Below are 70,710 nucleotides of genomic sequence, written 5' to 3'. Positions count from 1 at the left end.
CAAAAGAAGGGGAAACAATAGAAACAGTTCTAGGGACCAATGCCATTCGGAAAGGGTGGCCAGCCCTGCTTAGAATAGTCAAGTTCGACTGGGCTTACGCACATTTAGACACTTATGCAGTCCCCTTCAGCTGACTTCTTCTAATGTAAGCTCCAAGCACCAAGTCCTCACTGACGGAATATGCATGCTTAAGTAGGGTTTGCTTAAGTAGGGTCAGGCAGCCATTGCTGCCTGATGGGAACTTCCCCCATATCGTGCTATTCACTTTCAATGTCTTCATGTTGCATGACCTCTTAACATTATACGGAAAATAATTCCAAATGGGTTCAATTGAGTCCTACAATGAACAAACTGGAAATGAAGATTAGATGCCCACTCACTCATCCTATGATCGAATCTTCAAGCTCCAAACTTTTGTTCCCAAATTTGAAATACCACCCACTACACTCAAGTCCCTCAATTGCTATCCAATAACTGATATTCTAAATTCAGCTCACCTACAAGTCATGTGCCCATCCCATTACAATATTTCTCACATTTTACTAAGCAATCATAGTGGATGACAGTTAAGGCTAAATTCATAGATGCCAAGCAATCGAACTCTACCAATTATTCATAAACAAAACCCTACTAACGCATACTTCAACTTTTGGGCAAACGTTGTAGATTAATCTAATGCTGATCCAACAATTCAATTCATCAATGGAAATGAAGGTTTTGAGAGATAGAGAGAGAGATGATTTACCTGGACACCACCGTCGCCGGAACGACAAGGAACGAGAACGGGGCCGGGAAGATTCCGGTCAACGGCGACTTGAACCGGAACGCTGAAGCCTTTACGGGGAAGCCCAGTTTCTTGGAAATTGGCTCGGTTCTGGGCCTGGTTATCGTCTTCGTCCTCTTCCCCGTTGTCTTTGACTTCGTGGCCGTCGTCCTTCGTAAACCCTAGCATCCCCGCCATCTTCCTAAGAAACCCCATCTGCTGAACAATCGCAACTCCAAACGACGGCGTATTGGAGCCGGCAACGGTTGCAAAATGGGGTTAGCAGGTATTGAAAATTCTACAAATGTGAAACCCTGAGAGAGAAGATCCCGTACAGTTGAGTGCCGGTCGATGGTTTGCTGATGCTCTAATTTGTTGTGTGTGCGCTGTTATTATAAATTTTTTCTTTTTCTTTTTTTTTTTTAAATTTATTTTTTGCATGTGCATCAGTACACACGACTCTCGATATCAATTTAAAATTCAAAATGTGATTAAAGAAGAAAATTGAAACTCGAAATCGCCTTTCAGAATTCTTGTTCAATTGGAGAGTAATTACATTTTTGGTCATTAGGAGTTAAGGTTGAATTTCATTTTGGTCATTGAAGTTTTAATTTTTTAATTTTGATCATCAAATTTTAAGTCGTCAGCAAATTAAGTCTAATTAGAAGTTAGGTTGAATTTAATTTTGGTCTTTGAACTTTTAATTTTTTTAATTTTAATCATCAGACTTTAAATTGTCAGCAAATTAAATCCAATTGGTCAATTCCATCAATTAATAACAACGTGATGTGTATAAGTGCATGGGCAATATTGCCATTTCTTCCAAACATACGAGTTCTCTCCCGAACTTCTCCTCCCATCCAAACCCCAAAAACCCTTTTGCCATTTCGCCCTTCCATGCATCTTACCTTTCTCTCTCCTCTCTCTCTCACTCTTTCTGCATCTGCCCTTTTTGTCTCTTCCCCCTCACTATTCCCTCTCTGTCTCTTCCCCCCTCTCTCTCTTCGATTTGAATTCCGACGAACTCAAGCCACCATTCTTATCAACTTGCTGCCGAGAGGTTGAAAGAGAGTAGAATTACCGGAATAAATCCTGAGTTTATTTGCTCGAAAATTGACATGCAAGTTCAGAAATCAAATTAAACCACTTGGGTCTTGCACTGTCAGCTAGAATTCCCATTCTAATTTCAAGTTGAACATTGGCGATATGGGTTTTTGTGTTTATGCTGTTATGGGTTGCTAGTGATTAATTGGGATTTTGGTTTTGATTTTGTTTGTGTAATGGGATTTCGTGTTCAAGGCCTTGGTTGGATTTGGTTAGGGTTTTATTTTTTTGGGTTTAATAGGATTGATGAACATTTAAATCGAATTTTTGGTTGGTGTGTTATTTGGATTTGAAATTGATTTTGGTATTTGGGTTCGGCTCTTTTGGAGAAATGAATTGAAGTTTTATATCTTATTGGTATTGGAGGTTTTGATTGAATTGAATTTTATTGAAATTTCTTATTTCTATGGGTTTTGATCTTTTTGGCGTGAAATTGTGTTTTTAGGTATTGTTGTTTGCTGCAAATGCTGCAAGCAAGCTAGACCCTGAAGCAACCACCAGACTTGGAGGCCTTTTGGCTAGTTGGGGGTGTGGGTGGGTTTGGGTGGTTATGGATGATGGTGCGGTGGTCGGTTGCTGAGAGAAGAGAAAGAAAGGAGGAAGGATGAGGGCATTCTTTGGGGATAGAGATGGTGGATGGGGGTGGCAGAAACGGGGATGGTGGCTGGGTTTTTTTTTGGAACTTTTTAGTTTTTTTAGTTTTCATTTTATTTATTAATGGTTTAAATTATGGATGTACAATTTTGCCCGTACTTAGGACGTGCAATTAAAATTTTGGATTGGAATTGGTTTTGTGTGCTAATTAAATGAGATGCTAACTTGGCCTCTCGTGTACAATCAAATGCAGAGAACATGTAAAAGAGTATCCAACTTCGGAAATTAGAAACCAAACAATAAGCATAACATGAGCTAATCAAATGAGACGCCAACTTGGACAGATTATAAAGGTCAGAAATTTTAACCATGCCATCAACCCATCAACTTCGACTTATATTATAACACGTGACTTATATTATAACACGTGAATGCATTAGATGCTGACTTTGTTTACTGGGTTTTCGAAAAATTAGATTATTAAGGGGATAAGGGGTTAAATGGTCAACATTTCTATCTCATTCTATTGTTCGTTGGAAGTTTGTAAGTATTGATTGAATACACCCCGATTGAATACACCCCTCCTTGGGCTCAATTTGTGTTGCACATCGTGTCATTTTTACAATTATAATTTATTATCAGGGTACAAGTATAATTTATTTGTAGTCTGATGTCAAATATAACTAACTCATCCAAACCATCACAAATCCCACTTACAATCTCTTCATCTCAACAAATAAAAGTGGTGCCAAACCGCAACAAATGATTGATCATAAAAAGGAAAGTAGAAAAATAAAATAAAAAGTTGAAGGCTCAATTTACCAGTTCTAGAGTAAGCTAGCATTTACAACAGGATACAAGACCACAAACAATCATATTGACACAAATTATAACATGAGCAATTAAAATCCCTATGATTTATGCTTGTCAAAACATAACTCCTGAATAATTCCCACTCAAATCAATTGTATAAAATTCCAGCATCCACCCTAAAATCCTCTCAAGTCTTCACAACAGCAATCCCATGTCTCTAGCACCTAATCTCGTATGAACCGGCTTTGGTGATATAGCGGACCCACTCAACAGTGTTGTACCCACTCTTTTCCCATACCTGCAGAAAATCGATGAATAAATACATCATTTTTTACAGAATGCATACTAGTGTTGACAGGGCAAAGCCAGTACCTTGAGAAAACGGACACGTAAACCAGATGCTGTGAACATTGGAACCTGTGTACACAATAACTCAATGAATCACCTTCTTTAAAGAGGTGGACGGGGAGAAGAAACAAGATCAAATGCCATAAAGACATACATGAAAACAGAAATTTTAAACGATAGGTTGGGAAACTGTTCATCTATCAGGAAATCCTAGGTCCACCACTGATAATAGGCAATATACTAGAGACTTACTGTGCAAAAAACATGAACACGCAAGCAATATTTCGTTTTCACACATGAACAGCATCCAAGTAACATAGGGATCAAAATTTTAGACGGTAAAGAAAACTTCAGAAGATAGAGCAAAAATTAAAACCTAAAAACTAAAAAGTATTAGTTTTGAAATGCATAAACCTAGCTGCTGATTGTTTGGGTTTTGGTCACATTTTTTAATTTTTAATTTTTTCTCTAATGATGCACTACCTACTAAAGTGGAGATGAGCTGCTGGGATTAACAAATAGATGAAACAATTGTCATAAGAATACTGGAGTTAGCAGCAATGATTAGTTAGGCACCTGGAACTCCATCTGAATTGGTGGTCTTGTCCAAGATTTCTTTTCTGTCATCGTCGAAATCAGCTCAACTTCTGCACTCAAGGTTGGCTCAGTTTGTCCCGGAAATTTTCTTATCCTACAAAGTCACAAGAAAGTTGAATACAGTGAAAATAATGCACGCATTTCAGGCAGTCAAAAAGGCTCCTATAAGTTTCATATATGCCAGGCAGATTTGCATACTTTGAACCTAGAATGGTACCTACCCCAACCCCATATCTAATCCCACCTTTTTTACCACCTAAGCCAGCGTTCAGGAGCTACTGAATTAAAACAATATTGCAGTTTTTTCAACAGAAAATTAATATTGCAAATCTTAACAAATTAAATAGTCCATAGAATTAGAACTCAATGAATAAACATACTACAAACACTCACTTCCAAACCAAACAATCAATAGCAGCATTGTATTTTGCTCGACCCGAAGTCACTTGAAAATTTGTCTTCGCTGTTTGTTTTGGCACAGGAATTTTGATGACAACCCCAAGAGCAAACATTTTTGCACCAAATACACTCTTTACCTGAAGAGAAGTAGCGCATATAAGTTATTTTCCAAGCAACAAACATCCAAAAATAGCAACCTTTAACATGAAAAGTAGCAAACCTTAACATTTACTTCAATGCGAGTTCTACCAAGTTCCTTAATTGTAGGCAATACTCGGAAGGGAAGGTTCACGCCCTCAGTAATACGGTACCTATTGCACATATAACCAATCACAGAAGTAGGCCTTATGAATACAATTAAATGTATACAACTCTGCTACGCACTACAACAATTTATCTGGTATTAAAAGAAACTCTACCTATCATTAAGATTTATAACAGTGATATCAGGCTGTAAATAATACTAGTAGTTTCACATGCATTCCGCATGTATAAGATTGCTAACTGCAGAGAAGGTACTAGTAAAGAGTACCAAAAATTGAGTACAACCCTATAAAAGCTATCTAGGACTTTTGTTGGATTATAACTTTAACACCCAATAAAATTCTTCTGTCAAAAGAACGAAAGATGAATGAGTGAAGTTAGGAAGCATGAGTCACAAACCACCTCCCCTTGATATGAAAGCATACAAGATATAAACCAGAACATCAGATGATACAAAGTAGCGGCACAATTGAAACTCCTCGCAATCACAGACAAGGTTATATGGCAAGCTCATATTAAAATCAAGTTCCCTCGAGTTGTGACATCCATTTAAGGGACCATTTAATTTGTCATAATGCACAATGTAAAAACAACATTATCGTGAAGTGAGCTGGTCCGAGCACCCTAAGAAAACAGTTAAATTCACACCATAAAGGACAACATTAAAGGAAGTAGGGGCTTACTTCATTAATTCAAATTCACCATCAGGTGGCACAAAACTAACTGTCTTCTCTGAGTTGAACCTTGTCAAGTTTACACATTGATGGAAAGTAACATCGTCGAGCTCAATGGTTTTACCACTGCATAATAACCAAGTTTAAAATAGAAAATAAAAAGAAATAAAATCATGTACTGTCAAAAACTGACATCACTCATTGAGAGTGATTTGCAATATCTTGATGAAGGCAAGATGCAATGCTCGAAATACAGAACAGATCAACTATAAAGGCAAAAAAAAAAAAAAAGGACACTGCAAAGACAGATTTAAAATTTAACAAAACAAAAAGAGAACAAAAATCACTGACCGGTAAAAATAAGAGTTTATATGGAAATTGGTTAGTTCTGAGGTATTTATGAGGAAATTGGGCAAACTGTTCAAAGGCATCAATTGGTTTTGTCAAGTTCTTTAAGACCTTAGATTACATACTTGTTGTGGCTACATAGAGCATGTTTTGGTAAGTGAGTTTGATCCCAGGAGCTTGATTTGTGGGGAAGGCTAGAGACTTAATTTTCAACGAGGTGGAGATTGATGTAGTGCGACTCAATATGAGGAAAGCAATTTACTTGGACAGCACCTTCCCTCGCAACGCTTCCTACAAATAGGATTGTTGAGGTTTTCTAAGAGTGAATGATCGCCACAATTAAGAGAGAACCTATGAGCTTCAGGTGCAATTGGTATTCTCCATTGAGAACTGAGACAGCATAAGAGAGCTTACTTTAGTTGATTGGACGGACCTATCAGTTTCTCATTGTAATTATATTTACTCTTTTGGTCTACTGGATTATCGTAGTCTTCACCCACATGTGCATTGTCAAGTTTAGAGTGAACCATCCTAAATTTTGTGATCCTGTGCTTATGTACTTTACTTTTCCTCTTCCATGATTCTCCTTCCTGTGCTAGGTTTGCAATGTTTGGCTGGGTAGTTGAGTATAGAAATTACCCGAATGCCAAAAGCTGGTAAGGACGTATTCCCTTGTGCTACTCTAATAAAACGAGCAACATTTGTTTTCAAAGGAAAAGTGACTATAAACAATGTCAAAGGGAACAGTAATTTGGAAACGAGATACTAAGCTAAGAAAGTTGATGATTAAAAAGATAAGATAGAATCAAAATAACAGAACAGAACTGTCAGCCATTGAATACCTTTTAGTCGGACGGGATTTGAGTTGTGACTCTTTCTCAAGGCCAATTTTATCATTCAAGCCCAACTTCAAGTCTGGCATTCCAGAGAGGAAGCATTTCATAAGAATTTTCCCGGTTACATCACAACGCAGCACACTACCTATAGTCACCAAAATCGCCTATGAGTAACCAAATAGACATTGTTCATGCAACTCATTCAAAAACACCTTCCCCACCTTTGGAAGACATAAGAAGATTTACACTTTCCACAATATCCAAGAAGACCTGCATTGAAAAAATGTTAACAATCTAATAGAACATACAATAATGAATGTAAAAAAGAAGTACAAAAATTTAAATCACCTCATTCTTTTTATAAACAAGGCCCTCTCTGCGCCAACCAACAGCACCTGTAACTTGTAGAGTTGCATTTGGGACTGGTTTATCTGTAGGCTTTTGTTTTTTGGAACACAGTTGAAAAGAAAAAATTGATCAGAAACTAATATCATGATATACACATGAAACAGCTACAAACTTCTGTATATTATCAGAAAAAAAAAGTCCTATGAGACTTCATACACATTAGCCCTACCATATCCTGAACCTGAACCATTAGAATCATCTTACCTTAGAAGAGAATGGCGAGCGCACTCCTTCTTGAGTGATGTAAAGCTTTAAAATTTCTGGAGAAAGATTCTGTGGATAACCAAAATCCATAATTTCTGCAATTTAAGGGTACATACTATTCAGACATTTATATGATGAACTCTCAATATAAATGATATATTTGACCTTCTATTGTAGAACATTGGTTGACTAAAGATAAGTGTAATTAGAAACAACAAAAATAGCTGAAAAAGATATAAAAAAAACATGCATGCATTTTCATATCAACAAATAACATAATGGATGCTTACATGAATTCAGGCATGGTCAGTGCATGCTGCAGCACATGAATTTATAGACCAGAGACAAAATAATGCAAATTTAACTTAATGTTACTCATTTCAACATCATCGTATTCCATACAGCTGAATATAATAACCAAGATCACAAATAATTAGAGTTCTTATCCAGGATTGTTGGTGTAGTAGTTTCCGTGCGGGGAAAAGGCAAACAGAGAACCAAGTGAATCATTATTGTGGACCATTTCTCTTAAACTTCTTTAAGTTTGAAATTCATGATATTCTCAGATAAAGATAACGGGTCCAGAATGGAGGGCATCAAGTGAAATATACATCATCTACTAAAAAAAACTCATTGCACCGAGCCATGTGTTCAAATTGCACAACAATTGTTATGTTACGCCATTTTACAAAGCCACACCATACTGCGTTGGATGTGTTGAGAACAAAACTAACAACAGTCGCATATTCTTGTGCACAACAAATATTATGACTAGCAAACCCTGTCATATTGTAAGAGGATGTTGTGTATGGTTGAACTATGTGTAGCAAACCCAATTTCTCTTCTATTTTTCAACTTTTTTCCTTTTTTAAAGTGCAAAGCATGTGTAGGATACAGTTTTGTCTACCACACAATAGCTTCTGTACATGCATGGACACAGTATAGTTAAAATTTTGTTCAATGACATACCGTCCAACAGCTCATAAATCAGAACAAAATTATTACGAATTGCATCTTCATCAAAAGCCCCACCAAAATAAGATTTGAACAGTGCAACAGCCTGCAAGCAGAATAGAGTACCATAATCATCTACCACAGTTAAGACTACTTTTCACAGGTTCACATAACAAACTGTAAAAACACATTACAGATCCAAGTTCTCCAACCTCAGCTCACAAGGTGGGTCTTACTATTATAAACTTGTCTAAGGTAAGTTAAAAACCTTTATGGGCAGACCTGTATACTTGTTACATAATATGGAAATCTTTTTAGCATTACTGTGCAATGAAAATGAAATTAATTTACTTGGTCCAACCCCCCTTTGGATTGATAAACAACACAAGATATTTCTCTACTGACTGGTGAAAGATAACCAATAAAGATTTCACGGACCCGTTCCATAAAAACATTAAAACAATAAAGCTGTAAGAGAACCCTTTAACAGCTTTGGTCCTGTCAAATTTTTCTGAATAAAAACTTAGAATTCAGAATACGATGCAAGCTTCTTGAACATGTTTAGCTAACAGATAACTTGAACTTGTTCAGCTACCACGTAACCAAGGGTAGAGAAGATCCTTGCATCAGATCATCAATATAGAAAGTCTTGAAATCCAAACAGGAAAAGGAAATCTACATAGACTTTAGATGATAACATCGTCATTACCTCAACAACGAACTTGAATGCACAGGCTACATTTGCATTGCTGCTGACTACAATAACAATATAAACATTGCTGATTCTCATGTAAAAGAAAGAGCATCCACCAATCTGCCGAACAGGACATGTTCCAAGTTCTTTTGTTTGCATTATGTGCATTCGGAAAGCATCCACCATATTTCCCCTGAGAGAAATGAATTGTTATTACACACTAAAACTTTAATGAACTTTTACTTACGAAAAATGCAGCCGACAACAGAACAACGAGCACCAGCATGTATGGTCTAAACACATGCAAACAGAAGTTCAGACCTGACAATAGTATTTCTTGCACCACCCTATACCATTTTATGTGAGCTTAGAACCTACCCCAAACCCTCCATGTTGCCTTCTCGAAGGCCAAGTAATTCAGAACAGTACCTTTCTACATATGGTCAAATAAAAATACCCCACAACAGCAGTAAATACTAATCCAGAAAGATTAAACATTAACAGAAAAAACATGGTAGTGCCTGCCTGCCCGGGCCTTAGTCCATAAGGTAATGAGTGTGCTGTGGTTGAAAGTAGCTCTTAGGATCATTTCATAAGACACACAGAACTGATCCTATGGAAAATCATTGGATCTCAAAGAAATTGTACAAGCTGACTCAGAAGGCCTCACTCTTACACTGTTGCCTACTACATATACATGAACAAATAACTAGATAACTTGTTAACAAAAACCTGCAAAAAAGAATTAAAAGAAAGAAAAATCCCTTCCCGAATGCCTGTGATTCAATTTTCATAAATACACAAGAAGTGAGCGTCATATTTACCTAAATCCATAACACAATCAATTATTTAATGAGTACCTAACAAGCCTCAGCCCCGTCCATAAGGAACATTTTACACCAAAAGCAATAGACAAGCTTAAGCTTTAAGTAGTTTCATCTAAGTCTTACAACACCTAAATAAATAGCAAAACTCACAGAACCACCAGTTAACTGCAAAAGTATTGAGAACAGCAGCAGCTAGGCCAACATTTGTATGAAGAATAACAAAATAGAACTATGCACCATTTCCCACTTTCGATCTAAATTTCATTTCTCTACATCTCAGAATGACAAAAGCACCTGTCCCTTACAAATTTCAACAATTGACACAAACCCAGACACCTTAAAAGCACAAACAGAATACCCATTGACCAAAAACCTTGTCGCAATACATAAAAGTAACTTTCGGGCCATACCCAGATACAATAATCCACAAATATATAAATGTAACCCAGATGCAATTATACAGAGATATATACATACAACCCATTTCTTAACGATATTATACAGACCAATTCACAGTACCCAAAAGCTGAGAGAGAGAGATTACCCAACATCGTCACGATAGAGGCGGTTGATGAGAACATCACCTCGGAGGTTCAAGAAGTAAATGGCGGAAGCAGCCACCGGCATCTCTGATCCAGTGGATCAAGACCCAAATCAACTGATGAAATGGGACGGTGACGGGACTGGGTCAGCTGTCAGATCTGCGAGATTTGAAAAGGGACGGCGGTGATTGCCAGACGAAGGCAATTCCAATGGTCCGTTGGTTGGTGGTGTCAACTGATAGTTTGTGAATTTCGTCGGTGAGCAATGTAAACAATTGTAGACTGAAAACGAAGAACGTGAAATAAGAGAAGTTTTGTGTTTTCAAGATCAACAAGTCGCGGAGTTGCAATCAGAGAAGTTGGTATTGCCTTCTAGTTTTGCATATTTGGATTTCACGCGCGGCAGCTAGCATTTGTTGAAAACTTAAAAACCATATATCCTAGCAGACATGAAACAATAAATTAAAATTCAAAAATCATATAACCTAGCTTAAGTGGATTTCGGCAGTTGACCAAAGCAATGAGCTCAAATTTGGGTAAAAATATGTTAGCTTCATTTTGTTTGTTTATTGAATAGGTTGTTTTGACAAAAGTTACCGTTTAAAAATTTGACGCATGACTAATTTCACATGAAGTTTTGATGGTATACGATAAAATGGACTAAATTAATATGTGGATTACATTGATTGATTTGGAAGTTTAAGCACCGAAATAAGGACTCTTGTTAAAAAAACTCTCATGCAACGGGGATAGTAAAAAGTGTTAATCTCCACCTGATAACAAAATGACAAGTGGGATAATTTTTCTATGTGTTATTGGTCAAGGATAACAAAATAGTGTTATACCCGTTACAAGAAAGTTTTTTTCCTTAACAAGTGTAAGGATCATTCATAGTAAAAATCCATAATAATAATAGTAAGGGTTAACTTTAGTTTATTACACTTTTAACATCTAAGTACACGCACCTTTCGAAAATTGGTGTAATATTATTAGGTGGTTAGATTGGTTGTTGAAGAATTTGTTTAAGTTATGGTGTGGTGGCATGTGGTAATCTATTAGGGCGTGTTTGGTATGTCTCATTGTGTCTCATTGGACTGGACTATGTTAAATAGCACTTGAAACCCATGTTTGGCAAAGGAATGGATTACCTTAAATGAGACTATATTGTCCAACAGTTAAAAAAAAAAAAAGGGGGACTCGTGTGTCTAATATAGAGAGCCCGAAATTGGGATCGCAAAATAGCTAGCATGTTATTTTGAACACGCGAGTCCGATGGATTTCCTTAGCTTGAATCAAAACCACACCACCATAGACGCAATTGACTGTGGCAGAACCCAAAGCCTAGTGTTGCCCCCAAATTTCTTCTTCCATAACCACCACCTTCAAGCCACGCATACAAACCCAGCACCGAGAATCCCAAGCCACCCACAGATTCATCTCCTAAGAAGCATGGATCTGGTAAAAATAGCTGAATCTTGATGCAAAAATTGTCCTTTCATAAAATTAATAGTTGGCCTTACCGTCGGAGCATCTAGATTGGATCTTTGATATTAAAGCTCATGGCACGTCCAGGATATGCACCCATCAATGTCTCTCCCAATCCTTAACTATCTTTCCATGAAGAAACAATGATGATGAGATTGTTTTGATTTAAAACCTAATATATCCAGCTGAGAGAGAGAAAGAGAGAGGGAGGGATAGAAGAGAGAGAGAGAGAGAGAGAGAGAAAGAGAGAGGCGCTCATGAGGAAGAAGAAGATATGTTTGGGTGACGACGTCGTTTCCTAATTTTTTTTTCATAGATCTGTTTATGGGTTTGGGTCTTAAGCAATGGTATTAAAATGGGCTTTGGGTAATGATATGTTTGGGGTGAAAAAAGCTATAAATGCCTAAAAATATTAAGAATAAAAAAAGAAAGCACAAAATGCTATAATATATTTATAATTTTCAATTTTTTATTTTAAAGTTATATATAGTTTTATATGTATCTATTTTTAAGTTAAAATTTCTAATTAAAATTAAATATTAAAATAATTATTTTTTAGTTCGACACAGCACTAAACATAGGTCTTAACTATTTTTACAATCCAGCTTCTTAATCTGATGCAGCACCAAACGTAGGTCAGTACTTAATCCAACTTAAGCCAATCCGAGCTAATCCAAGACAGTCCCAGGATTTAGTCCAGTCCATAACAGTCCGTCGTACCAAACGACCCCTTAAGGTTTTACTCTAGAAAGTTGGTCCTCTCTCTAGGCATAGAAGTGCACATACTCTTCTGATGTGTACATTAAACTACAAGACGTATTAGGATTCTTAACGTGCAAAAATGAAAGAGAGAGAGAGAGAGAGATGTTGTTTTAAACTCTCATGAACAATTTTTCAATACATACAATAAGTTCTTTTAAAAAAATATAAAACACAAGTGATAGTCTAAACTACAAGGGGAGGAGGTTTTTTCATACACACACTATTAAGGTGTCATGATGATTTGAACCTGAGACAACTTATCTGCAAATCAATGCCATTTTTCCATTCAGCTAGACCATATTAGCTTAAATGAGTTTTTCATACATACATAATAGTTTCCTCAAGGTATATTAAATGAGAAAACATGGGAATTCTTTTAGCAAAGATGAACATAACTAGTTCATATAAGAGTACGTCTTTATAGTCAACGGGGATAGCCCAGTTAAAAAGGACCTTAATTTGCGGATTAGTGGTTTTAAGTTTGAACCTCCATGACATCATAGTAGTGTATGTGAGAAATTACCCCTTTCCTTACAGTTTAGACTATCATTTGTACTAAAAAAAATAAAAGTACATCTTTTTATCAAAAAAAAAAAAGAAAAAAAAAGAGTACATCTTAAGTAAGTTTGCAATTTCTTCCATTTATTTGACTTTGTTAATCAATGTAGTCATCTCCATCTAATTTCCGTTGAAAAAAAATTTGTAAACTTTTTAAAAATTAATAGAAAAAAGCTAAAGTTGTTCAATAAATTCAAAAATTCAGTTTTAAAATGAAAAATCAATAGAGAGAGATGCAAATAAAAGCCAGAAATGAGTGTTAAGCACAGTAAACTATTGTGATTAATCAAAAGACACTATAATTTTTATAAATTACTTGCTTTTCTATTAATTAATGCATATTGGGATGGATAGTCGTTATCCAGGTTGTAGTGCGAACAAAAAATGTCGCCTCTTCCTCCATCTCTCCTGCATTCCCCTCTCATGTTTTGAAGCTCATGTTGAAGACTACATTAAAAACCATGGAAGTGAAAAAAAAATTAGTGTAATTGTGGAATTATGAAATCTATATATGGTGGCAAATTATGAATTTGGTAAAAATAATTTTACCTTACCCTCTTTTCATTAGCACAATTACAACACATATAAACATGAATACATTTCCATAATCCCTATCATTCCTAAAATTGCATATTTTGAACCAACTAACTTTTAATCTAATAGAATCTCTCTTCTCAAATCTTAGAAGCACTTTTAAAGTTCGAATTCTCATTCTTTGTTAATTAAAAGAAATTGCATATTTTGAAGGTAGTTCAAATTCTACCACACAAAGTGGCATCTTTCTCTCGAAAATAGAACACTTCCCATATTTTATGTCAAAGTTATTTTTTCTATAACATTATTACTATTATAAATAACATAAATAGTCGCATATAATATGTTGAAGTAGGTTTTTTTTAAATATTTTTTTATCTTCTTAAAAAAAATATATATATATAAAAGCAATCTCTGTTTTGGCCAATTGACTTAACTTATATTCACTCACTTTTTTTTTTTATAGTGTACCTTAGAAATTTGTTCGACAAATGTGATTTGTATGGGCATTTATACCTTAGATTTTTACCATCTATATATTTCTTGGACAGATGCAAGTGATGTGAATACTTCTAAAACAATTGCTATGTACAAGGAGTACAAAATTTATTACCATTTCGCTTGTTGGTAAGAAAATCTCGTTTGCAGTAATTAGGAATAAGGGTTATTGACCGAAATGGTCCCTCAACTTTTGCTCCACAACTAAATTTTGTATTTCAATGGTCCCTTAATTCTTCATTTGGTATCAAAACGGTCCCATCGTCAAAGTCTGTTAATATTGCTGTTAAATTTAGAGGTAAAATTATCCATATTAATACAATAATTAAAAATTAAAGGAAACTATTATAAGAACTTGTACCTAATTTTAAATTTGAAAAAATTGAATCTCACCACCAACATTGCTTTTTTTTGGCTGACATGGACTTAAAAAGTAATAATTTTTTTCTCTATTGTTTAAATTAATTTTAAAAAAAATTTAAATCAGATAAATACAAAAATAAATAACAAAAAATTAAAAAAAGTAAACAAACCCAACATTACCCAACCCCACCTCTCCAACTCCGCAACCTCCCCTCACCTCCAACCTCTCAACCTCCCCCCTATCAACCTCCACCCACCGTTACTTCACCACTCCCAGTCGCTCTCACCGTGACCCGCACCCTCCCTCTCTCCCAAATCCATTACCACTCAAAAGCTACAAAAATGAAAACCTATGAATGGGGGTCTCTCTCTCTCTCTCTCTCTCTCTCTCTCTCTCTCTCTCTCTCTCTCTCTGTCTCCCTCCCTCCCTACTATTGTATTTGTACACCAACTCAGATCTGATCTGGGGATGTTTATATTGGGTATGGCTTATATTTAAATTGGGTTGGCTTGATTTGCGGGGCTACTTTGGGCTAGAATTGCTACTTTATGCGAGAGATCAAGGGGGCTGGGTTGAGATGGGGAGGCTGATATGTGGGTTGGAGTCATAAGACGGCTGCATGTGGGCTGGAGTCGTGAGATGGGGAATGAGTTTGGTAATTGTATATGGACGGTTTTACCCCTCAATTTAACAATAAAATAGACAGACTTTGACGGTATGACCATCTTGATACCAAATGAAGAGTTGAAGGACTACTGAAATGAAAATTTTAGTTGGTGAAACAAAATGATACTGGAGCAATAGTTGGGAGACCATTTTGGTCAATAACCCTAGGAATAAAATAACAAGATATTTTATACTAATTCTTAGCACTAATGATATAGATAAACCCAATACCATTTAATTTCTATAAACACCCCAAAAAATGATAGCTTGCCCTATTGAATTTAATTTTGATTATTAAATTACTTTGATGCTCTATTGAGTGTTTTGGGTTTTTTTAATGAGATTTTAGGGTTAAGCTTGTTTTAAGAAATCGATGGCAGTTTTGTAGATAATGGATCCTATTTTTATGGAACACAACTGCCCATTATCAACCTCTCGCAGACGCGGAAGCCAACTAAGGTGCTGCATATAATACAACTTCTCCAGTGACCAAATGCAACAACAAGTTGAATTGATCTGAATTCATTGGGTGTCTGGGGTTTCGAACCTCTGCCCACATAAGTAACGGTGAAATATCTCAACCAACTACTGTGGGAGCAAATTTCCCCACAAGAATATTCGGTTTGAAAGATTCCCCTTTCTTCTTCCCCGCCTTTTTCTCCCTGCAAAATAGAACAAATAAAAGGACCACACCCGGGGGGTGTTGGCCAAAGGCCCTCCGATGCCTAAGTCAGTTCAATCGATCTGTATAGAAACAATAGCTAAAATAGGGTACGGGATGTGTTTAATGTGTAAATAGGGCGGCCGGAGCCTTATGTAAAAGAGAGAGAGAAAGGAGGTGGCTAGGGTTTGAGAGGAATTTTCTATAGAGTTTCAGTAGAGATTTCAGACGTACCTCAACCCTTGTGTGTGGCCATCCTTTTATAGTGGTCTTGGAGGCTAGAGTTTCAGAGGAATAATTCCGTAGATGGAAGGGAATTATTCCTCCCTGACTTGGAATTGATTTGATTAATTAGGGATTTGATTTATTAAGGTAAATCAAATCCCTAATTGTGGTAGGTATCAAATTAATTCCTAATTTGATTAGGTAACTCCTCATTTAATTGGGAATTGTGGTAGGAATCAAATCAATTCTCTAATTAATTAGGTAACTCTCAATTTAATTAGGTAACTCCCAATTAAATTGAGTAACTCCCAATTAGGTTGAGTAATTCCCAATTAGGTCAAATAATCCCCAAATGGCAAGAATCATTTGACCTAGGGTTTTGATTTAATTCGGTTCTCATAACTACGCTATAGTCCAACTAACCTTTAATGACTACAATTCAACCTACTTTTAGGGCTGGTTTTGGGAATTAATAAACCAATATTGGGTTTGGCCCGATATATGATTACGCATGTGTTTGTTCGGCTATTTAGCCTATACTTCAATTTCATTATTATTGTGGCTTGACTTTGTTCTAAAATGGGGAAATAATTAGTGACATATGATTTTGATAAGTACTTCAAAGTGTTTCACCCCACCCATCCCTCAAATTTTTTTCCTCAATTGATGGGCATTGGTGATATTGAATTAATATGTGGTGTAATGTAATTAGTGGATATGTGCTGTGCTGCATGGCTTTGAAAGTAATTATGATTAGAGAGAGGTGCCAAACCTAGACCTAGGTTTAGTCGATCTACTGATTAACCCTCTTCAATCTTCAATCTTCATGATATGCAAAGTTTTGGATCTTAATTTAGTCGTACATGGTGAGGTGTCAAATAATATTATGTCTACTTAAAACTCCCATCACTCTAAGAAAAGCCAATAATCAAGCCATGTAATTAGTTGTTATGACTCTACCATTGTAGTCCATATTGGTGGTCCCCCCATCCCTAAGTAGAAGCAATCAATAGGTGTGTCCCTATGAGCGTAAAAACTTATAACAGGAATTATACTGTTTTGTTATTTCTGGTCAATAATGCAATGACACGTAAAAAAATTATTCTGTGCATCGTTATTGACTGAGAATAGCAAAAAATACCATCCCCGCGTCACTCATAGTCACGCACATGCTCAAATTACATGTCCTTGCTTATTGGTTTAGTTTTGTCATTGCAAGAACCACCTTTTGGGTTTTGCCTTCTATCCCAAATATGAAGGTTGGTATTTGACCCAATAAAAAAATTATGAAGTTGACATGCCAACAAGGCCTAGTCCAATGAAAAAGAGTCTTGACTTGTAGATCAGAGGTCTCAAGTTTGAATCCCCACGACATTATAGTCGTGTGCATGTGAGAAATCACGCTCCCCCCTCTAATTTAGATCATCCCTTGTACTAAAAAAATCATGAAGTTGACATTGGAGTTCCAACTAGAAACAACTTATCTGCACGCAAATGCTCTTACTACTGAACTATGGACCCTGGAGATTTGAGTTTATTATTAATGAAAATATTGTTCTTTCAAAATATAAAATAAAAAAGAAGCCGCGACCAACCAACTTGCTAAAGTTACCACATCTGGCCACACTATCAAGCGAACCCACATGACCAGTAAATAAAATAAACTCTGCAGACGCCATTGAAGAAGTTAACAGTAGGTATTTAACTTCAAGGTTCTAGCAGCATTTAACTTTATCATTTCTCCACAGGTATAATAGCTCCTTTTTTTCTTTTTTCTTTTTTTTTTGCACACAAGAACATAGCAGGAAGAAATAAATTACTGAGAAAACTAACAAACCTTTAATTGTGAACAACGGAAATTGGTTTGTTATGAACTGGAAAGGATCACGATGGTTGCTACGATCCATGTACATCAAAACATCCATGTTATGCTACGGTACTATTAATCTACAGTCTACAGGGTTTCATTCTAGATGTGGATGCCTCTCATCCAACAGCTGCTTTGTTTCGATCCAATCTTCAGTACTTGTTTCCTAGAGGTGATGGCAGCGCAAGGGAAAGAGAAAGGGATGTTGAGACTTCATTGTCCTCGTCGTTAATGTTGTTCACCAGCTTGGGATTAGAAGTTCGATCTTCTTTTTGGTGTTCAAAATCAATAAATGGTGCCCCTAATGATAGCTCAATACCTGGAACTTGAGATTCTGTCTGATCCTTTCCTATAGTTGTACGAACTTGCATCTCCGTTGAAGAGACAGGCATATCATAGGGTTTACCACATCCAAGATGATCCCCAGAAAAACCAGAACCACACACATCTGTTTGGAATGGAAATCCTTTATCTGAATACTTTGACTCATCTGTCTTGACCCTCTTGAGATCAGGCTCTTCATCAACGCTCACACTGTCGATGCTATATCTTCTACTACCTTGAAGAAAAAATCTGAAGTCCATCTCCTGCCTTTGCTTGGATTGTCCTCCTTTCTGCAGGCCAAATTTGGATGTCACAGCTAATTTGACTAGAGACTGATGTTTTGCTTGTGCTAGAGAAACCTCATGTACTTTTATAGAACACAATTTACAAAATAGAGGAATAGAAATCAATGAAGACAATACCAGTTATACATATATACCAATCATCAAGTACCACAAACTCTGATATATTTACCAACTCAAAAATTGAATGCACCAAAGTTGGCACTCTTTGCCAAGATTTACCAAGCACATTATAAGTAAAAACCTGAGCAGACCAAATGAATGGTCTTGTTATTGCCTAGAAACCCACTCACCAATGTTCGCAATTGGCCCATTGACCAATTGAACACCAGCCCAGATGTCAAGTCACCCAACATAGGTTACAGAGTTGCTCTAATATTACACTTTTGAATCTTTCTCAAAAAAAGTTAATTTATCTGTCTCTGAATGCTTATCACAGGAAAAAATATAATGATAAAGGTACCAAAAAGATTTCATAAAAGTTAAATGAACTAACGATCCACAAGCAAGAAAATGGAAAGGAACAAAAGAGCACAAAGAAAACAAAGCAGTTTATCAAAATTCCTATGAAGCATCGAAATCACCTGATCCTGGCTACATAGCACAAAATAGTACAGAGTAGGATCCTTCGCCCACTAAGTGCAAATCCAAGGGGTCCATTTGACAACCATTACTATCTACTCATGATTTCACGACAATTATTGAGGTATCCCAAAAGTGGGCTATCAAGGATTAAGATCCCCTAGCATTCTCCCTAGATTACTGTAACACCACATGGAGTTCTGTACTTGAGAGGAGGGAACCATGGAAGTAATATGGGATAAAGTCAAGCTCTAGAGATCATTATTGGCCTCAGTCATCTGAGTTTCGGAAAATACAAATTTTCTCTATTTTTGCAGATTGGAGAGCTCTGTTGTTATTTAAGTTTCTAGAGTGATTTTTTTATACAATATTTCTATATGATAATATTTTGTTTCTTTTGTTGTATTGTTTGGACTTTGCACTTTTTAATGGTTTCGATAAAATGGGGTTTTCTTTATATTTTTTAAGAAAAATGTTGTTTGCTAAATCTTAACCATTCTCTTTTAAAAATAAAAAAGACTATGTCACATTATTGGCTCCATGACATGATGTAGCTTGTCATTGGGGCAATGCTCCATGCATTACATATTCATGGGACAAGTTTGAATGATATGTGTGTCAAACTACGTAAAGTGCTCATATTCATGTCATGAAGGAGGACTGAGATTACAAAAAAATAAAAATAAAATAAAATAAATAAAATGGAATGCCTATGGAGCTTACAAGGATCTGAATCCAATCATCAAAATTGCCAAATAAGGATCCAAATTCTAGTAGTTAGAGCATATGAAGACTAAACCACATAAACCAAATTTTATTCTTTATAAAAGCTTTAGGTTCTTGTAATCTTGAACAGAACACAAAGCCATGGTAGATTAGCAACATTATCAGCAATCACGTTAGATTAATCATCTTTCTTTTTCTGTAGGGCCTACACCAAAAACTTCTCAATTGGAGTCACATTAATTCAATGTCTTCTCATTATAATCATCGACAATTTCGTGTTTTGGGTTTGACAAACTATAAATGTGAGGTAAAGTTATTATTTCTTTAGTGCATGTTCATCATAAAAGAAAAGTTTAAATTTATTTGTTTATCTATATATTCATACATATATAGTTATAAGTGAAGGGATGATACTCTTAACTACAAACCCTGTTCTGCAAACAACTAACTATACAGTTGCTGATGACTCTGAAGGATATTCAAAGACCTCCATGTTCCATGATGCTAAAAGTGTCATAATTCATCGATCCTTAGTGTTTTTCCTTAATTATTATTTTTGTTTCTTCATTCTATACTTAAAAATTGTAATAAAGTTATTATCCTCGCCATATGATTGACAGCTAAACATGAACTAACAGCTAAAGCTTTGGAGAAGTATATATATATATAAAAGAAAGGAGAATGCATTAATAAGGCAATTAATCACTAACTAAATATACATACCAGGATAGAGTCAACTTGATTCACATCTCTTGAAGGCTGCATGAGTTCAGAGCAAGAAACCCTCCTTCCTCTAAACACACCCCACAGAAATAACATCCTATTCCAACCTGCCAAAGAATAAGATTACATTTACAGGGGAAAAAAGAATATATATATATATATTTGATTAAATTGTGTGTCGAAAACCATCTTTAAAATATGCATGCACAATGGTCAATCCTTACATTGCAAATCCTCAGGAAGCATGTTAGATGGGAATATTAACAGTTCAACCCCATCAACATTTGCCCTAAGAGCCAAGTCATCCCTAACCATGCATTCCACCAAAACTTTGTAGTTTCTTCTATAGCTGGATAAATAGCATACAGAATTAGACAGATGGCCAGCATGAGAGAAAACTTTAATTCATTATTTAATTTATTTAATTTATTATTTAATTTAAGGAATAACATAAACAAAACCTCTCAAGATCTTCTGCGAAAAAGTAGAGAGCAATATTATCTTCTGTTGGATGATTTCGTACGAATTGAGTTGGCCATGTGCTCAAGCGAGGAACTTCCTCCACCAGCATTTTCTGAGGAAGCTTGGGTACTACTTCAAGAACTTTGGGTGAAGCAACAGTAGACAAATGTGCTTGCATTCCATCACAAGAACCAAGGACTCTTCCATTTCTCCACATTTCAAATCCACCTCTGCATGAAATGCCAGAAGCACATGCATCAGAACATACTCAAAAGGCAAGCCAAAGACCAGTGTACAAGAAAAGATCTACTAAAGGAGAAAAAGGCCATACTTCCATATGTAATCAAGCTGTGGGACAGCAAAAGCCAGAGAAAAAGCGTTTGAAGCGTTTCTCACATGAGGCCTTCCTTCCGAATGCAAATTGACATTAGAATTATTTTCTCTGATAGCAACTGCTGCTTCTATGTAATGATCAGCATGCTGTTTCGCATCACCAACCACTCTATTCTCTTTCTCATTTACATACCTTGAGCCTTCATGAGCAAGATGATTACTTGCTTCTGATAAGTTTTTCGATTTCCTATGGCCAGTCTCCAGATCATGACCAACAGGGAGTAAACTAGTTTGACCACTAGATGCAATTTTTTTGTCACTCTGTGGCACGAGAAGCCCAGAACTATTCACTAAAGGGTTAAGTAGCTTGGCTTCATGCTTCACCTGAGTAGAGTTCTCTTGATTTGTAAACGTCGATTTCTTCGAGTCCTTGAGATGGTACGGCACTTTAACTTTTGTATCGGAACAATTTGAGCAGTTTGACCTGGCATTATCAAAGGACAAAGATTTACACATTGTGCCGGCGATATTTTTCTTTTTGTTGTCATCAGTAGCATTGTTGTCGACAAATTTATGCTTTTGGACACCACCTTCATCTGACAGTTTGCCCTTCACTTTTGAATCAATGATGTTGAATGATTTTGACTTCAATAGAGCACCTGTAAAGTCATGATTGAGAATTTATCATATGCAGTTACAATTCATACAAAATGTTGTCAAAAAATATCTATGGCCTCTAAGCTGCATAACAAGTATACCTTTTCTCAATTGCATCTGCAATCGAAATTTGTCTGATTTGTCTGATGTAATAGGCAAGTACGCATTTTTCAGATAACTGCTCGAAGATCGGTCACCAGAAATGACATCCGTGGTTGCCTTTATTTTCTTCTTATCTAATTCCTTTTTGGAAGCATCCTTATGCAGTACAGTTTTGCTGCAGAAACTAGGAACCCTGGGCAATTTCACACTTGTTTCAAGAGCCCTTCTTTTACTGACAGACACAGCTTCTGCATTGACTGTAGGTCCTTTGCCAGCAATGCTAGGAGTAGAACCAGCTTTGCCTGTTTTGATCTCAACTCTAGCACATTTACTTTTCATTGACAATCTGTTCTTGAACTCTGAAGCATCCACGTTTTTATAGTTTTTCCTTATACCGCTCAAAGATGATCCTTTTACGACCCTTTCAGCTTTTACATAGTTGTGATTTTGTTTCTCAGATTCTTCCATACGCATACAATCTTCACACATCCAGTCATCTCCAGGAACTTTTTCCATCATTACCTGCATGCAGTATCTGGTTGACACAAGAAGATAAGTTAAGGAAAACCATAGGCTTTCAAGTTCTATAGGGAAAAAAATAAATAAACAAAGGAAAGCACACAAAAACAAAAAGATCCAGAAAAGATGAGCTACATACATGTGCTCTGCCCCATCAATGCACCTGCTACATGTAGCAAGCAACTCCTCACGACCTGTATCCCCACAGATATCACAAACTTTCACCTGTTTTTGCATGACCCAAAGAAGGACCAGGAAAATGGAATCACTAAGATAATTGTTGCCCTATTTAATTGAAAAAGGGTAATTGATGCAATAGCAACAAAGAAAGAATAGTTTCCTACATCAACAGTGCAGTTTTATTTAAAGGCCATACATACAGGAAGCAATAGAAGGAAACAGGAGAATAATATAGGGTGAGGATTCAACAAGATAGCCATGTGCCATATTATCTATCAAACCTTTGCATCCAAATTAGTAACTGTTACTTGCATTCCAACAAAGCTAAAATCAAACAGAACTGCCAATTTCTTTCCCTTATTTACCACCTTATGATGACAATAACTAAATTTAGCATGTGTTCATGTGTGCGTGTACCCAGACAACTTAAGTAACAATCTCTTTTCTTGAAACAAAAGAATAAAGGCATTATCAACTGGGCAATACTAATCAACCCTGTAATCATCTCAATATAGGACAAGCATTGCTGGTCAATGCCAATCTACTCAAATAAGGCGGCTTAGCTGGACTAAACGAGATTGTCTACCAAAATAATCCCCCCACCACCACCAACCCATCCACTTCCTCCCTGCCTGTGCAGGTTTGCATAGAATGGGCTAAACACAGACTTAGTGTAAATCATATTATGACATAAGACCAGCAATAAAATACAGTTTTCAGCCAAATGCACAGTGGATCAGATTATAAAAAGAAAGGAATATTTATCTGAAGTACAAAAATCTATGAGAACACATTAGGCACCACCACCTTCAGTACTTGATAACCACTATACACCTGTGCACCGTTTCCTTTCAAAAACAAGTTTGTATGGCTATGCAACAGTGGTGGCGGTGCATGGCTTTCTGTGGTTGCAAGTGTGTGCATGGATGTCTATCTCTGTGTCTATGTGTCCATGTGCAGTACTACTATCATTTGTCTTCTTGGGACAATGCTCCATTTATGAGAGGAAAGTATGATGTCGAGGTTCACAACAACTTGTTCCTCATCATCTCAGGAATTCCAAAGTTTGCATATCAACATTTAAGGAAATTTCATGGTTCCATTCCGGTAAGATAGACAGGACACAAGAAGCAAGTTTAGCAGTAAATTTTACCAGAAAGAAAAAGTACATACATCATCCTCCCCGACATCTGATCCATCATCACAGTTAACAGGCTTAGACTGCGAAGGAGCTTCCTGTTCCTCAACTACTGCATCACACTTTACATCATCTTCTTTTTTACCTGAAAAAATTCCAACTTCAATCGCTGGGCCTCCATCATTCAATTCAGAGTGAGTTTTCAGAGGTTCAGCATAACTATACATACCACCAATTTGATCCTCAACCCTAAAGGTTGCCATGCTGTTTGACAATGTTTCTGCTTGCTCCTCAGGCCACTTTGAAGGAAACTGAAGAAGAACCCAGGAATTAAATTTCAACCTTAAATAATTTCTTCAAAAAGGAACAATTTTTTTCTGATTAAAGAAAATTAATTTAAATTACCCACCTTTAGGAAACCACGATTGGGGTCAATGTCAGTCAAAGATGAAATTTCTGACGAATTTGCTTTGTTTGAAAGAAACACTAATGCCTGTGAAGATTATTTTGGTAAAAATTACTACTGGGCATTCAATTTCTTCTTCTCTTAAACTGATTACTACCATGAACAACTGATTTCTCAAAAGTCTTACCTTTGAATTTGACTCAAAATCTTGAGAAGTAGGAGCTGCCTTTCCCATGGAGATTTCGTCTGAAAACCCGTCGGTCTCTGTAGCCGCTTGTGAAAGTGAAGCCACTGGTTTGATATGCATACAAGACGAAAGTGAAGTGCTGCTGCACACATTGCATGTCCTAGCTTCTCCTCTACTTTTCTTAAATTTGTCACACATAACCGTCAAATTTGAGCAAATAAGTAAGAAAATACCATAAAAGGGAACAGCTGGGTTTCATATCCAACAAAAATCATATATATGAGTTAAAAAGAAAGGAAAATAAGGGAATGAACCCGTCTGTAGGAGCAGGGTCTTCCTTTGTGTTGCTCTGTTCCTTTTTATTTTGACTCGTTGGGCCTGTGTGTCCCGTGGTTTGCGTTTGTAGTTTTTCTCTTTTTTTATATAAATAAATAAATAAAAGAAATAAAAGAAATAAAAGAAAACAGGTCCTCTTTGCTAAGTAATGTGTGACTCAAACACAAACTCACACGTGTTTTTTTCCTTCCCGTAATGTCATACTAAAATGCATGGCTTGTCCTTATAAATGATGCGTGCTTCCCGTTTTTTTCGGTTGTAAAATGCGTGCTTCTTTTACTTGGATGTCTAAACACGAGACATGATGGAGGGTTAGTTTGTGATTGTTGTGATGTGAAAATAATCTCTGTCAGATTTTTTTTTATTTTTAAAAAAAGCAATTTGGTATTTGATAAACTTCTTGTTAAAAGTGTTGGTACAATAATCAGTTTATAAGTGTTTGATAAATTTTCTATAAAAACGATATTAAGGGCATATGTTAAAATTATTTGGGATTCTATTCAATTGTATAGTAAAAAGCAAAGCAATTTTATTTTTACTTTCACTTATATAATTCTTGTGTTTAATGTGTTTAATGTGTTTTCTAACTTTCACACCTAAAAATTATTTTAATCATAAAATAAATAAAATATTATGTTAAAATTGTTAAATCATTGCAATATTTAGGTGTTATCAAGAATAAATAGTACATAAAATATAACCATGAACGAAAATTCAATCTCTTATGAATAATGTTAGAAATACAAGGCTTTATAAACTGAATTAATATATAATCTCTCATTCGTCCTCACAAAATACTAATGCTTGGACCTAATGGTAGCTGGCAGGTCAACTAATTTGCTACTTCTCCTTAATACAATAGTGGTCCTAAGGTTTTGGAGGCCCTAGGCGAACTACCAAAATGTGGTCTTCTACTTCGATAAGTTAAAAAAAAAATTATATGAACTCAAAGTCAGAATTGTAACCTAAAAAAAAATAAACAAAATGTAATTCACATAACAACTTTATAAAATGCATTAAAACATCACTCGTCTTGCATTTTTCAATGGCAAAGTATCAATTAACTTTGCATAATCAAGTTTTTCTACCAAGACTTTTTCAATAGAAAATATAAGCAATATTCTTGTGGTTTATTACCTTCTTATTCTTCCTTGAAGATCGCTTCCTCTTGCAATAAATATTTAATAATAAACTGCTTTTTTTTTCTTCTTATGTTAGAGCATATTTTCTTATAATAGATATAAGCACAAAAGAATGAAATCATAAATATATCTAATCTTATAATTGCATAAAATGCATGTATATTTTATCGTCTCTCACTTGAAAAATTAACATATAGCAGATATTGTTCTTTCAAGACCATCTTTCTCAAACTGCACCATAATTTGGACTTGCCATGTTGAGGTTCAATCAATGGTTTTAATTTTAATTTTTCTCTATGATACTGATATGGAGAGAGAGAGAGAGAGAGAGAGAGAGAGAGAGAGAGAGAGAGAGAGAGAGAGAGAGAGAGAGAGAGAGAGAGAGACCGTCCCGATCATATTGTGCAAAGATCAGCCATGTCCTACAAGGTATATAACAAAAGAATTCTTGCCAAAAAATTTCTAGTGTCTTGAAAGCAAATTAGGAGAGTCGAAATTACTGAAAAAAAAGAAGTTGAAAACAGCTAACTAACTAAATGAAACCAATGAGGTCTGCAAGGTTCACATCCAAGTGAAGAGCAACAAAAATTGAAGAACAAAAAGGAAGAGAAGGAGAAGAGTGACTTTTGGCTTGGAGAGAGCGTGAAGACTCGAGGGAGGATAAAGACTTCCGAGAAGAAATAGCGTGAAAATATTTCGGGTTATTTTCAGAATTTTGTAAATTTCATTAAACTTTAGAGCTTGTCATACACCAATTTTTTTTCCCCCTTCTTATGGAAGTGTGAGGTAAAAGAAAAACTAAAACTAAAACTTTAAATAACAAGAAACATGAAAACTGAACATAAATCTTTATTTTAACCAAAGTAATTTACATTATGATTTTACAAGCAAAATAACAGGAAAGAAACACTCTCTTAATTTATTTTTTTACAACAAACGTCCAAAACTATCTACAACTCGTTCTTCTTGTTTCCAAGTCACAAACTAAACCTCAGATTCAAAACCTGCAACATATTTAATAAGGGGTGAGCACTACAAGCTCAGTAACGGTCCTATGTCTTATGTGATTAGTGAGATTTATAAAATTATGCAAGCAAACAAATTTGCATGTCCCATATCATGCATTTTACGACTGTGATTCTAAATGCCCTATTACATAAACTAACACCCGTAACATTCCCAATTTCATATTCCCTTTTTGCTAGTCGTCTTGCCTAAACCATTGATTTCCAAGCCCAAATCACCCAATCGATAATTATATCACTGATATCCTATTTTACTGTCACACAGACTCGCTTGAACTTGGTTCCTACAATGGTTAGACTCAACTACACAAAAGCTATTTTCCTTTCTCATAACCCAAGTGTAATGAATTCCTTTACTCCAACAACCAATGATAAGCAAGTCATGATAATGGAAAGCATTATGTAATAGCAATATTCATAACCCAATTTCATAAATAAAAACAAATGTAAAAGAATTAACGAAGTTTCAACAATAAGAACATAAACAAGAATATTCAATTTAAATATAATTCCATGTAATTAATCCCCAGAATTCCCCTACCTTACTTCCCAGCTAGCAAACTCTTTCCTTAAGCTTTGTCAGGCCCTAACAAAGTCCTTGAGTCTAAGCGTAAAAACACAAAAAGAAAATATTTAGAATAGTGAAATAAAAGATGACTGCTCACTATTTTATATAAAAACTGGGCTTTAAATGGTTTAAATGGACCACTTTGAACAGCATTATGGCTTACCAAATCTCAACGAAATTTTACAAATGAATAGTCATTTTAAAGTTTGAAGAATCAGCCTTTCAACCATATAAAAATTTGAAAAAATTTGGCAAGAATTCTTTTGTTATATACTTCGTAGGACATGGCTCATCTTTGCACAATATGATCGGGACGGCTCTCTGTCTCTCTCTCTCTCTCTCTCTGTCTCTCTCTCTCTCTAGAGTCTCCATATCAGTACATAGAGAAAAATTAAAATTAAAACCATTGATTGAGCCTCAACATGGCAAGTCCAAATTATGGTGCAGTTTGAGAACGATGGTCTTGAAAGAACAATATCTGCTATATGTTAATTTTTAAGTGAGAGACGATAAAATATACATGCATTTTATTTCCAGATTAAAACATGATAAAAGCATAAAACTTCCAATTGAAAACTAAAGAATTTACTGAAGACACCCAAAACTATAAAAACTCTTTACCCTTAAGCCTTCCTTCTTTCTTCTTTTTCTCTTTCAGAATTCTTCCTCTCCGTCTCTTTCTTTCTATTAGTGAAGTGAGCTAAAAACATATATGAAAAATCCTTCTCTAACTTCAACTATTTAGGTGGAAAAGTCATGATTAAAACCTATTTCCACCTCCTCTTTATAGCTGGGATTATTCAGCACTCTAACTGGGATTAGTCAACCATATAGATTGCTTACAGAGCAATCTAAGTTCATCACCAACAGCCACCTCCTCCTATAGACTCTCCACCAGCTTATACAGCCTTCACTAATAAGCACCCTAGAGTGCTTACAAGGCATGAGGATATTTTTTGAAAGAAACAAAGCAAGAGAGAATGAAGAAGACGAGGAAGAATGAAATATTTGGCTGTAGGATTTTTTTTCGTTGAGAAAAAGCTGCTGTATCTCAAGTTACATATGAGACAAAACATTAGGCTCATTGTTTTAGGCTTAAAAGAAAATAAATGGGTTTGCTTAGACCTAAAGACTTGAGCTGAACTTAAAGGACCAAAATGTTTATTTATGTATTTTTTTATCCGGATGTCCGCATGTTATTATTCTGTAGATGTCATTGTAAATAGGGAGGAAAGCAGGGAGGGATAGTAGAAAATATATGGCGTTCGCACGATAATAACGTCCGGACATCTGCATAAGAGAATTTATATATATATATATTTTTTAAAACATGTCTTTACAGCGCCTCCCCAAACTTGATTTCCGCTAAACTGCGGTTCCTTTTGGTCTGTCACAATTTTAGTGTCGATTCGTTTTGTTGTGTTCTTTTTTGGTGGCACCGGCCGGTTGACATTTCTACAAGAGATGGTGGCTGTGATACGAAAGCATGATCGGTCTTGGAGCAGTTATTGATGGGTTTTTTTTGTGCAATGATACAATCACAGCCACACCTATACACATCGCATACATTTCCGATCATTCTCGTTGAAATTTTGGAGGTTTTCCGATGTCTACACTTGACTGGAGCTATTGTTGACGGTTACACATTCTGTATATCAGTTCGGAGAAGTTATTTGCGGTTTCACGATTACTGCAACACTAGATAAGTTTGACTTGTTATCATTAACTGCCTCATAGCTACATCAGCCGGACTTGGTCCTATGGAGTATTTTATTTTTCTTCCTTACCTTCAGGCATTGTTTGGTTCACGGAATGAATTTGAGGGGAAATCACTTCCCATATCATTTCCCACGTGATGAGAAATGGAAGATTCATTTTAAATGTTCGGTAATGCTGGGAAAGTAACCAGGAGATAACACTTTATTATCTTTCCCATGTTTGTTCTGAGTAGGAATGGAAAACAAAGTTTGTATAAATTTTCAATTATACCCATATTAAATTAAATAAAAAAAGAATGCATTTAATGATATATTGTAATTCTAAATTGTTAATGGAAACAAAATGGTCATAATATTGGTTCATTTCACCAAACTTTTCCGTGATGAGGGAAAACAAAACCCAAGTTGGGAGGATGACTTCACTTTCCCTCTTATTTTCTCATGGGCCAGACAACGATTTTCCATGCATGGACTTACTAAACATAAGAAAATAATTGATTTCTCATCCCCAAGTCTCCTTTCCCATGAACCAAACGGAGTCGATGGGTTGTGCTTTCGATTTAGCCCATGTGTTGTTGTTTATTTTTGGGAGACTTTGGAAAAACCCAAAGGAGAGAGAAATTTTTTAAAAGAAGTCAAAATGGACAAATTTGCCCTTATTTATTTTTAGATTTTTTAAGGCATCATTTACATTTGTATGTCTTTTATTTAAAAGTTGAGAGGTTTTTCTGTCTATTTTGAAAAAGCTTTGACTTTTTCCAAAAGTAAAAGTTTTTTTGTGGCTAAAACCTAAATTTACTTTTATTTTTTATTTTTTTAAGCTTTACTTTTACTTTTATTTTCATGTATTCTTTTAAATGTAATTGCTTATCACCCATTGTTTTGTTTTCATTCTTATTTTTGAGTTCTTTCAAATGTAATTTCTTTTTCTAGTTTTATTTTGTTAATTTTTTTGTTAATTTTCTTTTTCACTTGTAGGCTTTGTTTTTAGTCGCTTAATTGCTATTTGGTGTGGTCGATTAAAGAGGTTTCAAAGATTCCTCTTTTTGTTTTCTCTTCTCTCACATTTGGGTTACAGATGATTTTGCTATCCTTTATACAATAGAAGCATCTACTCCAAAACAAAAACAAAAATTACATACACGTTAATCATGTTGTCATACAAATTGTTCTGTGAATAAGGTGGTTTGTAGACGATGTTGCGAGTAGTGTGGTAGTGGTGGCGAGGGTTCCCATGGGGGACGGGATCCTTGTGTCTCTCTTTTCTAAAATTTTGATACCTGTCGAAATAGTTGACAGAACTTTAAAACCGTCAACTTTTATTTATATATATAAAGCAAAAGGCAGAGAATGGTGAAACATTCAAAATACTAGAAAATACCTTTGGTTAATTCAAACATGCCAGTTTGGCATTACTTATTTGAGGTGATAAGTGATTTTTAAATTTTTTTGGAAAGCCTAACCCATTTGGTAAACTGTGATAAAATTACTTATTGTTAAAAATTGTTGTGAGAGAAAGCTATAAGGGAAAGCAGCTAATAAGATGCTTTCATTTTCTGATTATGCAAGAATCAGTTTTGTAGAGGCACTAAGTTTAATGATTATGCAGCAATCATTTTCTGATTATGCGAAAATCAATACCAACAACACTTTTAACAAAAATTTTACCGAACACCAAACTGCTTTCTCCCACAGCTGATTTTTCTTACAGCAAATCTGACAGCAATTATTTTACAGCACAGCAATGCCAAACTGGAGAATTGAAATTATTAATTAAATAAGGATATTATAGTAAATTCACATTTTCGTATTAAAAAAATTAAAATTAAAAACAAATAAGATAATATGTCCTACTTTTATGGAACATAACTATTCATGTTATTTTTTCTTAATATAAAGCAAAAGGCAGAGAATGGTGAAACATTCAAAATACCAGAAAATGCCCTTGGTTAATGCAAACATTAAGAATTCAAATTATTAATTAAATGAGGATAATATGGTAAATTCACACTTTTTTATATTTAAAAAAATTAAAAGAAAAAGAAAAAGTAGATAATGGATCCTATTTTTATAGAACACAACTACCCATTATCTTTTTTAATTCTAAAATAAATTTACTTATTTTTTTTAAAAAACCTCTCGCAAGCGCGGAAGCGCGTGCAGAGAGGCTAATATTTATATTAACTAAGAGGCAGAGAATGGTGAAACATTCAAAATACCAAAAAATGTCCTTGATTAATGCAAACGTTAAGAATTCAAATTATTAATTAAATGAGGATAATATGGTAAATTCACACTTTTTCATATTTAAAAAAATTAAAAGAAAAAGATAAAGCAAATAATGGATCCTATTTTTATGGAACACAACTACCCATTATCTTTTTTAATTCTAAAATAAATAAATTTATTTTTTTTAAAAAGCCTCTTGCAAGCGCGGAAGCGCGTGCGGAGAGGCTAGTTTTTTCTTAATTACTAGCTTCTACGCATGCGCTTGCGAGAGGCTTTTTAAATTTTTTTTTAAATTTATTTTAGAATTTAAAAAGATAATGGGTAGTTGCGTTCCATAAAAATATGATTTATTATCTGATTTTTCTTTTTATTTTAATTTTTTTAAATATGAAAACATATGAATTTATCATATTATACCAATTTAATTAATAATTTCAATTCTTAATATTTACATTAACCATATATATATTGATAAAAATAAAAAAAAAAAAAAAAAAAAAAAACCAATTGGCTAGTTAAAAATAATAATAAAACATCGTAATAGCTCTTCTTCTTCACGTTTAATATTTCCTTCACAGGCAACAGCGTTTTCCTTTTTCCGTCCAAAATTTATTTATTTATTTATTTCCTTCACAGGCAAACAGATCCAGATTATCTCAAGGAAGATGAGGCTTCTCTCTGAACCACCACAATGCGAATCCCTTTGTAACCAACCGAAATCGTTCATCTTTCCTATGGCCAATGAGAATTCTGTAAAATCTCGACTGAGAGAAATAGATTTTGAGGGAGAGCAACATACCCATGATTTTTCTTCCGAGAAGATTAAAATGTATTGTTATGGAAACATATAGAAAAAGAAAAATAGATGAAAATTTGGGGATTTTTGTTCGGTTAGTGTATCCGTAAAGAAACCTCCGGCCAACAAGTTCTTTAATCCTTAGAAGAAGAAAAGGTGCAAGCTTTAAATAATAATCTTATCAAGACTGGAAAATTTTTCATCAACTCCAGCTTCGTCTCCGCTGTCCTCATCGTCCTCCTCTGCTCGCTCGCCATTCTCTTCGCCAAATGAACATCTCGTAAGTCCAGATTCCCCATTTTGTTTTGTCTGCCCATGAAATGCGGGAAAGTGATTACTTTTCTTTCTGTTTTTGCTTTATTTTTCTGGGTTTTGAGGAATTTGGGTTTCTAAGGGCTTGTTATTGGGCTGATGGATGAATTTGGAGTTTGGTTTTATCTGATAATGGTTGAGATTGAATGCAAATTTGTTGTGCTTTAATTGAGTTTGATTAAGAATCATTTTTGAGAAATTTGGGTTTCGTTTAGGTTTATGAATGGATGCATTGGAATTTTTATAAGGTTATAGGGCATTGAAGAAAAATTGGAGTTGCTTCCTTGATAGATGAACTGAAATTTGTGGTTCTTGAAATAAAATGCCTTTGTTTCAAATTGTAATTGCGTGAATGGTATCACTTGATATGCGGTTTCTGTGTCAAATTATGAATTTACAGATTTGATACTATTGTTGTGGTGAATGGAGATCTTTGTATTGAAGTATCTAGTTTTATTGTTGACTAGGGTATTCGTTGATCCACTCCAGTGGCAGATTTCGTAGGACACTGCTAATAGCATTGTTGCCCTTTTTGCGAAGATCATAGGAAGAGCTGAGTCTCTACTGAGGGTTGCAGCCATAGGACCTGACAAGAGGTTGTTTTTCAAGGTAATAATGCTTGATGACTGCAAGGAATTTTTTTTTTTTTTTTTTGGTATCAAGCTTTTGCACAGTCTATATAATTCGGTGTCTATGGATGAAAATTTTCAATAGCTAACATCTATACGTATGCTGCTGGAAAATTTAAGTATTAAGGAGAGGTCCTAATAACTGTCTTAAGAATTATAAAATGGCCCAAGTCAGGACATATTTTGAACTTGGATATCTTCAAAATTTGGATCTTTTTTTATGGTATTGAGTTGCATATGCAAGTTGTTATGTGTGCACGTGTGTTTTCATGCTTGCAATTGTGTTTCTCACTGGGAAGACTTGGATGCCACTTGGAGGGCACTCCATAATGTACCTTCTCTTCTACTGCATAGTATTTTAGAAGAATAGAATGGAAGCTAAAACGTACTTGTACTAACAGTTCCCAAGAGAATAAAAAATATCTTTGTGTTACCAGATCTGTGGCTTTGCTATAGTAGAGAATTAATGTTTTGCACTGAGCCCTCACTATATATTTCTAGCTATCTATTCTAACCATGAAACTTTTGTCCTGAGTAAAGGCATCTTGCGGTGGCTGGTCCCTTGGCTCACAGGCCATCATATGTTATTAAAGCAGTCTGCTTGAAGAACAAATCTTGGCTGTGCTAGTCTATCAAATTGATCTTCTTTTTCCTTTCCGTTGGGATGGTTGCAGATGTGGCTTATCATTTTCGTGATAGCATGTTGTCATGTAGAGTAAAGTTATGCAAATTTGTCAACAATGATAATAAGTCATTCTTGCAGACAGCTCACCAGATAACTTCGTATTTAAATCTTCTCCGAGTGGTGTTTTGTCTTTACAAGCTTTCAGCTTTGGGACGGTTGGTGTCAGGTCTTACAGTTGCCTATGCTGGTATGTTTTTTGCTTAAATCTGTTACCTCTTTGTAGCTGCGATAGTTTTTGTAGTTTGGCCATTTAAGATAAAAAGCAGGGTGACAACTTACATGGTGTTTTGTCAGATTCAGTAGCCACTGTCTGATTTGCAACTTGCTTTTGTTCTTTTGTTTTTAATTGATACAAAGTCTTTTACTATTTGAATGCATTCGTGTAAAATTTTCTTTTTCATTGAATCTGTCTGCTCCTGAAACAGGATTATGCTTGTTTTGCCTTTATATCTTAGCCGAGAACAGTCAGTGCATGTTTATCTCGATTTCTGAGGAGAACGAATGATCTAGCCCAGGAAGATGCTACAGAGCAAGATACTCTGTTGTAGCTTATGTTTTCTGCAACCTCCATGTACAATGAATCTTTGTATATTTTTGTGCGGTTGTATTTTGGGCTACTCATAGTTTCTGTGTACATATTGTTAACCAGGAGATACAAAGTTACGATGCAAATTGTCGAATAATTGACACCATTCCTGAATAAATGTTGGTCATTAGTTTTTGCTACAACTTCTAGGGCATACTGCAGAAAATAGTAGTCATCAACAAAATGATGGTACAAAGCCATCGCTGAGAATCTATTACAAATATCCTTTGAAAGTTGACATTATTGATTAGAAGTTTTACATGCTGATTTAATCGTAACTTGTAAACTACTAATCTTATGTGAACCTAATGGATCAAATGCAATGATTAGTGAGATTATCTACATCAGTAAAACATAACACCAACACACAATGGGAGAACCAAGAGAAAGAGATCAAAGTGGAACTGTTAGCTCTCTATTAACAATGAACCCAATACAACCGTGAGAAAAGAATTTACATAATGTCAAGCCTTACAATCACAAACACTGAATAATGAAATATTACATCAAATTCATGAGAAGGCTTTCAAAAAAAATTAAACTAAGCTGCACCCATTATAGCAAAAGCTGATGGCTTTTGGCACCCGGTGTTTGGGATCACAGGCCTTGAATCTCTAGGGTACAAGATGGCCAAAGGAAGAATCTGTTGCTCCATCTCCTCTGCATTTTCAGAGCTCCAACTTCCAAGTGGTATGAAACTACCATAATCAAGACTGCAATTCGAAGAAGATGACACTGAAGAAACTTCCTTTATTGGTTCAGCTTTAACCTGTGCAATCTCATCAACTTTAGTCACAAAGGGGTGTTCCAATAGCTTAGCTGCTGTAAGCCTCTGTGAAGGGTTCCTCGCAAAGCAATTCTTCAAGAAATCTCTAGCATCTTTTGATAACCCACCAGGAACCTTAGGAACTCCAGAAGCAATCAGAGGCTTTAGGTCATGAAGTTTCAAGCCGGCTTTTGCATCCCATGGGTGCCTCCCAGTGAGCATCTTGAGCACAACACAGCCCAATGCCCAAATATCGGAAGGCTTCTCCTGAATGCTATCAAGCACAGTTTCAGGAGATAAGTACATTGCAGTGCCTCTACAAGAACGCTCACCCGCAGCCCTCTTTGCCAGTCCCAAGTCCCCAATTTTGGGCACAAAACCAGAACCAGAGGTCACAAGTAAGATGTTTTCAGGCTTCAAATCACAGTGCACAAAACCCCTTTCGTGAATGTACTGAATTCCTTTCAAAATCGACTCTGTATACTTCCTCACTTGTAATTCACAGAGCCCGGAGCCCCCAGATTGCTTTATCAAATCCCCTATTGTTCCTCCATCAGCATATTCCAAGAACACATTGTATACCAAATTATATCCAATCCCAGCCGTGAAATCTTCTCCATAACAGTCGATAACAAAAGGGCACCCACGAAACTCGCCAAGAAGTGACCTTTCGCTCACCAGCTCAAACGATTTAGCCATCAATGCCGATTTCACAGCCATGATCGCCGGAAAACCCTCCCTACCCAATTTGGGTTTTTTCACAGAGGCCAAATAAACCGACCCAAATCCGCCTTGGCCGAGAATCCGCCCTCGAACCCACTCACGCCCAGCAACTAAAAAACTCTTCTCTACAAGCCATGGTTCGTCTTCCTTTAGGGTTTCTCTTTTCTGCTTCAATGAAGCCATTGTTTTTCGTACTTTGCAGAAACAAAATTAAAGCCTTTAATTCTTGGTCTGGGTCTCACAAAAGCGAAGAGATGGAGAAAACGATCGATCAAATGGAAATGGGTAAGAGAAAAAGAGACAAAGCAGAGAAGTGGGTGATCAACGAAGACGACGATGTCGTTGATAAGGAAAACAGAGATCGAAGCGAACGTTTTACGGTTTTCTCTCTGCTTAACTTTGACGCGGTGATTGAAGTTCGTGACTTCCTTTTCCTGGTGGTGTTGGGTTTCCATTATATAGAGAGAGCGTGTAAGCGTTCCAACGGTCATATTTTCTTTCGCGGCCTTTCCCTTGCTTTCTAATTATTTAACAATATAATATGAAAAACAAAATGTTATTATTGTTTTATTTTGTGAAATATAATAATTGACTGCTACGAATTTGAAATATCTACCCATTTTACCTATTAAAATTTCTTTTCTTTTTTTTAAAAAATGTTACTCATAAATACTGACGAACTTATGATGATATTAATTCAGCTTTACCAAGGATAAATTTAACTTTATAGTTAAACTAATATAATTAAGTGGGTTAAATGTGAATCTATATTCTGTCGACGAAAATCCTCACTTTTACTCAGAGAAACACTCTCTAACCGTACATATCTTGAGGGGGGAAGAGGTCACTATTCCTCATACTCCCCTCATCTGTCTTCCTCCTCCTCATCTCCCTTACTTTTCCTTCTCTTGTCCTTTCATCTCCTTCCCACCTCCCCTCCCTTCCCCTCCCCTCACCTTACCACTCCTTACTCTCTCTCTCTCTCTCTCTCTCTCTCTCTCTCTCTCTCTCTCTCTCTCTCTTTTCATATAGGGTTCGGGATTTTATTTGCTTGGGGATGACGTGGCTGCCTTTTTTGGTTTTTTTTAGTCTTTTTGCAGATATTGGGTTTCACCTTGTGATTTACTTGGTGCCTTTTAGTTTTTGTTTGTAATAAGTGCATCAACTCTTTTTTTGAGTTTTTTGCATGTTTGTAGTCTCTACTTGTGAGAGTTTAAAGATTGTAGTTTGCAGTTAAAAACGACACATTTATTAAACTAGTTGAGCGGGTTATTTTTGAGTTGGCAAATTGATTCAAAACCTACATTTTTTTGTTGCCAAAGTTAGGAAAGGAGAGGGAGGAAAACTCACACACACAGGTATCATGGGGGCTTGAACCAAGGGCTAGAACCACTTAAGAGCACATCAAAGTCTAGATCCATCCAACTAATACCCCATTAATAAAACCTACCTATTTATTAATGTGTCTTGGCATGTTGAACCAAAATTGACCCATATTTTTATATTGTAATTGTGTCTTAGAAACTGAACGAAGGTGGAAAGAAAATGGTTAACTGACTCAATGGTCAATGGTGTAATAATTTGCAATTTTGAAGGTTATTTTTGTCAAATCATAATAAGTATTAGTCAAACTGTTACACTTACATGTATCATACATACCACCACGTAAGTACATAGTGTAATTAACTAAAAAATTGATTAAGTTTGGGCAACAAAATGTTATCTTTTGACCTTGTTCATAAGCGCATGGAATCTTTTAACGATCCACATTATCCTCTCTTTTTCCGTATGAGGTGGAATTCCTCTCTTTTCTTTTTATATATTTGTTTTTAGGAAGTCTTCGAAAAACTCCAAAGAAGAGAGAAATTTTTTAAAAGAAATTAAAATAAACAAAATTATTTTTATTTATTTTTGAATTTATTAAGGAATCCTTTACATTTGCATGGCTTTGATTTGAAAGTCGAGAGATTTTTTTGTTTTTTTTGAAAATTTTTTGATTTTTTTCAAAAGTGAAATTTTTTTTTAATAATTAAAACCTAAATTCACTTTGTTTTTTTTATTTCGCGGTTCTCTGAAAATACTATCGGGCCCTTTAGCGTGATGGCCACAACAAGGCATTTGGACATGCCAGCGTTATCTCCACGTGTCAATTTCCCATAGACAGTTAGGATATTCCCACATCCTACTGCACCTGATAATACAAAATTCAAGCACGGGCCCCACCGTCAGATCTCTCTGACCCGAATCCAACGGTCCAAATCCGTTCAGACAACTACTAAAAGCTGCGAAGCTCAAACCTGAACCAAGCAACAGCTGAAGTATGCTCAATGAAGACGACGAAGACTTTGTCTCGGCCCAATATCTCGGTCTGAACAAACCGGTTTTCGGCATTTCCTTACTTGTTTAACCAAATGGAGCTTCCTTTCACATCGTTTACAGCTCCTAATCCTCCAACGACGTCGTTGTGTGGCAAACTCGGCCTCTGCCATTTTCCGGCGACGAGAAAGAGGAGGACGGCGCTGTTCGACGGAGCTTCTAAGGTTTCGGTACCGGCGGTTAGGGGCTCGGGGGAGCAACGCAGCAGAGAAGGCATTGATGGAAGAGACGGAGAGAGTCGGGGAGGAGGGTTCACGAGCCCTGCCATGGAGGTCACCACATTTAATTCGAGCTTCGGCGAAGCTGAGTTCCCTGTTTGGGAAAAGATTGGTGCTGTTGTTAGACTTAGCTATGGAATAGGTAAGTGAGCTCTACCATAATTACCATAATTAAACACTAATTACCCTGACTTGCTTCATAATTCACGTAGTTACTAATTTTTCACACCCTGTGTGTTGTGGATAACGAATCCTTATCCTGTCAATTTCACCAATAAAAGATTTAATTTTGATACACAATTTGATTTGATTTTCCATTTTTGTTACTTGTTTTTATATAGAGAATTCTTGAATTATGTATACTTCTTGCGATGAATTTTTATTGGGTTTCTGTGAACAGGTATATATGGTGCAATGGCTGTGGTAGGAAGATTTATATGCTCTGTCACGGGGATCGATAGCATGGGAGGTTTCCAAGTATCTTTAGATGCAATTGTACAAGGGCTTGGATATGCAGCTCCACCAATCATGGCCCTTCTCTTTATACTAGATGTAAGTTGATTGATTGATTGATTTTGAAATTTCACGCAATGATACGGATTACGAATGATTTTTCATTATTTGGTAAAGAGAAACTTTAGAAAGATAAAATAGAAAAGAGAGAAGAGGATCAGTATTTCTCATTGGCAACTGAATAGAGCACAAAAGTCCACACCCAACATCAGTTCCTAGTAATTAACCCTCCATATGTTCATATGGACGCTGATGTCCTTCACCCTTTTAAATTTTTTTTAAGACCTCTAGGATTGGATTGGCTGCTCTAATACCAAGTTAAGTTGTGTATTGCAAAAGATTAGATTTATAGAGAAAGAAGAAGAGAATGGGAGATTTAAGGAATTGGTTTAAGCTTGTATTCAGCCCCTTTTGTGACTAACGAATGTGAAAATGGTTATAGGATGAAGTTGTAAAGTTATCGCCACATGCTCGTGCTATTAGAGATGTAGAGGATGAGGAGCTCCGCAGCTTCTTTTATGGAATGTCACCTTTGCAGGTTTACCATCTTTAATAATGTTATTGTAAAGCACTTTATGGTGTGCTGATTGGACAAAGCAAGAAACAAGTGACATGTTGCTCCTTCAATGTCGCAGTTTATACTAATTGTTGCTGCAAGCTCCGTGGGTGAGGAACTTTTCTACAGGGCTGCTGTTCAGGTGTGGTATCCTTGAATATATTTAGCCTTTAGTATATGTTAAAAAATCTCACTTAATTTTAAATGTTGGAGTTACTAACTATCATTGCAAATTATAATCTTCCCGATTTGTCAATATGAGCGGAAGAATCAGTGTTCTGTAGGAGAAGTAAATCATTATGATTTTTTTCCCAATCATTTATGACTTTGTAGGGATCGTTGACCGATATATTTCTAAGGGGCACAGATCTGGTCACAGATGCTCGAGGAATGGCGTCTCTGGTATTGCAGTTTTCTTCACTTTTCTTTACTATAATCAGCAGTAATGAACATTTTCTGACGACTGAATTCGCTCTATTTGTAGACCGGATTTTTTCCCCCATTTGTCCCTTTTGCTCAGGCATTTGCAGCGGTGATTACAGCTGCTCTTACAGGTTCTCTGTACTATGTAGCAGCCTCTCCAAAAGGTTGATTCTCTGAATGACATTTTAAGTAACTTCGGTGAAATTTGTTTGTGCAAGTTTAATGATCAGTTGCTAATTATTCTTGCAGATCCTGATTATGTAGTTGCACCAGTTTTACCATCTCGCTCTGGCCGTGAAGAGATGAAAAAGCTGTTTGCAGGTTTAACTCCTTACTTGAGCATGGGTTTTTCGGTGCTTCCAGCTTGTTTCACATAATAAGCTAGTTAATGTTTGTGGAACCAAATTAGATGATTAAAACTTTCAACAGATCGCTGGTATTTGCAATTATGGTTATCAACGTATCATTCCATTTTATACAGTTAATTCATGCTTATATTTCAATGTGATATCTACAAAAGTTACAAGTTCTCCACAACGAAGTGCCTAGAAAACTGTCTTTACTACAATAGTTATACTCCATCTTATTCCAAGAAGATGGAGAAAACAAAATAACGTCTCTAAATCTTCTAACTGTAGCATGTACATCTGAATTATCATTTCACCATTTTTTTTCCGTGGTCGTTCTGCAGCTTGGTATCAGAGGAGGCAAATGAAGAAGATCTACTCTCCCCTGCTTGAAGGACATCTGGCCCTATATCTTGGTTTTGAGTGGATGCAGGTACTTTTGTTTCTTTGTTGCAAATTTGTTGTTCATTGAGTAACTACCATACACGGAAGAGGATGAAACTCAATAATCGAATTTCCTTATGTTTTATGAAAAATTTGGCAGACAAATAATATTCTTGCGCCCATGATCACACATGGCATATACTCTGCTGTGGTATTGGGTCATGGCCTCTTGAAGATACATGATCATCGGAGAAGACTACGCCAGAGAATTGAACACCTTAAAGTAGATGGCAAAAAGTAAAACAAGTTATGGAGCTTCACACTGCGGGGGAACTATCCCAACTTGGGGGGAAATTTGTAAATTACTTAGAAGAGCAAATATTCTCAATACTGTATACTAATATGAAGTTGAAAATGGGAAGTCTGTAAATGTTGTAATATCAATGCAATTTGTAGATGGAGAGTTTTTGTAAACATATTTGTGATAAAAATGTTAGTTTCATGAACGTACGTCCTGTCATTAACTTCTTTTTAATATTCTGGTTGTGGTTTGTTTGGCAACTTAAACATGGAACTTATCAATAATATACTATCGCTAATTTTCAAAAAGAAAAAAGAAAAAAAGAAGGAACATATTAAATGATGAGCAGGAAAAATCAGGGAAATTAGGGAGATGCTCGAGTTTAAGTTCAGCTAAAAGAGTCGTCATTTTGCAAATTCAATTGTGTAGAATTTGTTTTCAAAATAGTTTATGTCATTTACAAAATTCAATATACATAAATCCAAACAATGAAATGATTAATTGTTAGAAATTTAAACGCTGGAGATTTAAATTTTGTTGTTTAAGAATTCTATGCAATTTTCAATTCCTTCATCCAAACAGAAGGGGAAAGAATGGAAAGAGAATCTCTAGACCTCATTTAAATGGGAAGATGATGATGTGATATAGAAAGATGACAATTTCACTAATAAACTCATTTTAGCACGACATAATATACAAAAGCCCTTATAAAGCTTATTTGGAGTGAAAAATCCAAAACTAGCCACTTATTATTTTCTAATTGGTTCTCTATATTTTAGTATAAATGTCATGTTAAAGTGGGTTTTTGAATAAAAATCTCTAGAAAGAATATGGATGAAATACCAAATTTGTCCTTTAGAGATGGTGAAAAGAGTATGAATGGACATTTAGAAGGCAAGGACATTATGGTGAGTTCAAAAATACTCTGATAGCATAGCAGAGGTGTTTCCTTTTCCGTTTTGGTTTCTTTGCGGACACGCTAGATAGATAGCTTACATATTTCTTGTTAGAATTCTCTGTTTGTATATGTATTTTCAGATTAGGAAGAGGTGTATATTCTGGAGATTTTAGTTAGAGAGAATGAAGAGAAATGGGGAAGGCACTGTTCTATTGAATTCTTACAATCTGCAGCTTACATAGTGTGTCTGACAGAGAGAGAAATGTGATTCTCTCCTAACAAAATTACAACTGTCACCCTATTAGGTGCTTACACGTGTCATACCAAATCTAAGCTAGAGAATCCACCTAGACTATGATCTAATGGTTCTCATTACATCATTTAAAATAGACTTAACAGAAAATAGAAAATGACTTCAGCTCTAAGAAATCTGTAGAAGGATTATATTTCAACACTCCCTTCTAATCCTTTAGCTGATTTCACTCCAAGCAAGCTTCTCAACCTCACAAACCGATCCTTAGGCAGAGCCTTAGTCAAAATGTCTGCTATCTGATCTTCTGTCTTGCAGTACACCAGTTCAATTTCTTTTGCTTGAATGGCTTCCCTTATAAAATGAAATTTCCTGCTGATGTGTCTTGTCTTTTGGTGATGAACTGGATTCCTTGCCACTGCAATTGCAGAGGTGTTGTCACATAGAATTGGAGTCCCTTCTACCTGTTCTTCACCAAAATCTTCAAGCACAAATATGGGCCACTTAGCTTGTGAAGTTGCTTCTGCAGCACTCACATACTCAGCTTCGGCTGTAGATAAAGCAACTGTGTTTTGCTTGATGGAAGCCCAAGAGAACATGCCTGAGCCTAGTGTGAAGGCATATCCTGAGGTGCTCCTCATATCATCCTCACTCCCAGCCCAGTCACTGTCACAATACCCAATTAGAGTAGCTGTTTTCCCCTTTGCAAACTCAATTCCAAAATCTAATGTGCCTTGTATGTATCTCAGCACCCTTTTAGCAGTTCCCATGTGTTTCTTTGAGGGATTGTGCATAAACCTAGCAAGCAAGCTAGATGCAAACATGACATCTGGTCTTGTGGCAGTCAGATAAAGCAGACTTCCTACAATCTGTCTGAATTCATTTTCATCTGCTGCTTCACTTCCATCTTCTCTACACAATTTCTCATTCACCACTAATGGAATTGCCACTGACTTGCAGTCTCTCATTCCAAACTTCTCAAGAATTTTCATGGCATATTTCTTTTGATGAATGAAAATATGCTTATCAGTTTGTTCCACTCCCATGCCAAGAAAATGGTGCAACAGACCCAAGTCTGTCATCTCATATTGTTGCATCATATCTTGTTTAAACTCTTCAAGCATTTTAGGATAGCTTCCAGTATATATAATGTCATCTACATAGAGTGAGACAATGATAATACCTGAGGTGTCACTTGTTTTGATATAGAGAGTAGCTTCACTTAAGCTCTTCTTAAAACCTGCAGTGTTGAAATAGGCATCTATTTCATCATACCAGGCCCTTGGGGCTTGTTTCAGTCCATATAGAGCCTTGTTCAACCTGTACACCTTGGTTTCCTTGCTCTCTTGAACATATCCTTGAGGTTGTTCAACATAAACTTCCTCCTTTAGGATGCCATTGAGAAAGGCAGACTTCACATCCAGTTGAAATAGGTTCCATTCCTTTTGTGCTGCAAAGGCTATCAAGGTTCTGATGGTGTCAAGTCTTGTCACAGGGGCAAATGTCTCATTATAGTCGATTCCAGGCTTCTGTGAATAGCCTTTAGCCACAAGCCTAGCTTTATTCTTCTGCACAGTACCATCTAGGTTCAGTTTGACCTTGTAGACCCACTTAACACCAATTACTGGTTTGTCAAATGGCCTGTCAACTAATTTCCATGTATTGTTCTTCTCAATCATCTCGAATTCAGCCTCCATTGCACTTCTCCATGATTCATCCAAATCTGCTTCTTCAAAGCTGTCAGGTTCTACAATGCACATGTTGCATTGTGTCATGATGTCATTAATACTCCTCCACTTGTGAGGTGTGTGATCAAACCTTTGAGTCTCATCAAGCATTTCTTCCCCTTGAGGTGCAATTTCTTCTTCCATCTGCATTTGAGTATCCAAAAACTGAGATTGTTCATCTAATACCCTCTGTTCAGTTTCTGCAGTACCTTGATTTCCATCTGGCATAGGCATTCTCACATCTGCATTGCTAGGATTCTCCCATTTCCATGAGGCTTCTTCATCAAAATAGACATCCCTAGACAAGATAATCTTTCTAGTCTTAGGATCATACAGTCTATAGCCTTTTTCACACAATCCATAGCCCACAAAAATGCATTTGTGACTGTTTTCTTCCAACTTGTGTCTCAAAACAGAAGGAATAAGCACATGACATAGGCATCCAAACACTTTCAAGTGTGCAATACCTGGCTTTCTTCCTGTGTAGGCCTCAAATGGTGTCATTTTCTTAAGAGACTTAGAAGGACACCTGTTGAGAAGGTAGACTGCTGTATGAACAGCTTCTGCCCAAAACTCATATGGAAGACTCTTTTCATGTAGCATAGACTTTGCCATCTCAATTACAGTCCTGTTCTTCCTCTCAACAACTCCATTTTGCTGAGGGGAATATGCTACAGTCAGCTGCCTTTGTATTCCAGCCTCATTGCAGTATGCAAGAAATTCATTTGACATGAATTCTCCACCTCTGTCACTTCTAAGTGATTTCACCTTGTGTCCACTCTGCAATTCTGTCATTGCTTTGAACTTCTTGAAACATTCAAAAGCATTAGATTTATTTCTGAGAAAATAAACCCAAGCCATTCTTGTATAGTCATCAATGAATAACAGGAAATATCTGTTTTCTGACATTGATGCAATCTGCATTGGACCACAGATGTCAGTGTGAACTAATTCAAGTGGAAACTGAGCTCTCCAAGTAGATTATGCAGGAAATGAGTCTCTATGCTGCTTTCCCAGCTTGCAGCCTTCACAAACTGCAAAATCCTTCTCCAGACTAGGCAGTCCATGAACCATGTCTTGATTTGCCAGCATCCTGATGCTTTGATCATAAGATGGCCCAGCCTTTTATGCCAAGTCTGCAAACTGTGAGTCACACTTGCTCTCAGCACCAACTGAGTAGCAGGTACCATTGTGAGAGAGAAACACCTATTGCTAGTCATTGGAACCTTAGCTATAGGATTTTGCAGTGACCAATCATCAAAAATTGTCACCATTCCCTTTCCAAATACTAAACAATACCCATGTTCCATCATCTGACCAACACTGAGCAAGTTCTCTTCTAAACCAGGCACCAACATCACTTCTTGAATGTGTTTTCTGCCTATCTTGGTTTCTATCACAAGTGTGCCTTTTCCTGCAACTTGAACTGTCTCTCCAGTCCCCATTTTCACCTTGGAAGTTACATCCCTTCGAATATCTATCAGTAGCCTTTCATCTCCAGTCATGTGGTTACTACAACCACTGTCCACATACCAAGAATTGTTCAATTTCACACCTGTCACGGCATTGCATGCATAAAACAATGTTCCAGTTACTTCAACCTGATTGGCATAATTCACCTTCTGCACAGGTTGATTTCCATGGCAATTTCTAACCATGTGACCAAACTTTCCACATCCTCTGCATTTTGGTTTTCCTTCAAACCAGCACTTGCCATAGTGCAGTTTTTCACAGTGCTTGCAAGGTGTTTTAGTTCCATCATTTGATGCATTTGGTTTGGGATTAGAATTGGACTTGTTATTCCAATTCTTCCCATTTTCCTTCCAGTTCCTCTGAGACTTGTTACCTCCAGAAGAACTTCTATTCTTAGAGCTTTTACTCTCTATGTTCAGGCTAGTAAAAGCCTTTTCTGTGGAATTTTCAGTGTGCCTATCCAATCTGAGCTCAAAGTTCTTGAGAGACGCAACCACTTCTTGAATTTCAAGAGTGTCAAGATCCTTTGAATGCTCAATCACAGAACATATAGAGTCATAAGATCTAGGCAAGCTACTGCACAACTCTTTCTCTAGGTAACTCTTCACCATAACTTTTCATTTGATTAATTAGATCAAACAGTTTAGCAACATAACCAGAGAATGACTCACTATCCTTCATACGAGTGTATTCAAACTCTCTACGTAAGCCTTGTAGCTTCACACTTCGTACCTGTTTATCGCCTCTAAACTCCTGCTTCAGAATATCCCATGCACCTTTTGAGGTTTCTTCATTCACTATTCTGGAAAAAATTTGGTCTGAGACTGCACCTTGGATCAGTCCAAGTGCACGAGCATCTTTCATCAAAGTCTCAGCCGATGTAGACTTCTCTTCTTCAGCAGCTTTAGATCCTTCTTCCTCTCATTTTTCCTTCTTTGGATCTGAAGCATCAAAACCATTTTCAACCAAATCCCACAGTCCATGAGATTTCAGAATGGTCTTCATTCGAATGCTCCAAAACTCATAGTTTTCTCCATTGAAAACTGGTGTACGAAGCTCAGAAGAGCTTGATCCTGCCATGTTAGACATCAGACGCAGCTAGAAAAGCTTCGTGAAATTTTGAGTGAGCTCAACGTCAGCTCAGCTAAACACCAGCTCGATTCTCACAGATTCACGCCCAACAAACAATCGAACCTGGCTCTGAGGCCATGTTAGAATTCTCTGTTTGTATATGTATTTTCAGATTAGGAAGAGGTGTATATTCTGGAGATTTTAGTTAGAGAGAATGAAGAGAAATGAGGAAGGCACTGTTCTATTGAATTCTTACAATCTGCAGCTTACATAGTGTGTCTGACAGAGAGAGAAATGTGATTCTCTCCTAACAGAATTACAACTGTCACCCTATTAGGTGCTTACACGTGTCATACCAAATCTAAGCTAGAGAATCCACCTAGACTATGATCTAATGGTTCTCATTACATCATTTAAAATAGACTTAGCAGAAAATAGAAAATGACTTCAGCTCTAAGAAATCTGTAGAAGGATTATATTTCAACATTTCTAATATAGTTTGGGGCTGAGAGAGAGAGAGAGAGAGAGAGTGAGTGAGTGAGTGATGTTTCGGACAATTTTCGACGCCAATGCCGGAGAGGGTTTGGGCCAGCCAACTCCTGATTCCTCAGAGAAGGTCAACATCTCCCTAGTCTCCCTTCTCAAAATGCTCAATCACGATAGGCTTCCCAACTTTCTGGTTTAGGGTTTTTACATTGTTTTCTTAGCTGCTTACATTCGGTTTATCTATGGGTTGGACTTCAAAACCATAACTAAGTTATTGTTGCCTTTATGAAATGAATCTTATCCAAATATTGCCTTACTTACAGATACTAACTAGGGTTTCTGGGAGGATTTTGAGTTGCCCTGATTCTGATGATTGGATTGGACCCCTTTTTTTTTTTTTTTTTTTTTTTTTTTTTTTTTTTTTTCTATTGTTGTTGTTTTTCCTTTCATGCCTATGCAATTTAATTTTTGTTCACAACTCAGTACTCATTCTAGCAATTTTGATCATTAATAGGGAGAGCCGGGGTCCCTTTGGAGGTCATGGGCTTGTTGCTCGGAAGCTTCCCCGACGAATACACAACTCATGTTGTGGACGTCGTTGCGATGCCGCAGCGTGGTACTGGTGTCAGTGTCGAGGCCATAGATCATGTCTTCCAGACTGATATGCTCGATATGCGTAAGCAAACTCAACGGTCGCTACTCCTCTTCTTTCACTTTGATTAAACCAACTAAATTTGTAGCTGTTAGGGTAGTTGTGTACTCGATTGCATCTCTTTAAAACCTAAATTTATAATTTATAATTCATCATACATTATTCCTTATGGTATTCACATTAGCTTGCCCTGATATTAATATGTGATTCCTACTAGTGTCCCTTGCATAATTCACATTCAATTGAAAGATGATAAAATTACATTCAATACTTTCATTTTATTTTTAGTGTCATAGTTTCCTCTCCATGTTACCCATCTGTGTTCTTATAATGTTAATGTATGCTGCACACCTTCATTCTTACTATCCTAACAGATGATACTTGTACGTGATCTTTTTATTTTTGTCATGCTTCTCCATGTTGCTCTGTCTTGTTCTTGTCGTAATTTATCTTCTTTTGACTGAAATTGCAGACATGAGATGGTCGTAGGCTGGTACCATTCGCATCCTGGATTTGGCTGTTGGTTATATGGCGTGGACATGACTACGCAACAGGTTGTGCTTTTTTTATCAAAAAATTCCAATTTTCCTGCTTCTCATGTAGCACAAGTTTACTCTTTGTTTTTTTGGTTTAAAACAAAAGAAATCTCTGTATTGTATAAATTTCTAGCTATGCATTGACTGTTCATTACCAGCTTCTCTCTATTCTATATGTCGTTTTTAATTTTGTCTCTATTCTAGCCATGCATGGACTGTGCATTACCAGCTTCTGACGGCTTTGTTAAAAAATCGTTGCTGCTTTTAGAACTCTTTTCCCTTGACATCTTGTCCATGTTGCTTGATCACCTCAGCCTACTCTACTCTCGTTCTTTTCTTGTGTGTCCCCCAAATGTGGCAACAACCTCTAGACCCAAAGTTCACTAGGTCCTATTCCAAATTTTTACCTTTCAAGGGAGTATTGTTACCCCATTGATGTGCAAAAATTCCATGTTGTTCCTCTGCCTATCACCCAAGATTGGGTCTTCTGTAGGGAAGCATTTATTGACTCTTCTCAATTTGTTTATGTTCTACTTCTGTTGATGATACCCTTGACTGGAATTTTTTTAATGCATCATTGGTTAGCATACTTATGTTCTTATACCGGTAATCTTTTGCAGGGATTTGAAGCCTTAAATCGACGTGCTGTGGCTGTGGTGGTGGACCCCATTCAGAGTGTCAAGGGTAAGGTGGTTATCGATGCTTTCCGCCTTATTAACCCAAATACTGTGATGCTTGGCCAAGAAGCACATCCAATCTTGGCCATCTTAACAAACCATCCTTGATAGATGAATACATTAGCTTAGTATTGTTAGAATACCCACGTGCTATTCACGTGTTAGTTTGTTAAGCATTGGCTGTTAGTTACAATTGTATATAAGCTGAACTATGCATTGTAATATTGATTCAGTGAATAATCATACAGAAATTCTTAATACATTCTCTCTGTTTCTCAGTCTTCTTCTTCCCTTATTTTCCAAATCTCTCTTCTGTTATCATGGTATCAGCGCCCATGGTGGTGATCCAGATCTGCTATTCCGCTTCTCTCTCTTCGCTTCCTTCCTCTGTCTTGTTCTTCTCTCTCTGCAATTCCTAATTCTCAGCTTTCTCCGATTTCTCAGATTTCTCAGTTTTTCATTTCTTCGAATCCACATTTTTTCTAAAACCCTAATTTCTTCATGGCTTCTTCTTCTTTTCTCAAAATTGAGAGTCTTCTTGGCCTCCTTACAATTCGTCTTGCTGATGATAACTTCTTGAAGTGGAGTTATCAGATTGAATCTGTGCTTCAAGGCTACGAGCTTTTTGGGCATTTCGATGGTTCTTCGATTACACCTCCTAAATTCGCCATTGTTGATGAGGAAGGCGAAACTTCTGAGCTTACCACTGCTTATAAGGAGTGGATTCGTACTGATAAGGCACTTTTGAGTTTACTCATTGCTTCTCTGTCTGACGAGGCGCTTGAATACGTCATTGGCTGCAAAACGGCTCGCGATGCTTGGATTAATCTCTCTGATCGCTATGCTTCAGTTTCTCGCGCTCGGATCAACCATCTCAAAACTGAGTTGCAAACTGCGCAGAAAGGTGGAGATTCCATCGAGCGATTCTTGCTTCGTCTCAAACATCTTCGAGATCAACTGAATGCTGCTGGTATCAAGATTTCTGATGATGATTTCGTTATTACTGCTTTGAATGGCTTACCTCCTGAATATGACATAATCAAGACTGTCTTGATTGCACGCGATACTCCTTTGTCTCTCAAGGATTTCAGAGCACAGCTTCTTGCTGCAGAACAAACTGCGGAGGCTCGTATTGTTCATCATACTGCGTTATATGCGGTTAATTCCTCTTGTGCTCAAGGTTCCTCTGTGTCATCTGGACAGGGTATTTTACGTACACCTTCTCAGCCTTTGCCACATGTTCAGTCTTTTGGTGGTCAGCAAAGTTTTTTTTCTCGTGCCTCTGGTTCTCGAGGTTTTTCTGCACATACCTCTGGTCATGGAAGGTTTAATGGTGGTCGCCATGCCTCTTCTCAGTTTCGGGGCGGTAGTACTTCTGGTTTTCCTGGAGGTTCTCCTTCCTATCGATCTCATGTGGTGCCTGAGTGTCAAATTTGTAGCAAGCGTGGACATACAGCTGCTAATTGCTATTTTCGTCATGCCAATGCCAATTCCTCTTCTTCTACTCCTAATGTTGTTGAATGCCAAATCTGTGGCAAACGTGGACATGGTGCACTTGATTGTTTCCACAGGTCAAACTACTCATTTCAGGGCCACGCACCTCCTTCTTCTCTGACTGCTATGACTGCTCAGACTTCTTTCTCTCCTGAGCATGTCTGGATTGCTGATAGTGGTGCTTCTCATCATATGGTTGGCGATTCCTCTCGATTGGATCATGTGACTCCTTGTAATGTTGATGAGAATGTTACTGTTGGCAATGGGGCAGGTTTGACTATTCAGAATCTTGGCACTGCTACTATTTCTTGTGCCCAATCTCCTTCACTACATCTTCCGTCTGTTTTGCATGTTCCTAAGCTCAAAGCGAATCTATTATCCGTCCATCAATTGTGTAAAGACAATAATTGTTTTATCACATTTGACGTCTCTGGCTTTTATATACAGGACAAGGTAACCAAGGCAATTCTTCTTCAAGGCAAGAGTAATCAAGGTTTATATTCCATTCCTTTTTCTGCTTCTCAAAGATCTCGAGGTGTTTCTTCTATTTCTTCGGCTCCAGTTGCATATCTTGGACAACATGTCAACGTCTCTATCTGGCATCAAAGGTTAGGACATCCAACAAATACCGTTGTGCAAAGAATGCTTCAAGATTCTGCTTTATCTGTTTCTATTGATAGTTCTCAAGCATTATGTACTGCTTGTTTACATGGTAAAATGCACAAGCTGTCTTTTCCTAAGGATCATGTTAAGTCTACTGTTCCCTTTCAGAGGATACACAGTGATGTATGGGGTCCTTCCCGACAAAAATCCATAGATGGTTTTAGATACTATGTTAGTTTCATTGATGAGTGTACTGGTTACTTGTGGCTTTATCCACTGTTTAATAAATCTGGAGTGTTTGAAGAGTTTCTCAAGTTCTATGCTCTTGTCACTAATCAGTTTAAAGCTACTATTCAGTATTTTCAAAGTGATGGGGGTGGTGAGTTCATTAGTAGGCAATTTTCTTCTTTTTTGGATTCAAAAGGGATAATTCATCGGGTCTCTTGTCCATACACCCCTCAGCAAAATGGTTTGGCAGAGAGGAAGAATCGCCATATTATTGAAACTGCTCTTACTTTACTTGTTGCTTCTGCTCTTCCTGATCAGTTCTGGTTTCATTCGGTTGCTCATGCTGCTTATCTCATCAATCTTATGCCTAGTTCGGTTTTAAGATACCAGTCTCCTTTTCAAAGCTTGTATGGCAAGGCTCCTGATATCAAGTCTCTTAGGATTTTTGGTACTGCAGTTTACCCATATATCAGACCTTATAATGAACATAAGCTTCAGCCAAGAACAGCTCAATGTGTTTTTGTGGGATATTCTCCAGGTTATAAAGGGGTCATTTGTTACAATAGATCCACCTCAAGGTTTGTTGTTTCCAGACATGTCATTCATGATGAATCTGTTTTTCCTTTTAAGTCTCATTCCATCTCAGCAGATTCCGTTCCAGTTTCATGCTCTTCCAAGCCCCAGTTTTTACCAGTTTGTGTTTCACTTCCTCCATGTATACATGCTTTAAATCCTAGTGCTATATCCGGTTCTGTATCTCCTCCACCTGTTTCTTCACAAAATCATAGCTTACAGAATGTTTCTATTCCTTCTTTAGAATCTCCTGAGAATCCTGCTTTGTCTTCCAGTGATTCTGTCTTATCTGTGATTAATGATCAGCAACTACAAGTTCTCTTGCCTGTCTCCCCTGTTGTCTCTAGTTCTGTGTCTCCTCCTTTTAACACTCATACTATGCAGACTAGATCAAAGGCAGGTATTGTTAAGTCTAAACAGTTTGAAGATTATCAGTGTTATTATACCACTCTTCCTGTTATACATGATGTTATTGAACCAGCCACTTATAAGGTTGCTTCTCAATCTGTTCTTTGGATTCAAGCTATGAAGGACGAAATTGAGGCATTACATGCTCAGGGTACTTGGGAGTTAGTTCCTAAGCCAGTTCATAAAAATATTGTCGGATGTCGATGGGTATATCGAATTAAGAAAAACTCAGATGGTACTTTGGCTAGATATAAGGCCAGATTAGTTGCCCAAGGCTTTAGCCAAGCTCCTGGACTGGATTTCAGTGAAACTTTTAGCCCTGTGGTCAGACACACCACAGTAAGGTTGATATTAAGTATTGCAGCGATGAATCGATGGTCACTTCGTCAACTTGATGTTAAGAACGCGTTTTTACACGGTGATCTTGAGGAAGAAGTCTATATGCGTCAGCCACAAGGTTTTGAGGATCCAACACATCTCAGTTATGTTTGCAAGTTACGAAAGTCTCTTTATGGTCTTAGGCAAGCTCCAAGGGCTTGGAATGCCAAATTCACAGGTTATCTTCCAGCCATTGGTTTTGCATCATCTCATTCTGACCCTAGCTTATTTGTGAAGCATCTAGGTTCAGATATTGTGATCCTTCTCTTATATGTGGATGATATAATATTGACTGGTTCAAAGGTGGCTTTGGTGCAAGAAGTTGTTGATGAGTTAAGCTCAGCTTTTGATATGAAAGATATGGGGAAGTTGAAATATTTCTTAGGATTACAGATTTCTTATAATACAGCTGGAGATATTTTTGTTAACCAGGCTAAATATGCAAAAGATTTGCTTGCTAAGGCTGGTCTGAGTTCATGCCGATCTTGTCCTACCCCTTGTAAACCACATGGTCAATTGTTACAGACTGAAGGTGATGCTTTGGCTGATCCTACAATCTACAGAAGCATTGTTGGTGCATTACAGTATTTAACATTTACCAGACCTGAAATCTCTTATGCTGTTAACACAGTATGTCAGTTTATGACAACTCCTTCAGAGCTACATTTTCAGTTAGTTAAGAGGATTTTACGCTATCTTCAAGGTACCTTGGATCATGGACTTACCTTTACTAGTGGTGCTTGGGAACTTAATGCCTACAGTGATGCAGATTGGGCAGCAGATATTAACACTAGACGATCCACCACTGGTTTTGTGGCTTTCTTAGGCCATAATCCTATCTCTTGGCAATCTAAGAAACAGAACTCAGTCTCCAGGAGTTCAACCGAAGCAGAATACAGAGCATTAGCTCATACAGCAGCAGATTTGGCATGGATCAGACAAGTTTTGCTTGATTTGAAAGTGTTTCTCCCTCAGCCTCCTACTATACATTGTGACAACCTTTCTGCTCTAGCATTGAGTTCTAATCCTGTATATCACTCACGGATTAAACATCTTGATATAGACTTTCATTTTGTTAGAGAAAGAGTACAAAGAAGAGATCTCTCCATGCAGTATATTCCAACAGATGAACAGGTTGCAGACATATTTACAAAAGGGTTACACAGTCCACTCTTCACAAAGCATTGTGGTAATTTGCGGCTTGGGAACCCAGCTGGATTTGAGGGGGAATGATAGATGAATACATTAGCTTAGTATTGTTAGAATACCCACGTGCTATTCACGTGTTAGTTTGTTAAGCATTGGCTGTTAGTTACAATTGTATATAAGCTGAACTATGCATTGTAATATTGATTCAGTGAATAATCATACAGAAATTCTTAATACATTCTCTCTGTTTCTCAGTCTTCTTCTTCCCTTATTTTCCAAATCTCTCTTCTGTTATCAATCCTGTCAAGTGAGTTTCTCAACAAGTAAATTTTAAACCTTTTTCTTTGCAATTAAATTTTTTGACCGCTTATGTAATTTCCTTCTTCAGGCATTGATCCATGGGTTAAACCGGAATTATTACTCCCTAGCAGTAAATTTCAGGATGAATGGAGTTGAGGAGAAAATGTTGCTTAACCTTCATAAGAAGAAATGGACTGATGGGCTGACGATGAGGCAATTTGATGCTCATTCAAAAACAAGCGAGCAGACTCTTCAGGTAAGACAAGGTTTCATGAAGCCCCCGTTATGGTTATTCTTGTTTAGTTCGGCATGTATAGCTGAAGGAAATATTAGTTACATTTTTCAATATAGAAGCATGTTTCCTCTTTGGCTTCGCGTATGCTTCACTTTCTTTCTGGATCATTAGGAGGTTATCGCTGGTTATGGTTAAGTGTGGAGGTTGACAGGGGGCAGAGTTCTAAGCAAAGTAATTCTAGGCCAGCACAGACCTGAAATTTTGTTGTAACGGATTTCTTGCGCTAAACTGCTCATAGGAAAAATTATGCTATTTTGAAACCTTGAAATCTGATTTTGATTGATAGGCAGGTCTCAATGTTCTATCACTGTCCATAAACTCTAATGATTTTATAAAAACTGCTTAAGAATAGTTATAATTTTGTGACCAAATGAAAACTAAATTTATCTAACGGAAGGAAAAATAGGTTATATGCTGCCATTTAACAATGGGACCGTTGGAAAAAATTTCCAGCATGTTTTAGAATGTGAGCAGATTTTGATTCAGGTGTCATTTAGTGCTGAAGTCTTGATACCTTTTCATTTGGGTTTTGTAGAAGATGTCCAACTTAGCTATTAAGTACAATAATGCACTGCAAGAGGATGGCGATGCACAGCCGGAGAAGCTTGCAATTGCAAATGTGGGAAGGGCAGATGCCAAGAAACACCTGGAAGAACATGTCTACAACATGATGTCCTCAAACATAGCCCAGACCACCTTGGGAACCGTACTCGACACAGTTGCGTTCTAGAGCTCAGTGGAGGTCATGGATATCTATTGTCTGGATGTACGTAGATGTTGGCATACATTTGTTATCCAATTAACAGTAGTTGGTAATTAAACAGTGGAAGAGTTTGTTAATGCAATTAAACATTGAAATTGAAAATTGATGCAAAGCTGAAAATTAACTTGTTTGGCTACTCAATTTAGTTAATGGGATTTAATTTCTTTGTTCTTTTCTTAGTATCGTTAATATCTCTAATGGATTCATGATTATTAAACAAAACTGGACCATGCCATAAACTTACAATTTAATTCTTTCCTAGGAAGTAGGATAAAATGAAATAAAAATAGTAAATTTAGGTTTTACCCATAAAAAAACTTTCACTTTTGGAAAAAGCCAAAGTTTTTTCAAAAAAGACAGAAAAACCTCTCAACTTTCAAACAAAAGACATGCAAATGTAAAGGATTCCTTAGGAAATCAAAAAATAAATAAGGGTAATTTTGTCCATTTTGGCTTCTTTTAAAATTTTTCTCTCTCCTTTGGGCTTTTCCAAAGTCTCCCAATAAAAATTGCATGTAATGTAACCCATCAAGTCTAGGAACTTTCAGAGCTTCAATTTGGTTATGTTAAAATTGACATCTCATATGTGTGCATATGGTATATGATGAACGGATTCCGAGCCTCTGCATTTAGCTATCATGCATTTTGGTGCATTTCATCAAATCCGGTACACTTCATAACTTGTATTTAAGTTTTGTTGGCCTCATGCTACTATCAACGAGGTCTAGTCCAGTAGAAAAAAGATCGACCAGATGTCTTAAGTTTGAATTCCTACGACATCATAGTTGTGTGTGTATGAGAAATCTTCAATATTGGATACTGGAGGAGGGGGAAATCGAACCTATGATTTAATGTACAGGACTAATGCTCTTAACCACTTGAAATCTCCCGGCTCATTTCGATAATGAGCCCAAACTTAAGGGGGTGAAATATAGTTAATTCTTTTGTATATGCATCTTGCCTTGCTAGATTTGTTGTAAAATAAAGGGAAATAGTTCTAAATGCCACCCTTTTTATAATTTTAACTGAAAATACTACCTCTCCCCAAAAATTTTACAACTATCACCTATAAATATATATTTATTGTCCACTTATTGCACACATATCACTTTTGCTGAAATTTTGTTCTCTCTCTGTGTTTGGTTGCTCTCTCTCTCTCTCTCTCTCTCTCTCTCTCTCTCTCTCCCCCCCCCTATTTGCTTTCTCGCGCAGCTCTCTCTTCTGAATCGCGAAACCCTCACTCGACCCCATCTTTTAGGTATGTCTTCTGAATAGCTACTTGCAACCTTGAAGCTCTACTGGATCGCTGACCTTGAATAGGTAGTGTTGATGGTTATTTTCTTAATATCTGTGGAATTCTGTGAAATTGGTTTTATTTTGATTGCTTGGGTTTCTGTAAAATTGGTTTTGGCTTTAATTGCTTTCGGTTAGGTTTTTTGAATCTTCATGCTCATCCATTTGGGTTTTTATCAATTGCATTTAGATTATGGATATGTGAATCTTGAAACTTGGGATTTTCCATTTAATGTAGTAGATTTGTATAGTGTGATTGTGATGAATCCTTGTTCACTGCTGTGTTAGTGTTGTATTGCTGTTGTGTTCATGTTATTTTGCTGTCGTATTGCTATTATGGTGTTGTTATATTGTCATTGTATTGCCTGGTTATTATGGTTGTATTGTGTAAATGAAATGTTGTTTTATCATGGTCAGAAATGGAGACAATTGTTATTCTGGTTTGCTACAATGGAAAATGGGTAACCTTAAAGCAGATGCGCAAATATGAAAGGGGATGACTCAAAAGGCTTAATAGTTCCACGAACCAGCACGTTTGCTGAACTGTTGAATCGTATGCATCAGATTGGTAATACAAACAGTAGGGAAGCCAAGGTTTGCTTAAAGTTCTCAGTTTTGGTGGCCTCGAATGAGTGGAAACACATAAAGATTGAGTTGCAGGGTATCCCACCGGGGTTGAAAGAGGAAGGAGCATGAGGTTTTGTGGTGTCATGTTTTTGTAATTTAGGGGGGATGTGATGGTGGTGCAAGGCTTGAATTGTATATATGGAGTCCATATTGAAGGTGTGTAGGCCATATGTCTTTTAAGGGATGTATACTTCATCATTTTTCCAATTTTTAATTTATTTTTGACCAAATAATAACAAAACACAAAGTTTGATGCAGTACCTACTGCAATAGGATCGTATTGTAACTATATTGTGCTTTTATTGCTATTATATTGCCATAATAAGCATGTGTATTGTGGAGTTATTGCCACTATAATTGTTTGAACTGGACACGGATAAAGGAAACTGTATATGCACAAATGCAAACAGAGGCATCATAATTCCATTAAATCTAATTTCAAAACTTACATAATACAACAAGAGGCCACCCCATAGTTACATAATACAAAAAGAGGCCACCTCATAGTTCCATTTTACAGGTAGTTTCCACTGTATTTTACAATATCCAAAGTCATATTAAAGTGTCACAAGTTCTGTTGACACATTCGAAGTTGCATACTCTTCAAATGTGGAGACTGCAACCCATGAAATTCATGACCCTGCCCACAGTGATGTTGTCCCCATTTCCTTATGGATCCACTATTTTGCAAACTTGTGAAATAGTTTGAATCCAGTTTCCACTTGTTGTTGCTTCAACTGGGCCATTTCGTCAGATTCCTTGAATACTATAACTGCAGTGGCAAGGAACATAAATACTTTAAGCATAATATGAAGTGCAAACGTTGAGGCCCCTGTCAAATTCCACTTGCCTCAATGTTTTGATACTTGCCTTTATACAACTTTTACATATCCAAATAATGGCTTCCTACTTCATATGTAATTTCACAATAAACATATATACACAAATGTATGTGTTGTCATTCTGATATATTTCAATATCTTGAAGAATGACCTACTAGAATTTCTAAGCATTGGATGCCACAAAACAGGTAATGTAGAGACTATAAATAACACCTACAATTTCCCTTCTTTGGATGAAAAAAAAAAATAATAGGAAACACAGACTTCAATTACATAAATCGCCAAAATCATTAAAACCATAATGGAACGAGAATAAAACCATAATAAACTAGCAATACACCAGCACTAAAATGCCAATACAAAACTACTAAATTGGCAATAAGATAGCAAAAACAACACTAAAACATCAATAAAACATCAATAACAACACTAAAACAGCAACAAAACAACAGAAACAGCAACAAAACAACAGAATCCCAAATCAAATGCAAAAATCAATCCACAAACAACAAACCCATTCAATGTTTCAAACAAGGAATCATCAGAATCAGACAATTTCAAAGAAACCCCTCAACCCTAAACCAATTTTAGAGAAACCCCTAACCCTAAACCAATTTCAGAGAAACCCATAATCCAATTTTAGAGATACTCGTAAACCCTAAACCAATTTCATAGAAACCCATAAACCTTAAAACAACTTCAGAGAAACCCCTAAATCAATTCAAATTGACGATGAACAGTACCTTTTGCAGGTGAACGATGAAAGAGGAAGACCACTGCGTTAGAGAGAGAGAGAGAGAGAGAGAGAGCTACACGAGAAAGAGCTGCGCAAGAGAGGCCGAGAGCTTCCTGTGACGGTGAAATAGAGAAGAGAGAGTGAGAGTTGACCGAAGAGAGAGTGAGACCTGAACAACAGAGACAGAAAGAGCTGAGCGACAGAGAGAGTGAGGGCGCGATATAGAGAAAACAAAATTTCAGCAAAAGTGATATGTGTGCAATAAGTGGTCAATAAATATATATTTATAGGTGATAGTTGCAAATTTTTTGGAGAGAGGTGGTATTTTCAGTTAAAATTATAAGAAAGGTGGCATTTAGAGCTATTTCCCTAAAATGAATAATTAAAAGCCATGCTAGCTATGCTCTTGCTACTCCTTGTCTTGTGCGGCTAGCCATTCAATAAATTAGGAGGATATTAATATTCTCTCTTTTGCTTTGCATGATATAAGTCATTCCTCACTCTTTGGATTAACCAAATTTCTTTTCAAACATGATTATATCATGTTATACTTGGTGGCTGATTTTTTTTCTTTTCACCATTGGATACATCCAAAGATACAACTACACATGATGTAATTGATTTTTTTTTTTCCCCTAAAATAATTTAATTAGTTAGTTGTTTGAGCCTAGTTGAAATTTGACTAGTCCAAGCCCAACATCCGATAAATGGATCACCATTTGGGCCAAACCATGTTTGAGTGGCCCTGATCAATGGGGATGGCTAGAAGCCCAAAATAAGATATGTAGCTAAATAAATGTGGACTTCATATTAGCTACATAATTAATCTAAATAGTAACTTCATTTAAGTTTAATTAAATGATCCACATGAAGAGTCCATACCCTCATTATAGAATTTCACCTTCAAACATATATGAAAATAGGGATAACAATCATAAACACTTCAGATGTACACCATAAACACTCCACATGTACTCAGCTCAACGAAAAAACACAAGCCATTCACGTAACCAGAGTTTAAAATTAACATTTTGCTTATCTATGACTATTGGAAATTCTGAACAATACCTATCAGCCATGGTTCGGTAGGTATCATTTGCAATTTCTCATTATTCTCAATCTTCTACACTTCCCTTTATTTTCCCCTCGATTCTCATTCTTCTAGTCAAGACTAGTCAAGCCTTGGCACACATCAGAAAAAGGCAGTACTCATTTTTGGTGTGATTTGGTAGTATCATTGCAACTTGTTATTCTCAGTCTTCTAGTTTTCTTCTTTTCTCTTTGCTGATTCTCAGTCTTCTAGTTGAGAGATAATACTGACAAAAACCTGGTAGCCTTGGTGCATATCCGAAAAAAGGCAGTACTCATTCTTGGCATGGTATGTGGCCATCAAGCCTGTACATGCATGCAAAACGGCAAAGAATCAGAACATCATCAACTAAGATATAATAACCTACGCACTCTCAGAAACAACTGCTATGCATATCATGAGTAGTATTCTCCTCTACTTTGAAAGGTTGTGGAGAATACCTTTTTATACGACTAATCAGCTCACCTTCATGTCAGTTTTACCACTTACCCAGTATAAACAGTCATACAAATGAAGTTCGTTCTTTTTTAGCTCAGCTTCCCTTATCTTCACATCCTCTCACAATTGACAGCCACTAGGCCCAGAACTCATCTCATTTGTAATTCAAAGCTTCATCCACAAGTATATTTTTATACCAGCATCTTAAACTAACTACCATCACACCATGCACAAATAAGTATGCTTATCATGAGAAGTATTGTCCTTTACTTCGAAAGGTTGTGTGCCCTTTAACCAAGACTAACCAGGTGACCTTCATATCTGTTTACCACTTACGCAGTATAAACAGTCATACAAATTAGGTTTCCTCTTTCTCAGCTCAGTTTCCCTTATGCTCTCATCCTCTCACAATTGACAGCCAATAGGCTCAAGAACTCATCTCACTAATAATTCAAAGCTTCATACGCACAAAGTCTATTTTCTTAAACTAATTACCATCACAACATACACTAAGTAATACAACCTTTGATGCCATCATAGCATTATGGTTGTTTCTAAGTTCTAAAGTATCTATAACTTTTGTGAACTAAATCCAAAACGCCAAAAGAAATAGTATCATTACCGTAGCCAGACGTTTGAACATCAAATCCTTCATCCTAGCACACAATAAAATGATATAGTTAAGGAAAAATACAAGTGAAAGAAAAGGGAAAAAAAAAGCCTTGGAAGCAAGATTTTTTATTTATTTTTAATTGTACCTGCAGTTCTCGAATGAGAGGCAAACTTCCAGTAATTGAGTAAGGCTTTACATGCCCAACAACCTCTTCAGTAGCTTTACATAATACGTGAAAGCCACGGGAGTTGAGATCACAAGCAACTCCAGACGACGTCTCATCAAAACTTAATGTGAGGCTGTAGAGAAAAAGAAAAGTAAAACTACTTTTTTTATTTTAATAATTAGCATGCCCTAAAAGCTACTTTTTTTATTTTAATAATTAGCATGCCCTAAAAGTAAGTTTGTTTGTTTGTTTGTTTAGGAAATTGACATATCTGATGGTAGCTATTTAAAATGCAGAGAAAACAAAGGATCATCTAAGGGTAAGAGAGATTGTGAAAGCATAGGGAAAGGTTTATGGCATGCATTTGACTAATGTTAAAATTAAGAAAGCTCACATGATTGAGTAATTACATGTTAACTAAATGAATATCTTATAAGAATTACACGAGAGAGAGAGAGAGAGAGATCACCTTCCCCTTAAGTTTTCATCTGGTAGGACATACTTTGACACCGGACCTCGTGAGTCAAGCTTTCCAATGTTTTCATTAATGTCATCCACATATTCTTGAAGCTTTTCCATCACGTCCTTAACACTGTAGCAGGTTATAGTGTTTCCCAAGTTAAAAATGGAGCCCATATGAAATTTTTACAATGAAACTATAAGAGATGGAACTTAGCCAAACAAAGCAGGTTGCTTACTTGTAGAAGGGAGTTAACCTGCACCAAAAAAAAAAAAAAAAAAAAAAAAAAAGGAATTAAGAGCAACTCCTAGAAAAGAAAAAGATTAAAGACAAATCCTCTGGAGATGTCATTTCTCTTACGACCAAGAAAAGAAAAGAGATATCATTTTACCATAAAGGCCTCAAACAAAAGTCATCGAGAAGATTATACACCTGACATCTCCTGAAATTGTGCACTCTGCTGGAATTTGATTTATTCCGCCCCCAGGATCTGCAACCGGAAAAAGGTCAATGTAATGTACAAGCATTTTTCCAACATTTTCACCATAAGATTGAAACCTTAAAACTTACAACTCCATTGAGTTGGTTTCATGGTTGAAGGTGTTGCAAATCCATAGACCTCTTCCTTGGGATGGGGAGGAAAGTCTCTATAGAACCGCAACTGGATCTCTTTCAGTGCTTCCATAGCTAGCTCCAAAGGGTTAATAGCCTGCAGATATTCAACATCAGCCTCAAGAGATAAATAAGTAGAAACAGGATGTCATTTCTGCTTTGATTCTTAACTTATTGTAAAAATGCTCAATTGTCCAACTAGATACAAGTTCAGGCTCTGATTCACTTGCTCCTAACAAGTTTTTATCCTAACGAAATATAGGAGCCATTTGTGGGTCAAAGAAAATAAAATTGAGTTTGAACCAAGATAACTTTTTACCTTCTTTGGAAGTAATAAAAAAAATCATTTTAAACCATTTTAAAGCAATGATATTCATAAAAAGCCCATATAAAATCAATACTTCCCTATCCATAATAGTTTGGGCACAGCTACTGAAACCCTATATTGCACTTCATTGAAGGCATTTTCTATTATATGGAAACCATCATGCCCTCTCTTATTATTACCTGAAACCTAAGTTGTTAAACGTTCTTGCTCCTCCTAGGGTCAACAAAAAAATAACATCACTGTTTGGTATTCTGCTGACCGAGACCCCCACCAGCATACATGGTAGTGACATGGTAGCTGCAAAGTAGGCACTGGGGTATGCATCTAAGCCAATAGTAAGAAAATGCTGAACCCAAACAACAAATCCAATAACTGTATTGATCATGGAAATGATTACGATTTATAGAATGAGACAAAGGAAAGGGGTCCAACGGTCCAGATTTAGTTAAAACCGGTACTGGTACATATCATGTTTATATAAAAAAGAGTTTATCCATTCTAGTATGGATAAAATTTGTTGTTTTACTCTCCTTGAAGAGTTTATCCATTTTTAATTATTTATTTTGTTTGTCCCCCTTGCCCAGCAGCTCCAGTCCTAGGATTTGCCGAATAAGGGATAGAAGTATCTTATATTGTTTTATGTTTTATCGAGGAAATGTTTATCACGCCTTCTCTTAAGAACTCAGCCACATCCATCTAAGTAGCACCTTCAACTTTTACCAGTCAAGTTTGTCTCAACCTGTAACATTTTTCTTTGCTAACCAACTTAATACCTCAGCCACTCCAGAAGTCCCCATTTCTATTCCCAGTTATTAAAAAGAATATAGGCTTTTTCCTCACCCTCTCATATCTCGGGTAGAGATAAAAAAATATAACTACAAAACCAGTCTAACTAATTTCCATAATGTCATTGCAAAAGATGTACCTGACAATCTCCTGAAAAGAAACTGTGCACTGACAAGTCAATGAATTACACAACATAGTGCTATACCTTGTGTGCTAAACCACTGTGGAAAAGCTTCCCAGTCACATGAAGCTTCCAAGGTATCATACCACCAGTACCAACGCAAGGTTGTTTATCTGCCGTGTCAATCCAAAACCTGAGTTGAACCCCAAAAGTCATAATCATAAACATGAATCAGAAAGATGTTTCTTAGTTTTCCTTCAGTTTTACAAGAAATGCAAATTACTTACAGAGGACCTTCCCTTAGCTTACTGAGTAGCCCATCCTTCACGAGTGCATCCACACCAACACCTGAAATGGCAGAATTTTCTTCATTTGCTATAAAGACTGCAACCACAGTGGACTTCAATTTTGGCTTTGTCTCTGCGAGCCGTCTCATGAGCTCAGCTACAAGTGCAACATGGCCCAAGCAATCAGTGGTTCCACGGCCACGAAGCTTATCACCATCAATGCTCAATGAGAATGGATCAAACTCCTGCAAATACAAGAATCATATTTGATGCACAATGAATCATCACTACCTAACAAAATTGAGAAAATAAAATAATGATGATCATTTTAACTACATCCCAGTAGTGATCCATTATTTGTACACAATGCAAACGACAAAAGCAAGCTCCTGTAATGAAAGACTAAACTATCATTGCATATGGAACATTCAAAGAGCTTCAGAGCCTAAGCTGTGAAGAGAAAAAAAAAAAAAAAATTAATAGGCCACAGTTACGACATTTTATGGTTGTCTTGAACTACAGCTTACTGTCAAATTATGCAAACTGAAAGACCAAACAAGAACACAATAGAAAACAAAACATTTATCAAAGAAAATCATCGAAACTCTGGTTAAAATTCACAATTGATTTTAGATGCATCACGGTGAACTAGAAATATATCAAACATCTGATTCCAATTGAAATAAACACTAGATAAGGAGTTGGTAAGATATGGAGGAAGGATAAGCTAGCCGAAACCAAACCATAGTTATCAATGATTTGAAAAAGGTAAGGGCACACAGAAAAAATGAGAACTTCTGAATTTAATTTAGGCCAGAGACGAATAAAGGGGATTTTCAGTTCAAAACCAATGAATTTTGTCAAAAATCGTGAGTTCTTAAATTTTTTAGCCAATCGAGTTCAACCTTGAATTGGACGCATAAAATCCCAGATAGAATCAGAGAAACATAAATATTTATCTCCAAAGGGGAAACGCTAACCTGAAAAATATCAGGAGCATAAGTAAATAAAAAATAAACATTCAGAAAATACTGATGTGAATAGATAGCCATGAAACCACTAATGCAATAACCACACGAACCCAGATTAGTTTACACACAACTCGAAACAAGTAATCATCAAAATGAGGCTCCAGCTAATTTAGACAAACCCCATAACAGAAATGCCAAAAGAATCAGCATACAGGCACAATCAACAAAAATACAAATTGAATTGAACAGCTATTTATATGTTGAAGATAGACTGCCAAACTCTAATGTTCTTGAACGAATACAAGCCAACCCAAGATAACAAGAACAGAGCAAAAGCCAAAGATTAGATATAAGAAACAAACCCAGTCATTAGGATTTGCAGTGACCACGTCCATGTGACACCCCACAAAGGACAAGGTCTTCCCAGGCACAGTTCCTGGGTATTCTACAATAACGTTTCCTCTGCCAGGAAAGTAGGTTACATGGTTGATCACCAAGGGTCCACCGCCAGTGGTGGTGCTTAGGGGCAGGAGGGAATCAAGCACGTGCTTGACCGCTCGGTCCTCCTGAGGGATCAGTTCGGGTGGGTTGTTTTGGAGGTACTTGGACTCCCCAATGAGCTTGGAGAGAAGGGATATGAAGGATTCCTTGTTGAGGTCACCTAGTATTTTCTTCAGGTCGGTTGAGGAAGCCATGGCTGTGAAATGAGAAATCTTTTTTTTTTCTTTTGTGGGTTTTGGCTTTCGAAGTCGACCGGTATAAAGAGGGGGAGAGAGAGAGAGAAACAGTTGCAGGGTGGAGTGTGGCTGACGACTTGGAAAACGGCAGTGGGAATTGCAAAAGGCAGAATTACAACTTTGGTCCCACTGTTTGAGCCACTTTTCAGTTTTCGTTAATGGATAGGTTTTCTTAGGAGAGGGCCGTCACGGTCCAAATTGAATCGGTTTTATTTTAAAACCGTCGTCAAACTAATTATAATATAATAATTTAATTAGTTGAATTTTGATAATACTCATGGAGGAAACAGAATCAAACCTGTTGGCGTGACTTGTGGATATTGACTTACTTTCCTTACACACCAAGAATTGCTATTATAATTGTAATTGATTTACTTTAATTCCTGATTTCCTACTGTAAATAGATTTAGGAATTTATTATTTACTTGCCCATTCAGGTTTCGTTGTATTATAAATATGACCTCCTACAAGGAGAAGAATACACAGAAAATTCCCACAAACAAATATTTCTCTCATAATTTTCATATTTTAGCATGGTATCAGAGCGGCGATCTTGGAATTGCTGACTCTAGTTTCAAAACTCCGCCGCCGCTATGAGGGTTGATGATTTTTTCAACCCTCATGGAGGTAGCACCACCGACTCCTTCTCTCATCCTCAACCAACCATCGTTGAGTTGAGTGCCCAGATGGCTCCGCCCCTACAGATGCAGACTTTGACCCCGAACCCGATCCAGAATCAGGATCCTTTTTTGACGACGACGACCCCGACCCCGACTATGACGACGACGACCCCGACCCCGACTCCGAAGACGACCCCGACCCGCACTCCGATGATGACCCCAACCTCGAATTTGTCTATGATTCAGACCCCGATCCAAAATCAGGATCCTCTTTTGACGACCCCGACCCCGACCCCGACTATGACGACGACGACCCTGACCCCGACTCCGAAGACGACCACGACCCCTACTCCGATGATGACCCCAACCTCGAATTTGTCTATGATTCAGACCCCGATTCCGATTTCGACTCCGACTCCGGCCCCGACTCATGCTCAGATTCCGATCCAAATTCCTACTCAACCTGTATCCTATGCTTCTTCTGCTGCACAGCTTATGACTTCTAGACTAACGACCCCGACACATGGACCAAATTGCGCATATTGTGGTGATCCGAGACACACTTGTGAGACTTGTTTTACATCGCATGGCTACCCCGATTGGTGGGCTACTCTTACAGATCGAGGACAATGCAATATGACCAGTAATGGTACTGGTTATGGATTCCATACTTCCGATAAGATTGATTCCAAGAGTTGGATAATTGATTCTGGTGCAACTGATCATATGACATTTGATCCTGATGATTTTCTGAATACTACACAACCTCGACGAACCTGTATTGCAAATGCCAATGGTGTTACTTATCCTGTGACAGGGGCTGGCACTGTTGCACTCTCATCCTCTCTCACACTGTCTAATACTTTACTTGTTCCATCTTTATCCACTAAATTGTTGTCAGTTAGTCAGCTTACTGAACAATTGAATTGTTGTGTACTCATTTACCCGAGTTTTTGTTTGCTTCAGGATATTCACACTAAGGAGATTCTTGGTCGTGGTACTAAGAGAGGGGGGCTATATTATGTCGATGACTTCAGTCCCGGCGTGGCTAACAGTGTGACACATTCCTTTGATAGCAAACAAAAGCAAATTTGGTTGTGGCATCGTCGATTGGGACATCCGTCTTTTAGTTATATGAAGCATCTTATACCAGATTTATTCTCAGGTTTCAAAGACTCCGACTTCACATGTGATACTTGTATTTTGACCAAGAGTCACCGTGTGCCCTACCCGTTGAGTACGAACAAGTGTACTACTCCATTTACATTAATTCACTCTGATGTCTGGGGACCTTCGCCTATCACTGCTCCTTCTGGTGTTCGATGGTTTGTCACATTCATCGATGATTGTACACGGATGACATGGCTTTATTTGCTGAAGAATAAAAACGAGGTGTTTTCCCGTTTTCAGTCCTTCCACAAACAGATGAAAACTCAATTTAATGCTCAAATCCAGATTCTTCGCTCCGACAATGGTGGAGAATTTGTCAATCATGACTTTCAGACTTACTTCCAACAACATGGAATTATCCATGAGACGACTTGTCCTCAGACACCGCAACAAAATGGTGTTGCTGAACGAAAGAATCGACATCTTCTTGAAACCGCCCGAGCACTTCTGATTGGCGCTCATGTTCCTCGCCATCACTGGGATGATGCTATTGTCACTGCAGTTCACCTGATCAACCGCATGCCTTCTGGTGTATTGACCTTTAAAACTCCTTTACAGGTGCTTGCGCAACACAGACCTCTACCCTCTGTTTTGGTACTCACACCCCGAATCTTTGGATGCGTGGCTTTCGTTCATCTCCACAAAAATCAACGTAGCAAACTTGATCCCTGTGCGCTTCGTTGTGTTTTTGTGGGTTATGCCACTCATCAGAAAGGTTACCGCTGTTATCACCCTCCTACCCAACGAACCTATGTCACTTTGGATGTGACTTTTCTGGAATCTGAGCTGTTCTTTCATGACCCATCATCCAATTCTGCGCTTCAGGGGGAGATACGAAGTGAAGAACAGAATTGGAGCAACTTGGCAAACAAAGAAATTCTCCCATGTACAGAAATGATTGATCATCCCGAGTCTGGAGCACGAGATTACTCTCTGTTGAAAAGTGACCAATCGCCCATTCATAGCGATCAATTGCCTGACCCACCTGATCCATGCGAAGATATTTCTTATCTGAGTCCCACACCTACAGACAATACAAAACAACAAGATGAAGACCCCCCTTCTAACTCAACAGTACCAACAGACCAATCTCCTGAGAATATCCTTGAGGTAACTACTCCTACTAGACTTGTGCATTTAGATGATAAAACTATTGGATATCAATTACCTTTCAGGCAAAATCGTGGGAAGCCACCAAACCGTTATTCACCGGATATTGGCAAGACATCCAAGTATCCAATTGCAAATCATGTATCCACTGAGAAGCTGTCTGAACCACTCAAGGCTTTTGTGCATCAGTTGTCTGCTATCCATATTCCAACCAAGGTTTCTGAAGCATTGAAAGATCCTAAGTGGGTCCAAGCTATAAAAGAGGAGATGAAAGCTCTTGAGAAAAATCAGACTTGGACATTAGAGACTATACCACGAGGAAAAAAGACTATCGGATGTAGATGGGTGTTTACTATAAAACACAATGCAGATGGATCTATCGAGCGATACAAGGCAAGACTTGTGGCAAAAGGGTACACACAGACCTATGGTATAGACTATGAAGAAACTTTTGCACCAGTTGCAAAGTTAAACACCGTCAGAGTCTTATTGTCCCTTGCAGCTAATTTGGATTGGCCACTACACCAGTTTGATGTAAAGAATGCTTTTCTACATGGTGAACTCACAGAGGAGGTGTACATGGATATTCCTCCTGGATATAATACTACTCAGACTGGAACAGTTTGCAGGTTACGAAAAGCATTGTATGGATTGAAACAGTCACCACGTGCATGGTTTGGACGGTTCACCATGGCAATGAAGAACAATGGTTTCAAACAGTGCAACTCAGATCATACTCTGTTCTTGAAACATCAAAAAGGGAAGGTAACAGCATTAATAATCTATGTTGATGATATGATTATTACTGGGAATGATAAACAGGAAATATCACAGCTACAAGACTATCTGGCTACGGAGTTTGAGATGAAGGATCTAGGTGGACTCAAGTATTTCTTGGGAATTGAGGTGGCTCGATCGCAGCAAGGCATATTTCTCTCTCAAAGGAAATATGTCTTAGACTTGTTGACAGACACAGGAATGCTAGATTGTAAACCTGCGGACACTCCTATTGTTCAGAATCATCATCTTGGAGAATATCCGGATCAAGTTCCAACTAACAAAGAAAGATACCAAAGGTTAGTGGGAAGATTGATCTATTTGTCACATACTCGACCAGACATTGCTTATGCGGTGAGCGTTGTCAGTCAATTTATGCACTCTCCAAGTGAAGACCACATGAATGCAGTTCTTCGGATACTTAGATATTTGAAGTCTGCACCTGGAAAAGGACTTATGTTCTCAAAGCATGGTCATCCAAATATTGATGGTTATTCAGATGCAGATTGGGCAGGTAATGTAACAGATAGAAAATCCACATCGGGTTACTTCACATTCGTGGGAGGTAATTTGGTGACATGGAGGAGCAAGAAACAAAATGTAGTAGCTTTATCCAGTGCAGAAGCCGAGTTCAGAGGCATGACTAAAGGGATTTGTGAACTTCTTTGGTTAAGAAAGTTGCTTATTGAACTCGGGTATAAACCTACATCCACAATGAATCTCTTTTGTGACAACAAGGCTGCTATAGCCATTGCACAGAATCCGGTTCAGCATGATCGTACTAAACATGTTGAGGTAGATCGACACTTCATCAAACAGAAGCTTGAGGCTAAAATGTTTCAGTTTCCTTTTGTGAAATCCGAAGATCAATTGGCGGATATTTTGACAAAGGCGATTTCCAGTAAAGCATTCCACAATTCACTGGATCAGTTGGGCATTGGCGACATCTATGCACCAACGTGAGGGGGAGTGTTGGCGTGACTTGTGGATATTGACTTACTTTCCTTACACACCAAGAATTCCTATTATAATTGTAATTGATTTACTTTAATTCCTGATTTCCTACTGTAAATAGATTTAGGAATTTATTATTTACTTGCCCATTCAGGTTTCGTTGTATTATAAATATGACCTCCTACAAGGAGAAGAATACACAGAAAATTCCCACAAACAAATATTTCTCTCATAATTTTCATATTTTAGCAAAACCAAATTAATTTAAAACAATTTGATTTGTTTTACTTCGGCTAGTTTTGGCTTAAGTTCAATTCTCTTTTTTTTTTCTAGTTTTTCAACATTGTTAGCCCAATTACCCAAAAAAAAAAAAAAAAAAAACTTGCTACATACCTTTTTCATTTTCTAGCATCAAACCATCCTAAAACTCAACAAACCGTAAAACATCAAATTTCAATAACTAATATAGTTACAATTCAACATTCATATCTAGTTATTTTCTAATTAGAGGACTACACGTGTAAAATTAAATACAAATAAATAAATATATAAGTAGACGGTCTGGTTCGGTTTATGCTGATTTATAAAAGCTCAAAATTAAATCAAACTAAATAATATATGGTTTGGTTCAGATTTTTAACTGTTTGATTTTTTCTTAATCAAAACCAAACCAAATCGATAATTACAGATTAGATCAGCCGATTTAGTCGGTTTGGCCGAATTGATGTCCACAATGGCGGATCCAAGA

General features: G+C 36.9%; 7 protein-coding genes and 1 long non-coding RNA gene across 13 annotated transcripts in view; 3 read left to right on the top strand and 5 right to left on the bottom strand.

Annotated features, from left to right (window-relative positions):
- LOC18776025 overlaps positions 1-1,377 on the bottom strand; it is a 3,521-nt gene extending 2,144 nt beyond the window's left edge. The window contains exon 1 of the mRNA XM_007209664.2: positions 746-1,377. Within this exon, the coding sequence (XP_007209726.1) occupies positions 746-979 (234 nt within the window). The 5' untranslated portion in view covers positions 980-1,377. The remainder of the gene's footprint in view (positions 1-745) is intronic.
- Positions 3,137-10,828, bottom strand: LOC18775895 (AP-2 complex subunit mu). Its single transcript, XM_007209089.2, has 13 exons — positions 10,372-10,828; positions 9,016-9,193; positions 8,322-8,412; positions 7,353-7,447; positions 7,089-7,178; positions 6,962-7,010; positions 6,747-6,885; positions 5,566-5,682; positions 4,839-4,929; positions 4,613-4,755; positions 4,199-4,313; positions 3,647-3,691; positions 3,137-3,572 (listed from the first exon to the last, which is right to left on the bottom strand). Exons 1-13 carry the CDS (start codon positions 10,452-10,454, stop codon positions 3,492-3,494), a joined length of 1,317 nt encoding a protein of 438 aa, XP_007209151.1. The 5' UTR covers positions 10,455-10,828; the 3' UTR covers positions 3,137-3,491.
- Positions 17,922-25,011, bottom strand: LOC18777411. 3 transcript variants are annotated; one of them, XM_020564022.1, is made up of 11 exons: positions 24,631-25,011; positions 24,447-24,530; positions 24,267-24,348; positions 24,073-24,182; positions 22,859-22,944; positions 22,200-22,735; positions 21,440-22,100; positions 21,108-21,338; positions 20,871-20,995; positions 20,647-20,753; positions 17,922-18,603 (listed from the first exon to the last, which is right to left on the bottom strand). In XM_020564022.1, exons 1-11 carry the CDS (start codon positions 24,826-24,828, stop codon positions 18,142-18,144), a joined length of 2,682 nt encoding a protein of 893 aa, XP_020419611.1. In that variant the 5' UTR covers positions 24,829-25,011; the 3' UTR covers positions 17,922-18,141. The 3 variants fall into 3 exon arrangements, with proteins under 3 accessions (XP_020419611.1, XP_020419612.1, XP_007208845.2); XM_020564023.1 differs by lacking the exon at positions 24,447-24,530; XM_007208783.2 differs by lacking the exons at positions 24,267-24,348; positions 24,447-24,530; positions 24,631-25,011 and having other exon boundaries at positions 24,053-24,133.
- On the top strand, positions 32,151-34,796 carry LOC18777754. Of its 3 annotated transcripts, none has more exons than XR_002271582.1 (4): positions 32,151-32,724; positions 33,224-33,365; positions 34,149-34,257; positions 34,496-34,796. It is a non-coding gene; the product is annotated as an uncharacterized LOC18777754 (long non-coding RNA). The 3 variants fall into 3 exon arrangements; XR_002271581.1 differs by having other exon boundaries at positions 34,060-34,257; XR_002271580.1 differs by having other exon boundaries at positions 33,926-34,257.
- Positions 35,198-36,328, bottom strand: LOC18776132 (mitogen-activated protein kinase kinase kinase YODA). The gene has a single exon (XM_007210884.1). It carries the CDS (start codon positions 36,326-36,328, stop codon positions 35,198-35,200), a length of 1,131 nt encoding a protein of 376 aa, XP_007210946.1.
- Positions 38,430-41,472, top strand: LOC18775876. Its single transcript, XM_007209203.2, has 9 exons — positions 38,430-38,881; positions 39,140-39,291; positions 39,695-39,790; positions 39,888-39,950; positions 40,142-40,210; positions 40,293-40,395; positions 40,481-40,552; positions 40,923-41,011; positions 41,123-41,472. Exons 1-9 carry the CDS (start codon positions 38,557-38,559, stop codon positions 41,261-41,263), a joined length of 1,110 nt encoding a protein of 369 aa, XP_007209265.1. The 5' UTR covers positions 38,430-38,556; the 3' UTR covers positions 41,264-41,472.
- LOC18776024 (26S proteasome non-ATPase regulatory subunit 14 homolog) lies at positions 46,559-55,364 on the top strand. Of its 2 annotated transcripts, XM_020563514.1 has the most exons (6): positions 46,559-47,298; positions 47,683-47,860; positions 48,293-48,374; positions 48,977-49,045; positions 54,255-54,422; positions 54,997-55,364. In XM_020563514.1, exons 2-6 carry the CDS (start codon positions 47,709-47,711, stop codon positions 55,189-55,191), a joined length of 666 nt encoding a protein of 221 aa, XP_020419103.1. In that variant the 5' UTR covers positions 46,559-47,298; positions 47,683-47,708; the 3' UTR covers positions 55,192-55,364. The 2 variants fall into 2 exon arrangements, with proteins under 2 accessions (XP_020419103.1, XP_020419102.1); XM_020563513.1 differs by lacking the exon at positions 46,559-47,298 and having other exon boundaries at positions 47,307-47,860.
- On the bottom strand, positions 59,545-65,553 carry LOC18777073 (acetylornithine deacetylase). The gene is made up of 10 exons (XM_007209088.2): positions 64,957-65,553; positions 63,624-63,868; positions 63,421-63,529; positions 62,060-62,198; positions 61,922-61,979; positions 61,728-61,745; positions 61,499-61,621; positions 61,009-61,162; positions 60,873-60,906; positions 59,545-60,117 (listed from the first exon to the last, which is right to left on the bottom strand). The coding sequence occupies exons 1-10, from the start codon at positions 65,287-65,289 to the stop codon at positions 60,014-60,016; spliced, it is 1,317 nt and encodes a 438-aa protein (XP_007209150.1). The 5' UTR covers positions 65,290-65,553; the 3' UTR covers positions 59,545-60,013.

This window comes from Prunus persica, chromosome G5, assembly GCF_000346465.2.
Source record: "Prunus persica cultivar Lovell chromosome G5, Prunus_persica_NCBIv2, whole genome shotgun sequence".
NCBI lineage: Eukaryota > Viridiplantae > Streptophyta > Magnoliopsida > Rosales > Rosaceae > Prunus > Prunus persica.
This window is presented reverse-complemented; position numbering and strand designations above follow the sequence as displayed.

Coding starts and splice junctions, on each gene's coding strand:
- LOC18775895 (XM_007209089.2), bottom strand. CDS start 10,454: ATGCCGGTGGCTGCTTCCGCCATTTACTTCTTGAACCTCCGAGGTGAT. Junction 7,179..7,352: donor GCTCGCCATTCTCTTCTAAG/GTAAGATGATTC, acceptor AAAAAACAAAAG/CCTACAGATAAACCAGTCCC. Junction 3,573..3,646: donor TACGTGTCCGTTTTCTCAAG/GTACTGGCTTTG, acceptor GATTTTCTGCAG/GTATGGGAAAAGAGTGGGTA.
- LOC18777411 (XM_020564022.1), bottom strand. CDS start 24,828: ATGTGTGACAAATTTAAGAAAAGTAGAGGAGAAGCTAGGACATGCAAT. Junction 22,945..24,072: donor CAGATGTCGGGGAGGATGAT/GTATGTACTTTT, acceptor ATGCAAAAACAG/GTGAAAGTTTGTGATATCTG. Junction 20,754..20,870: donor GCTTCCTGAGGATTTGCAAT/GTAAGGATTGAC, acceptor ATTCTTTGGCAG/GTTGGAATAGGATGTTATTT.
- LOC18776132 (XM_007210884.1), bottom strand. CDS start 36,328: ATGGCTTCATTGAAGCAGAAAAGAGAAACCCTAAAGGAAGACGAACCA.
- LOC18775876 (XM_007209203.2), top strand. CDS start 38,557: ATGGAGCTTCCTTTCACATCGTTTACAGCTCCTAATCCTCCAACGACG. Junction 39,791..39,887: donor ATGGAATGTCACCTTTGCAG/GTTTACCATCTT, acceptor TCAATGTCGCAG/TTTATACTAATTGTTGCTGC. Junction 41,012..41,122: donor TTGGTTTTGAGTGGATGCAG/GTACTTTTGTTT, acceptor AAAATTTGGCAG/ACAAATAATATTCTTGCGCC.
- LOC18776024 (XM_020563514.1), top strand. CDS start 47,709: ATGGGCTTGTTGCTCGGAAGCTTCCCCGACGAATACACAACTCATGTT. Junction 48,375..48,976: donor TGGACATGACTACGCAACAG/GTTGTGCTTTTT, acceptor AATCTTTTGCAG/GGATTTGAAGCCTTAAATCG. Junction 54,423..54,996: donor CAAGCGAGCAGACTCTTCAG/GTAAGACAAGGT, acceptor TGGGTTTTGTAG/AAGATGTCCAACTTAGCTAT.
- LOC18777073 (XM_007209088.2), bottom strand. CDS start 65,289: ATGGCTTCCTCAACCGACCTGAAGAAAATACTAGGTGACCTCAACAAG. Junction 63,530..63,623: donor AAGCTAAGGGAAGGTCCTCT/GTAAGTAATTTG, acceptor GGTTCAACTCAG/GTTTTGGATTGACACGGCAG. Junction 60,907..61,008: donor CTCTCATTCGAGAACTGCAG/GTACAATTAAAA, acceptor ATTGTGTGCTAG/GATGAAGGATTTGATGTTCA.